This window comes from Schistocerca americana, chromosome 9 (assembly GCF_021461395.2).
Source record: "Schistocerca americana isolate TAMUIC-IGC-003095 chromosome 9, iqSchAmer2.1, whole genome shotgun sequence".
In the NCBI taxonomy this organism is placed as follows: domain Eukaryota; kingdom Metazoa; phylum Arthropoda; class Insecta; order Orthoptera; family Acrididae; genus Schistocerca; species Schistocerca americana.
This window is the reverse complement of record NC_060127.1, coordinates 5302748-5374836: the sequence shown is the minus strand read 5'-3', so window position 1 is coordinate 5374836 and position 72089 is coordinate 5302748. Positions and strand designations below refer to the sequence as shown.

Below are 72089 nucleotides of genomic sequence, written 5' to 3'. Positions count from 1 at the left end.
GGCTCGCCTGCCGGTGTGGCCGAGCGGTTCTAGGCGCTACAGTCTGGAACCGCGCGACCGCTACGGTAGCAGGTTCGATTGCTGCCTCGGTCATGGATGTGTGTGATGTCCTTAGGTTAGTGGACTGATCCCACCTCAGCAGTTAAGTCCCATAGTGCTCAGAGCCATTTGAACTGTTCATGATCGTGATTGGTGCAGCGCTATTACTTTTGTTGCCGGCCTTGCGGTTTTTGTGCTTTTTAAGTAGAAGCTAACTAAAATATGAAGTTCACAGTATTATCATTTGTCTCAAATAGTCTGAAGTGAATTATGCGCTGCAACCGCTGGGAATAAGCGATTCTCATTGTTGACTGCTATGTCTGTGCGTCTCATTGTAGGCTCTGACATTTGATGATATTACAACACAGGATGGAGCAAAATCAAAGAAAATCACTGAAACTGTTTTCCACTTCATAATCATGGATAATAAACCGTTATATTTACATTTACAAGTTACAACAGTAATGCTTTAGTTTGTACAGGGCAGCCGCACATCTGATATTCAGCGGTTGGTTTAAACTTCAGTTTAACCTATTTTCGGGTGAATAAGCCATATGTTTGTACCTCAACGTAAGTTAATTTCATCACTTGCTTAGGGATTACTGCCGGTACGACACGCACCAAAGGCGGTCTCGCAAGTTTTAACGTTTGCAGTTGGTGAGGATATTGCAGTTCTGTGTCGACCATTACAGCTTTTCAGCCGTAGACTACAATAGCTACAAGTAACAGAAACTTAAGTCCGCAAAACGCCAGCTAGTATTTGTTCAAAATAATTATACAACTCTAGCTCCTTATGAGAGGCTCATAATGCAACCATTTTACGTAATACCTACGAAGTGATGGACTGCCCGTGGGATCCCCAATATCAGGAACATTAGCAAACATTTTTATCAGTCGTCTGTAAAAACAGATATCTGAAAAGATAACCACTAATGAAAGATTTAGAATCATATATTGGTACAGAGATATGGAGGACATTATTTGTCTGGGAGATGAGCCAAATGAAAAAATAGATGAACTCCACTCGGAAATCAACAAAGCACAACAGAACAAAGTTCACACTTTAAGAATAAAAAGAAAATCAAATAAATTTTCTTTACATAACAATAATAAAAGAAGATGGCAAACACACATTTAACATCTTTAGAAAACCAACAGCCACAGACACAATAATACATTCCACATCTAATAATAACCACAACCAGAAGCTTGCAGCACTAAGCCGTATGTTATACAGGTTAAACATGATCCCACTCAACAAGAGAAACTATGAAAAAGAAATGAGTGCCATCATACAAATAGCTAGGATCAATGGTTATGACGCACATGTAGTACACAGACTCAATCAAAAAATAAGAACACAAATAGAAAACAAACAACACTTCCAAGATAACTCGCAATCTGCAAACGCACAAACACACTCAACGAACACACACAATGACAACATCACACAGACAAGAAACAGAAGGTACAAGATGAATTACATACATAAACTAACACACAGAGTGGTAAACGTACTAAACAGACAGGGCTTCCAAATAGCATATATGACTTTGCAAACCTTCCAATTACACTTAAGTCAAAAAGCTACGAAGAGGTATAACTTCCAGGAATCAGGAATATATAAACTTGAATGTCAAATTTGTGATGCAGTATACATTCACGAATTTTAGAACGTGGTACAAAGGACACATCAGGTGTTGGAAGTACGGAACAAATCCACATTTTCATACCATTTAAAAGACCATAACCACCATCCTACAAATATGGAACAAGAAATTAAATTAGCGAGAATAAACAGCCATGACAAATACCTTAAACAAACGCAAGAAAACTTCCACATCCAGAAAGACACCGCTGAAAAAAACCATGTGATAAATGAGCAAACACGCATCAGTACGCTTAATACAGTAAATAATTAAATAAAAATCATCGCTCTGGCAAATGCAGCCACACAAAAACACACACAAACCATCCCCCCCCCCCAACACACACACACACACACACACCACAGATATCTCAAAAATTACACTCGAATAACATCCGACTGTCAGCAACACAAATCAAAAACTTGCATTAAAACAAGCATTCAGTTCTAAGTGCTGTGAAAATTGGGAAACAAAAACCCCAAGTGGCTATTATAAGAAGAGGAACAGCGCCGAAAGTGGAACAGAAACATAACATGTAGAAAATCGTCCACACAACCTGTAAGTAGAATATAAGATATTACTACATCATAGAAAAAACCAACCACCAGAACTGTATACAAGCGAAAGGTACATTGCCCGAAATTGTAAACTAACTAGTAGAAATATGTACATATTCCAGGTCACTGAAGATGCCTTGCAAAGAATAAAGGCGAAACGCGTATGGCACGAAAATTGTGATTAATTCAGTTGTAGTTAGACGGTCCAAAGCAAAAATTATCGATACACCGTAAAAATACAAATATCCAGTAGACCTGTTTTTGAGATTAAGAACCGATGCTTTTGGTTCTACATTTCATTTACGATGTAAATGTAAGCGTCAGTTTTCTAACGGTTCATATTTATGTTCAAACGTTACTTGCGTGTGATTGTACAGTACAAAATACGGCTAGATATTGACAATTCTAGCAAATAAGCTAGTTGTATGGTAACGTACACTATGTGATCAAAAGTATCCGAACACCCCCAAAAACGTTAGTTTTTCATGTTACGTGCATTGTGCTGTCACCTACTGCCAGGTACTCCATATCAGCGACCTCAGTAGTCATTACTCATCGTGAGAGAGCAGAATGGGGCGCTCCGCGTAACTCACGGACCGAACGTGGTCAGGTGATTAGATGTCACTTGTCATATGTCTGTGGGCGAGATTGCCACACTCCTAAACATTCATAGGTGCACTGTTTCCGATGTGATAGTGAAGTGGAAACGTGGAGGGACACAACACAAAACGTACAGACCGACCTCGTCTGTTGACTGACAGAGACCGCCGACATTTGAAGAGGGCCTGCAATGTGTAATAGGCAGACATCAATCCAGACCATCACACAGGAATTCCAGACCGTATCAGGATGCACTGCAAGTACTATGACAGTTACGCGAGAGGAGAGAAAACTTGAGTTTCATGGTCGAGCGGCTACTCATAAGCCACACATCACACCGGTAAATGCCAAACGACACCTCGCTTGGTGTAAGGAGCGTAAACATTGGACGATCGAACAGTGGAGAAACGTTGTGTGGAGTGACGACTCGCGGTACACAATGTGGCGATCCGATGGCACGGTGTGGGTATGGCTAATACCCGGTGAACGTCATCTGCCAGCGCGTATAGTGCCAACAGTAAAATCCCGTGGCGGTGGTGTTATGATGTGGTCATGTTTTTCATGGAGTGGACTGGCACCCCTTGTTGTTTTGATGGCACTATCACACCACAGGCCTACATTGATGATTTAGGCACCTTCTTACTTCTCACTGTTTAAGAGCAATTCGGGGATGGCGACTGCATCTTTCAATACGATCGAGTACTTGTTCCTACTGCACGGTCTGTGGTGGAGTAGTTACACGGCAATAACATCCCTGTAATGGACTGACCTGCACAGAGTTCTGACATGAATCCTACATAACACCTTTGGGATGTTTTGGAACGCCGACTTCGTGCCAGGCCTCACGGCCGATATCGATACCCCTCCTCAGTGCAGCACGCCGTGAAGAATGGGCTGCCATTGACGAAGAAACCTTCCAGCACCTAACTGAACGTATGCCTGCGAGAATGGAAGCTGTCATCAAGGCTCAAATGGCTCTCAGCACTATGGGACTTAACATCTGAGGTCATCAGTCCCCTAGAACGTAGGACTACTTAAACCTAACTAATCTAAGTACATCACACACATCCATGCCCGAGGCAGGATTCGAACCTGCGACCGTAGCGGTCGCACGGTTCCAGGCTGAAGCGCCTAGAACCGCTCGGCCACAACGGCTGGCTTGTCATCAAGGCTAAGGAGGTTGGGGGGGGGGGGGGGGGGGGACACCACACTGAATTCCAGCATTACCGATGGAGGGCGCCACGAACTTTTAAGTCAGGTGTCCGGATACTTATGACCACATGGTGTGAAACCTTACCGTCTACTCTATATCGCGTTTGTTACACATCCTTCCCTTCTACAATAACCTGTGAAACCTTCCCTTAGGATATCTACCTCTTGTAATAATAACAAATGAAATCTTCCCCTTGAAATTTATTCTCTTTCTCACTCCTCGCATACAAATTTAATTGCTGCTTATTAAAAGTGATTTCCTGATTATTTCGACGAAACATAGAATGTGCCGTCGTCGTGGCCCTCAGTCGTTGCCTGCGATAACCCAAAACTGTTCCTTACCTTTTTTACTGTTACTGGATCGCCATCTGACTGCTACATCGAACTGCGACATGAATATACTTACTCTGTTTTTACTATACTCTATTAGCTGCTGGTGGGCTGTCATAATAAGTGGCTGTATTTATTACTAAAGCTGACGTTATTCCTCATTAGCAAAGCTGACGTTATTCTTTAATTAATTTGACTGACGTTACGTAATTCATAGTTAAACTTTTTCTTGACGACTATAAAATTTTTGCAAAGTTTTACGTTGATGGTTTTTGGGATAGATTATAATGAGTAATGCAATACTGCTGGCAAAAATTAATTATATTCTGAATGGAATGATTTTACAAACGTTCAAATGGGATTTACTTTTTACAATAATCTTACAACTAGCTTTGCGAAAACATACCTTTAGTAGTCTTGAGTTTCTCAAAAAATTAATTCAATAATATTAGTTCCTCTTATTATAATAGTTAGCTGATGTCTCTGTACATCCGTTTATAATCTCTTGTAAATCATAGCTGGTGGCTGGCAGGCACACCGCTCCTCTCAACCTCTCGCTTCAGACCTGCTACCGACTCGCTTCAGATCTCGCTTGCTACTGACTTCCTACGAACGCTGAAGTGCGGTCTCTCCCGTCAGCAATGCTTTCTGGTGTAGACAATCCCTGCTACCAGTACAAAATGTATCAATGCGCGGTCTTTCCCGCTCTTTTCTTAAAATGTATCCATACTCGGTCTCTCCCGCCCTTTTAAAAATTATGTCAATGTACGGTCTCTCCTGCCAACAGTACTTTGGTGCAGACATTCTCTGCTACCACAATTATGTACAAGATGACAAATATTAAGCATTCCTACTTAATACTATTAATAAATTATTAACATCTTTCTAAAATTGTGGTTTGACAATAGACGATAGAAATATACACGTCTTACAAGTGCAGTTCCCTCTTCTCTACGGAGTTGGTCGTGATGAGCCAGCGAACCTTCCCAATGCTTCATGTCGGTGGCCGCTAGTGAACCCCGTCATCATGCTGACCGATTTATGCGTGTGTTTCCACCCGACCGTCTTAACTCGCGCTCTGGCCGCTACACGCCTACCGGCGCCATACAGACCGCAACCACTGTAACAAGGCAGAATGTCCACGAAGTGACGGTGACCGGCTCTCCTGCCATGGATACTCACCGGAACCAAGCACCCCAATGGTGAGAGGCAAGGGGGCTCACCGAAATCAAGCGCCCGTATGGCAACAGGAGACTGTTACACCCACGTCGCCGGTCCTGGATCACGCTATACGTAGTTTCTAACCGCCCTGTACCGTGCAATCAAATCTGCAAGACTAAAATAAATTCCGGTCGTAGAGATCAAGCGTTAGAACATATAGATTTACATCGTCAAATAATTTTAGAACCAAATGCGTCGATTATTAATTGCAAAAACAAGCACAATTAATATTTTTCAACTATAGCGCCAGATGGCACGAATGGGAAAAAATGGTTTGCGTAAACTGTACGTATTTTTTGCAGAGAAACCGAATATGCAATAAAAATGGAGCGTTTCCGTTTTAAAATATAAGGTTGACTCTGCCCACGCAGGAGGGGTGGTTAGGAGGCTGGCAGTCACAGCACAGACAGATGTCTCCTCTGCTAATGTTAACTTTACACCTACAACATTTATTTGGTACGATTAACTATCTTCGAGTTATTTAGTTGCCTCCAGTTAAAACGAACATCCTGTAGTTCAGGAACAGCAGAGGGCACACATCGCTTCCTTGAGGAATGCCAAATATTGCTTCTGTTTAACTCCAGGATTTGCTAACAACTCCTGTACCAGTGACAAAGCAGTTTCGATTATACGTGGCCAGAAGGTTAAGTACAGTCAGCACGTGACAGTTTGGACACGTTCTGCAAATGGCAACGTATGGATATAAGTGATATAATACACATTCTGAGGATAGACGCCATGACGCGTGCAGTGTCGCAGTGTGTTTTCAAATACCTACATGAAAAGAACGGCCCTAACACGGAGCCGCGGGGGACGCAGTCAGTGGGAGCCAGTGTGCGCCGCTGCTGCCCTGCCCTGGCCTTGTCCGCTGTCCTGGGCGCGTCAATGGCGGCCTTGTTACGACGTGGGGTGCCGCTGCTCGCTGCTCGCTGCTCGCCTTTTATGTTTCTCTCATATTTTTTCCCCTCCTGAGTCTAGACGGTGGCGTGGGATACGGCCTGAGGGGATGTGAGCCGACCCACTGTAGGCAGACGTCCCAGCGGCGAGAGACACAAGACAGACGTCTCAAGAGCAGCACCACGCGTGGTCTGTGTCTGTGTGTGTGTGTGTGTGTGTGTGTGTGTCGGGGGTAGCGACTCTGGCGAGGCGGCCACCGATTCTACAGGCCATACTACGACACTGAGACTCTGGATGAAATAGTGACGGTCACAACTAAAAATGCAAATAAAACCCGTGCTGTGCGTCTTCGTGTTTTTGTAGTACAACGACTGCTCCATTAAGTTTCGAGAACAACCGCACAAATTTCATCTGTTTTACGAGGACATTCAATTAGTAACGCATTGTACGAGTGTTTTTTTTTTTTTCTGGAAGGAGGGTGGATGCATGTATCGTCGCTAACGGAGGACATTTTGAACATTTCCTGTAACAAAGTGTTTGAAGTCACGCTGGTACGTTCTGTTGCTGGGTGTTTCCATTCCATGATTAATGCGATTTGAAGAGAAGTAATAAAATGAGCTCTAACATGGAAATTAAGCGTTTTCGGACACATGTCCGCATAACATCTTTTCTTTTATTTTTGTGTGAGGAATGTTTCCTGAAAGTTTGGCCGTACCTTTTTGTAACACCCTGTACAATCTATCTGAAACCTGTCAGTATCTCCAGGCTTTTTTCATGTATAAAACCTTCTTTTATGATTCTTGAACCAAGTGTTAGCTATGATTAATGTAAGGAAAAAAGTGTTTCCGCCCGGGATCGAACCGGGGACCTTGCGCGTGTGAAGCGCACGTGATAACCACTACACTACGGAAACTACTTGGAGAATGCTTGTTCTATAAGCGGAATCAATTGGTCAGACTCAGCACTTTCTCCCGGCCACCCGAGCGAGTGTAATTGAGTAAGATTGTGCGGAAAGGGTAGAGATGGAGGAAGGGAAGGAGGGTAGAGGGGGGAGGGGAAGGGTGGAGGGTGGAGGGTGGAGGGGGAGGAGGAGGGGGGAGGGAGGGAGGAAGGGAGAGAGCATGTGTCAGTTGCGGCGCTTCGCGATAGATACAACGCTTGGAATGGCTTCAGAGGAACAATGGATATTCAGTGAATGATAGGCAGAGTGAAGTATAGCTCGACAGCCCGTGAAATGACAATTCTGAAGGAGAAATTACGGGTCCTGCCTTTCTGTCATAGAGTAAAGGGCAGCGGATAATTCCGCGTTCGTGGCTATGACAGTATCTCGCACTCTTGTTTACAGGAAACACGGCACACAACGAATTACAGGCCACTCTCGCTGACGTCCGTCTGGTGCAGGATCCTGGACCATGTTCTGAGCTTAAATGTTATGACGTTCCTGACACGTATTCAGAAAAAAAACACTCTTGTGCATGGGAATCAGAATTAGAACGTCTTTCTGCATTCTGAACGTTTCACTTAGAGGGTATTCTTATAGAACGAGACAGGATTAGAATTCCATTGACATGCAGTCAGAACAGTTCAATCGATGTCTTCGAAACATTACGCAATAGAGAGAGATTCATACTGAAACATTGCACTAAGAAAAGTAGAAAATTAAAGATACCACATGTGCTGTAAGATACAGCAGCTATCACTAGAAGAACAACGAAGAAGGAAGTTTACAGAATTCACACTGTCACCCTTGAAACAAAGAGTTATCTCAGAAGATGTTTCCATAAGTGGATGTCATATTATTCAGTGATCCACGATTTCAGTGGCCAACTACAGGTAGACGAAATAAACGTCTAACAGTTTTAACAAGATAGCGCTACTGCGTACACAGCTAACACTACTATGCATTTTGTGAAAGAGTTTTCCGAAAGACGCGTCGTTCCAAAAAGCCTATAGTTCACTCGCTCTCCAAAAATGACTCTACGTGACTTTTTTTTCGGGGAGCAGCAAAATCTGTAGTGTATCACTATCACCAGCGCACATTTTTTGCCTTAAGAACTAAAGTGACTGCTTACCTGAGAAGAATATCACACTCAAATCCGCAAAAAGTGTTTCGAACAAAATTAAAGCGGGTTTAGACCGTGGACGTATTTCCAGCGTGCGTTGTAACAGCAAGGCGACTTTCCCAACACCCTGTGTGAGCCGACCTGAAGTATGAGGGTGGAGGCTGTTTTGGACGCAAAAGCCAACCCTACATCCCGGCGGGTAGGTTTCCGCGTTATTCTCTCCAGCCTGCAGAGCGGCATGTCCGTGACTCGGGGAGAGGGAGGGCAGGTGTACGCGGCTGGAATGGCAGGTGTAGCCGGTGCTCCCCTGTCCCTAGGGCGGCGTCACGTCGCCCTCTTCGCACAAATAGAATGAGGGGGGTCGGCGTGTCGTAGCAGCGCGGCAGGGGGGGAGATAGCTCAGGCTGCATGCCGATGCCGTGGGCCGTGGGCCGCGAGCAGCACCTCGTAACAGGAGGCAGGGGTGCAGATGGGGATGCTGCTTGCACGAAAGATACTGAGCGAATACGAGACTCTCATGTTGCGGGTTGCATACTTCACAGATCAAGGCGCCGCTGTTACGTCAGAGCTGACGGGCTTCCTTCGTACTCGCTGTAGTTCCTGACTATGACGAGCCTGCGGACTGTGGCGCTGCGGTCGCTTCATCATCTCGACTCCTCCTCTGTTACTGCAGGGTGCAGCTGAGTGTAAGGATAGTCGTGACTCACACCGAGGTGACAGAAGTCATGCCAGTCTGATATCCACATACACAGGTGGTGGTAGTATCTCATGAACAACATATATTCGCACGAAGTAATGGCCGCTATCGACAGGGGATCTCAAGTTGATTCCGTATTTCTAGATTTCCGGAAAGCTTTTGACACCGTTCCTCACAAGCGACTTCTAATCAAGCTGCGGGCCTATGGTGGTGGTGGTCGGTGGGATGTTTAAGGGGGACTAAACAGCGAAGGTCATCAGTCCCCCACGGGCCTATGGGGTATCGTCTCAGTTGTGCGACTGGATTCGTGATTTCCTGTCAGGAAGGTCGCAGTTCGTAGTAATAGACGGCAAATCATCGACTAAAGCTGAAGTGATATCAGGTGTTCCCCAGGGAAGCGTCCTGGGACCTCTGCTGTTCCTGATCTATATAAATGACCTGGGTGACAATCTGAGCAGTTCTCTTAGGTTGTTCGCAGATGATGCTGTAATTTACCCTCTAGTAAGGTCATCCGAAGACCAGTATCAGTTGCAAAGCGATTTAGAAAAGATTGCTGTATGGTGTGGCAGGTGGCAGTTGACCCTAAATAACGAAAAGTGTGAGGTGATCCACATGAGTTCCAAAAGAAATCCGTTGGAATTCGATTACTCGATAAATAGTACAATTCTCAAGGCTGTCAATTCAACTATATACCTGGGTGTTAAAATTACGAACAACTTCAGTTGGAAAGACCACATAGATAATATCGTGGGGAAGGCGAGCCAAAGGTTGCGTTTCATTGGCAGGACACTTAGAAGATGCAACAAGTGCACTAAAGAGACAGCTTACACTACACTCGTTCGTCCTCTCTTAGAATATTGCTGCGCGGTGTGGGATCCTTACCAGGTGGGATTGACGGAGAACATCGAAAGGGTCCAAAAAAGGGCAGCTCGTTTTGTATTATCACGTAATAGGGGAGAGAGTGTGGCACATACGATACGCGAATTGGGATGGAAGTCATTAAAGCAAAGACTTTTTCGTCGCGGCGAGATCTATTTACGAAATTTCAGTCACCAACTTTCTCTTCCGAATGCGAAAATATTTTGTTGAGCCCAACCTACATAGGTAGGAACGATCATCAAAATAAAATAAGAGAAATCAGAGCTCGAACTGAAAGGTTTAGGTGTTCGTTTTTCCCGCGCGCTGTTCGGGAGTGGAATGGTAGAGAGATAGTATGATTGTGGTTCGATGAACCCTCTGCCAAGCACTTAAATGTGAATTGCAGAGTAGTCATGTAGATGTAGATGTAAAAGACTAGTACATTGGCACAACTGTCATTTGTACCCACGACATTCACGTGAAAAGATTGCAGGTAGATGCCGTGTTTCTTGACACAGAAAGAAAGACCACTTATCATTTAGCTACAATATAGCAGGTCAGCAACTGGATGCAGTTAATTCCATAAATTATCTGGGAGTACGCATTAGGAGTGGTTTAAAATGGAATGATCATATAATCGTCGGTAAAGCAGATGCTAGAGATTCATTGGAAGAATCCTAAGGTAATGCAATCCGAAAACAAAGGAAGTAGGTTACAGTACGCTTGTTCGCCCACTGCTTGAATACTGCTCAGCAGTGTGGGATCCGTACCAGATAGGGTTGATACAAGAGATAGAGAAGATCAAACGGAGAGCGGCGCGCTTCGTTACAGGATCATTTAGTAATCGCGAAAGCGTTACGGAAATGATAGATCAACTCCAGTGGAAGACTCTGCAGGAGAGACGCTCAGTAGCTCGGTACGGGCTTTTGTTGAAGTTTCGAGAACATACCTTCACCGAGGAGTCAAGCAGTATATTGCTCCCTCCTACGTATCTCTCGCGAAGAGACAAGGGGGATAAAATCAGAGAGATTAGAGCCCACACAGAGGCATACCGCCAATTCTTCTCTACACATTCAATACGAGACTGGAATAGAAGGGAGAACCGATAGAGGTACTTAAGGTACCCTCCGCCACACACCGTCAGGTGGCTTGTGGAGTATGGATGTAGATGTAGATGATTATGGGTCGACAAAAAGTAACAGACCGGAGATAAGCTCATGGGACATTCCATTTCGGAAATCGTTATGGAATTCAATATTCCCGATCCACAGTGTGAAGATTGTCTCGAGGATATCACATTTCAGGCATTACCTCTCCCCAAGAACAATGCAGTGGCTGACGGCTTTCACTCAACGACCGAGAGTTGCGCAGAGTTGTCAGTGCTAGTAGACAAGCAACACTGCGTGGCAAAACTGCAGAAATCAACGTGGAACGTAAAACGAACGTATGCGTTAGAACAGTGCCGCGAAATTTGGCATTAATGGGCTGTGGCAGCAGATGATGGACGCGAGTGGCTGTGCTAACAGCTTGACATAGCCTGCGGCGCATCTCCTTGGCACGCGACCGCATCGCTGTGGTCCTAAACGACTGGGAAACCGTGACCTGGTCAGACGAGTCGTGATTTCAGTTGGTGAGAGCTGGTGGTAGGGTTCTGTCGTGTTGGCAGGAGAGCCAACACCGTGTTACGAGGGAAGGCCGAAGTGCACGCGTTTTAGCTCACGCAGGCTGGCGTAAGGAGGCAAGAACTATACTGACGTGAGGTCTGGAACATGACAAGGAATGAGAATTCAGAAAGAGGACGTAATTAGTTTGATACTTAACTTTAATCCATTAATGATGAACGTCGCTCTTGACGCTACATGATTCACAATATTATCTGTTCAGAATACATTATTGAAGAATATGGCGCCTTATTTTTTTTTTTTTTTTGTGGTTTTAGGGCGCACAACTTCAACGGTCATTACCACCCAGACTACATTAGGAATGCACCGCGAGGCACAAGTTTAAAACAGCAACTAAAAGGCAAAACACGATAAAAGATCGACAGGCAAAGGATTAAAAAGAACAGCATAATTAAATGTCCTTAGACAGGTTGGTCAATTTGATAAAATGAAGAACGCGAGCAGCTGCTCCTGGGTCATCCGCTAAAATGGCATCGAGAGTACATGGCAGGCCAAGATCAAGACGCAGTGGAGTAAAATCCGGACAGGACGTTAAATGTGGCGTACCGTCAGCAATTGCCCACATAGGCAGAACGGCGCCGGCGCAGCCGTCAGCAGATGGCGATGGCTGAACCGGCAGTGTCCAATTCGTAACCGGGCCAAAACGACCTCCTCCCGCTGAGAGGGGCGTGAGGAGGACGTCCAAGCCGCGGGAAGAGGTTTCAAGTGCCGAAGCTTGTTGTCCGTAAGTGCAGCCCAATCGGCATGCCACAGCGACAAAATGCGCCGACAAATGACCCTGCTACAATCTGATGAAGGGACACAACAAGAAGCTGTCCGAGGCTGGAGGAACGCAGCCTTGGCCGCGGCATCTGCAGCTTCGTTCCCAGGGATACCGACATGGCCAGGAACCCACATAAAGCTAACCGGGAACCGTCGTCCACCAGCTGCTGAAGAGAGCGTTGGATCCGGTGCACGAAAGGGTGAACCGGATACGGATCACTGAGGCTCTGGATGGCGCTCAGGGAATCAGAGCAGATGACATAAGCAGAATGTCGGTGGCGGCAGATGTAAAGAACAGCCTGGTAGAGGGCAAAGAGCTGAGCTGTGAAGACCGAACAATGGCCATGGAGCCGGTATTTGAAACTTTGTGCCCCGACAATAAAAGAACAACCGACCCCGTCATTGGTCTTAGAGCCATCTGTATAAATTAAGGTCATATTAATGAACTTCGAACGAAGTTCGACAAAACGGGAGCGGTATACCGAACCGGGGGTAACCTCCTTTGGGAGCGAGCTGAGGTCAAGATGAACGCGAACCTGAGCCTGGAGCCAAGGTGGTGTGTGGCTCTCGCCAACTCTAAAGGTTGCAGGGAGTGAAAAATCAAGGTGTTGAAGGAGGCGACGAAAGCGAACTCCAGGGGGAAGCAGGGCAGAGACATACATCCCGTATTGACGATCGAGAGAGTAGTCAAAAAAGGAACGGTAAGACGGGTGGTCGGTCATTGACAGTAGCCGACAGGCATACCGACAAAGCAGTATATCGCGCCGGTAGGGCAGTGGCAATTCACCGGCTTCAGCATGAAGACTCTCGACGGGACTAGTATAAAATGCTCCGATCGCAAGACGTAAACCCCGATGTTGTATGGAGTTGAGGCGGCGTAAGATGGACGGCCGTGCAGAGGAGTATACGAAGCTCCCATAATCCAGCTTGGAGCGGACGATCGACCGATATAGGCGAAGTAGGACGGTTCGATCCGCTCCCCACGATATACCACTGAGAACACGGAGGACATTTAAAGAACGGGTACAACGGGCGGCCAAATATGACACATGTGGAGACCAGCTAAGTTTCCTGTCAAATGTAAGACCTAAAAGTTTGGTTGTCTCCACGATTGGGAGAGCAACGGGACCGAGTCGTAAGGACGGTGGGAGAAACTCTTTGTAGCGCCAGAAGTTAATACAGACCGTCTTCTCGGCAGAAAAACGGAAGCCACTGGCGACACTCCAGGAGTAAAGACGGTCAAGAGAACGCTGAAGACAGCGCTCCAGGAAACATGTACGCTGCGCGCTGCAATAGATGGTAAAATCGTCCACGAAAAGGGAGCCTCATACATCAGCTGGGAGGCAATCCATTATTGGATTGATCGCTATGGCGAAGAGAGCGACGCTCAAAACTGAGCCCTGTGGCACCCCATTCTCCTGGCGAAAGGTGTCCGACAGGACAGAATCCACACGTACCCTGAACTGTCGATCCATTAAAAAGGAACGAATAAAAAGAGGGAGGCGACCGCGAGGACCCCATGTATGCATGGTGCAGAGAATGCCCGCCCTCCAACAGGTGTCGTAAGCCTTCTCCAAATCAAAGAACACAGCCGCGGTTGGGCGCTTCCGCAAGAAGTTATTCATAATGAAGGTTGATAAGGTAACCAGATGGTCAACAGCAGAGCGGCGCCTACGAAATCCACATTGTACATTGGTAAGTAGGCGCCGAGATTCGAGCAGCCAAACCAAACGAGATTGAACCATGCGCTCCATCACCTTACAGACACAGCTGGTAAGCGAGATGGGTCGATAACTGGAAGGCAAGTGCTTGTCCTTCCCCGGCTTAGGGATCGGGACAACAATAGACTCGCGCCAGCATGCGGGAACATGTCCCTCAATCCAGATGCGATTATAAGTACGAAGAAGGAAACCTTTACCCGCAGGAGAAAGGTTCTTCAGCATCTGAATATGAATAGAATCAGGCCCTGGAGCGGAGGACCGTGACCGGGCAAGTGCATTTTCGAGTTCCCGCATGGTGAAAGGGGCATTATAACTTTCACCATTCGAGGAGCGGAAGTTAGGTGGCCTAGCCTCCTCTGCCTGTTTGCGGGGGAGGAAGGCAGGGTGGTAATGAGCGGAGCTCGAAACCTCTGCGAAAAAACGGCCGAAGGCATTGGAGATATCCTCAGGGGCCACAAGGACGTCATTCGCGACCGTCAAGCCAGAAACTGGTGAGTGGACCTTAGTGCCAGATAGACGGCGCAGGCTACCCCAGACAACAGAAGAAGGACTAAAACTGTTGAAGGTGCTTGTGAAAGCAGCCCAGCTGGCTTTCTTGCTTTCTTTAATAATACGACGACACTGTGCACGTAATCGTTTATAATTGATACAATTCGCCACTGTAGGGTGGCGTTTAAAGGTGCGTAAAGCACGTCGACGAGCACGTAAAGCGTCTCTACATGCTGCAGTCCACCAGGGGACCGGTACGCGACGTGGAGAAGAAGTAGAGTGAGGGATGGAATATTCATCAGCAGCGAGAATGACTTCCGTGAGGTGTGCGACCTGACTATCGCCTTGTGAAGGTTTGATCCTGAAAGGTCGCCCTGGAAGAGAAGAGCCCCCAGTTGGCTTTGGAGATGTTCCAACTAGTTGAGCACGGGGAGGGGGTATGCTACAGGAGATGGATAACACACGGGAAGTGGTCGCTCGAATATGTATCAGAAAGTGCATACCACTCAAACCGGCGTGCAAGTTGGGTAGTACATATAGAGAGGTCTAAATGGGAATAGGTGTGAGATGTGTCCGAAAGAAAAGTAGGGGCGCCAGTATTGAGGCAGACAAGATTGAGCTGGTTGAAAAGGTCTGCTAACAGGGAGCCCCTCGGGCAGGATGCTGGAGAGCCCCAAAGGGGATGATGGGCATTGAAGTCTCCAGTTAACAAAAATGGTGCAGGTAGCTGAGCAATAAGTTGAATCATGTCTGCCCTGGTAACGGCAGACGACGATGGAGTGTAAACGGTACAAATAGAAAATGTAAAAGTGGGGAGAGTAACTCTGACGGCAACTGCCTGCAGGCCAGTGTGCAATGTGATGGGATCGTAGTAAATATCATCCCGGACCAGCAACATAACCCCTCCATGAGCCGGAATACCTACCACAGGGGGTAGGCAAAACGCACAGAGGTGTAGTGTGCCAAGGCAATGTGATCGCATGGGCGGAGCTTCGTTTCCTGGAGGGCTACGACGAGCGGACGGTGCAAGCGGAGCAGCAACCAAGTCCTCTCGCTTGGAGCGAATGCTGCGAATATTCCAGTGAATAAGTGCCATCGTGAGAAGAAAAGGAAGATGAATGAAGGGGGTCACCTCGAAGGCCGCTGAGGGCCTGGCTTCGAGCGAGTACTGCCGCCGCTATCAGTAGGCGGACAGACATCCTCCATCGGTTCTATAGGTTCATCGGCCATCTCGTTAAGATGGCCGGGAGGAGGAGTTTCCTCCGCCGGTGAACGGCCAGATGTTCGGCTACCAGCGGTGCGGCCAGGCGAAACGGATGACGGCCTGGGGCGGCAAGCGCTGGGTGGCGCAGGAGAAGAAATGCGCCGTGGAGGAGAAGGAGAACTGTGCTTCCTATTAGCCTTCTTGGAAGGTCTTTTAGTGGAAGTACTGGTCGACGGCTGGGAGTGCGAGATACGTAAGAAGTCTGCACGGGACGGTTCCTTCTTGAAGGCCCGTGCATCTGATTTCTGGGTCTTCGTCTTGGCAGAAGCTGATGAAGGTGCTTGTGTTGGAGGGGTGACGGGAGGAAGAGGAGACGTCGACCGCGCGTCGCCACCTCCCTGGTAGTCCGAGGAGAGGTGAGGACAGTACTGTACTTACCCGCTGGGAGCAGCGCGGGCTTCCTACTAGCAAATAGCTTGTTGCAGCCGAGGTGGACACTTTCTCTTTGACCCGAATTTCTTGGATACAGCGTTCTTCCTTGTAGATGGGACAGTCGCGGGAGGACGCTGCATAGTCACCCCGACAGTTCACACAACGAGGAGACGGAGGTGGACAGTCACCCTCATGGGCATCCCTGCCACAAGTGACACATTTAGCTGCATTGGAATAAGACTGGCGAGTGTGATTAAAACGCTGACACTGGTAGCAGCGCGTAGGTGTCGGGACGTAGGGGCGAACGGAAATAACCTCGTAGCCCGCTTTGATATGCGACGGCAGCTGAACACTCAAAGGTCAAGAAAAGTGTCCGGGTCGGTACAAGGTCATTGTTGACCTTTTTCATGACCCTATGGACAGCCGCCACGCCCTGCTCAGCGAGGAAAGACTAAATCTCCTCGTCAGTCAATCCGTCAAGTGATCGAGTATAGACCACACCACGAGACGAATTCAAAGTGCGGTGAGCCTCCACCCGGACAGAGAACGTGTACAGGAGTGTGGCCCGAAGCAGTTTTTGTGCCTGAAAGGCGCTCTCAGTTTCTAGTAATAAGGTACCGTTACGCAACGTGGTACAAGATTTGACAGATCCGGCTATGGCATCTACGCCCTTCTGGATAACGAAAGGGTTGACAGAGGAAAAATCCTTTCCGTCCTCAGATCGAGAAACGACGAGGAACTGTGGGGCAGGCGGTAGTACTTTTGTCACTGGTGGCTGGTCATGTTTCCGTTTGTGGGCAGAAGTCGAGAGAGAAGAAGAGAAATCCATTGCGGAGGAATCCCCCATGATTGCCAGCGTCTCCGATGGCGCGCTCCTTCCTTGTGGGGACCCTCTCAGAGGGCACTCCCGCCTTAGGTGAATGTTTACACCTCAGGTCACACCTCCTGACATACAGACGGAGGGACCAATCGGCATGGTCAGAAGGTATCAGTTCAGGCAATCACCCCTCCCCGGGCCTGGCCTTTACCAGGGGGTACGTGCGTGCCTTACATGTCTACCCAGGGCGGGGAATTACGCGTTACCCCGTCACCGGCTACGCGTGGGAACGCGTGGGTCGGCCTTCAGGCGCGCACAGGGAGGAAGGAAGAAGAGGAAAAAGAAGAGACAGAGGGAGAGAGAGGACAGACTGTCCAAACGCCGAGGCGGAGACCAGAGAAGGCAAGGAGAAGAAGGCAATGAGAAGGCAAGGAGAAGAAGACAAGGGAAAGAGTAAGGAAGACAGTGAGATGGAGAAGGGCAAAGAAAGGAACCTACCAAAGGAAGGAAGAAACGAGAAGTGAAAAAGCAAGATGACCGCAAATAGAGGTCGTGGGACCGTCCGTCTCCGGACGCAGGCGCTAGCTACCCCCTTGAGGGGGAGTGACTCCTTTTAGTCGCCTCTTACGACAGGCAGGAATACCTCGGGCCTATTCTAATCCCCGGACCCGCAGGGGGGATACGGCGCCTTGCTAGGTCGTAGCAAGCTGAAGGCTATGCTAAACAGTCGTCTCGGCAAATGAGAACGTAAGTAGGCAGTGAACCATCGCTAGCAAAGTCGGCTGTACAACTGGGGCGAGTGCTAGGGAGTCTCTCTAGGCCTGCCGTGTGGCGGCGCTCGGTCTGCAATCACTGATAGTGGCGAGATGCGGGCCTGACGTATACTAACGGACCGCGGCCGATTTAAAGGCTACCACCTACCAAGTGTGGTGTCTGGCGGTGACGCCACAGGTTCGAGTGTGGCGCAGACCACAAGTTGTCAACAAAACACTCTGCTATCTGGTAGTGACTACATATTGCGGTAGGCTGTGTTTATGCGGAATGGACTGGGTCCTGAACCGATCATTGACTTGAAATAGTTACGTTCGGCTTCTTGGAGACCATTTGCAGCCGTTCATGAACTTCAGGTTCCCAACCAATGGGGAAATTTTTATAGACGACATTGCGCCATGTCGCTGGGCGACAACTGTTTTCGACTGGTTTGGAGAACATTCTCGACAATTCGACCGAACGATTTGCCCATCCAGACCGCCCGATGTGCATCGCTTCGAACATAACCAGATGTCAGTTTGTGCACAAACTCCTGCACCGGCAACACTCTCGCAGTTATGAACAATCAGAGAGGCTGTATGGCTCTATATTTCTGCAGGGGACTTCCAGCGACTTGCCGAGTCCACGCCACGTCGACTTGCTGCCCCACATAGGGGAGAAGGAGGTGCGACACGATGTTGGGAGTGAACCCCGTCTGTACTTTCGATACGGAGGACGAGCAGACGATCATATTGCTGCTGTGACGTAGCACTGACTGGCTGAAATGTCCGATTGTCTGGCCCAGATGGCCTCTCACGAAGCTGTGCTTGGCAAACTGAGGAGGGGATAAGACGAAAATTAACTGATGAAGACTATGTGTTGCATTACAGGAGGAGTGATGTCTCAAGTAAGCTTCACACTACAGGCACCGCTTCTATCGAAAAACATACCAATTTCGTCGAGTGCAAATAAAATAGTTGTATTCTTGCATATTCCACCTCTACCAAGGGAAAATACACTACTGGCCATTAAAATTGCTGCACCAAGAAGAAATGCAGACGATAAACGAGTATGCATTGGACAAGTATACTAGAGCTGACGTGTGATTACATTTTCACGCAATTTGGGTGCATAGATCCCGAGAAATCAGTACCCAGAACAACCACCACTGGCCGTAGTAACGGAACTGATACGCTTGGGCATTGAGTCAAACAGAGCTTGGATGGCATGTACAGGTACAGCTCCCCATGCAGCTTCAACACGATACCACAGTTCATCAAGAGCAGTGACTGGCGGATTGTGACGAGCCAGTTGCTCGGCCACCATTGACCAGACGTTTTCAATTGGTGAGAGAACTGGAGAATGTGTTGGCCAGCGCAGCAGTCGAACATTTTCTGTATCCAGAAATGCCCGTACAGGACCTGTAACATGCGGTCGTGCGTTATCCTGTTGTAATGTAGGGTTTCGCAGGGATCTAATTAACGTTAGAGCAACGGGTCTTAACACATCTGAAATGTAACGTCCACTGTCCATAGTGCCGTCAATGCGAACAAGAGGCGACCGAGACGAGTAACCAATGGCACCCCATACTATCACGCCGGGTGATACGCCAGTATGGCGATGACAACTATACGCGTCCAATGAGCGTTCACCGCGATGTCGCCAAACACGGATGTAAACAGAACCTGGATTCATCCGAAAAAATGACGTTTTGCCATTCGTGCACCCAGGTTCGTCGTCGAGTATACCATCGCAGGCGCCCCTGTCTGTGATGCAGCGTCAAGGGTAACCGCAGCCGTGGTCTCCGAGCTGCTGCAAACGACGTCTAGCTGTTCGTGCACATGGTTGTTGTCTTGCAAACGTCCCCATCTGTTGACTCAGGGATCGAGATGTGGCTGCACTATCCGTTACAGTTCTGCGGATAAGATGCCTGTCATCTCGACTGCTAGTGATACGAGGCCGTTGGGACCCAGCACGGCGTTCCGTATTACCCTCCTGAACCCACCGATTGCATATTCTGCTAACAGTCATTGGATCTCGACCCAAGCGAGCAGCAATGTCGCGATACGATAAACCATAATCGTGATAGGCTACAAGTCGGAAACGTGATGGTACGCATTTCTCCTCCTTCACGAGGCATCACAACAACGTTTCACCAGGCAACGCCGGTCAACTGCTGTTTGTGTATGAGAAATCGGTTGGAAACTTTCCTCATGTCAGCACGTTGTAGGTGTCGCCACCTGCACCAACCTTGTGTGAATGTTCTGAAAAGCTAATCATTTGCATATCACAGCATCGTCTTCCTGTCGGCTAAATTTCGCGTCTGTAGCACGTCATCTTCGTGGAGTAGCAATTTTAATGGCCAGTAGCGTAGATGTGCTGCAGCGAACGAGTATTGGGTAAAATGCAATTTCAGTGTCGCTGCTACGAAGCAAGCTATTTCTGTGTTCTTTTGGTCATGGCAACTAGCGTTAACGGGCTAACAACGAGTTGTGTAGCGTGTCATTCGTTTCTGTAATTAATGTTAATAATTAATCGCCAACTTGAGAATGCACTTCGTGCTCATATCATGTTTTCTGGTACTGTTATCACAGACTCGGTAACGTCTCGAAAGTGTGTACGTCTGAGCGTAACTGTAGAGGAGTGGGCTGCAGCGAGGCGAATCTCCGAGTATCCGCATACTGCGAGTTCCGAGATTGCGTCACAGGAATCATTGGCGAGTTTAAAGCGAGTGTACGTAGCTCACTTCTGATCTCTGCTGCTCCTACACTGCAATAACGAGGCCACTTTCCAAGCCTTCACGAAGTTCCAAGATATGCGGGTATAGGAATGTGCTATCACTATTCACACTACAAGCTTTCGTATAATATGAAAGATGGCTGCCTTGGTGGTAAAATTTGCTACAGAGTGCGTTTGTTATCGTTAAAACGTATAAATATAATCAACATAGCATCGTCACATACATCTAAAATAAAGTGTAGAATAGGCCACAAAGTCCACACAGTCATTACTGCAACTATTTATTGTTATTAATTCGCATCTTGCGTAACTTTATTTTGTAAATTTGGAAATAATTTTGTGTTAAAGTATTCGACCATCGAGGTTAGCCTCTCTCTAAACCAGTTGAGATCTTGTTTCCATTATGGAATTATTGAACCAGTCCTTTCTCTGTAATAAATGGTTAGTCTGAATGTTTGCATGTGTAATCCGTGTTTCTCGCGGCATTCCCGATTACGAATGATCGAGTTATACACGCATGCATTTCAGTCCGTTTACCCAGCAATATGCAGTACCAACACTCCAGGGTAGGTTAAGGTTTTTCTGCTAAATATACGTATGTTCCTGTGCTCCGTCTTAAACATTTAATCCTGAAGTAAATGTACAGTAAAAGGCATTCCTGACGTTCGATAACTCACCCGCTATTCCTATCCAGTTCCCTGTTGAGGCTCTTCCAGGCCAACTTAGCTCACATGTCTATGATTGCTTGCATACTTAGGAGCATTTCCCAAGCTGGTTCTATTACAGATTTAATCAAGAACTGTCAACGTATATCAAGATTTCATTTTTCCTGTATTGAGGTCTATTCACTAATTTTTTAAGAAAATTTTCTGGATAATTAAGTGGTAGAAATTCCCTGTTTAAATTCAGATAATTATATACCAGGGTACATAGAAGTTTAATTTTCCATCAGCCAACGTAAAAGTATAACAAAAAATTTACTTTACAGACTGTCACCTCATATTTATATTGCTGGAGAGATGATTAAAATTCCTTATATGTAAGTGGGTAATTAAATTCACCTCTGAACTCAATGGCCCTTTGACGTAGCTGTTTGGTTGTAAAACGTACCATACCATCCTGGAGAGAACTGCGCTTCTATGACGGTCACGTGGAAGGCGCGCGTTTTGTGAGGTTCAAGTGATCTCAATGACCGACGCAAGTAGACGCACCTGGCGAAAGGGGCGCCACGTCATTCTTTATCTGATGCGTAGTACTGCAACGATGTAACAGGCTGTCAAAAAGAAGGAAAAGAAATACTTGTACAACACATGCTGCGAAGAAATTGTCTGCAACAAAGAATCACGGAAGGAAAGGTTGTAGAGAAGAGGGGGAGGGGAAGAGTAAGACTCTGAAGACAAGATAACAATTAAAGTGGCCAAAATCAGAAGCAGGTTCGTGAAAGCTGCAGGAGATATTGAAAAGCTATTTTTCTAACGTCGTGAAGAACAAATACTGATATTTTTGTAGATAGGCAGCTATGCACCTCAGGAGATGAAGGTGATGTTCCAAAACTGAGTTTACACTCTGCAGTGGAGTTCATAATTCAGGAAACAGCTCCATCAATAGATCACTTGACAGGAAAGTCGAAGGAGTACCTGTCCAGCACACAGTTTTAATCTGCCAGAACGTTTCAAAAATGATGTGTCACTTAATGACCAGAACAGCGTATATGACGATATTTTAACGGTAACTGGCAGAAGGCCAACGCTTAGTGCAGGGCGTGTGAATTGACTCTGAACGTAAACAAAGGTAAGAGACTGCGTATACATAGCCAGAAAGACGCATTCATCCACGATTGCCAAACCGTCACTGGGAGCAGTCACATCCATTAAGTACCAGTAAGAGTGCGTCTTACACAGAGGTGTTAAACTGTCTTAGGCTACAGCAGATTGTCGTAAGTCTATGTAAGCTACGGTGGTTCACCTACCAGGCTTGGTTATTTAAGATCGTAACTGCATTACCTGCGTTAGGCGTGTTGCATACGTGTCAGGCATTACCTCATTTCGATCCCTTTGTTTGCATATACCGCTAGTATGTTACTTGATTCCCCTGGAAGTGAAAGCTGTGAATCTTCCAGAAACTGAGTGACGGCATACAAAGGACAACATAAGCTACGGATCATTTTTGTTCTACTTCGTTATCCTTTTTTCTGTTACTTAAAAATAAACATCATTATAGCAAAAGTGAAATTTGCCCATGTTTAACTCTGGTTTTTTCGAAAATTATTGATTTGAAATGTGAAACATAGGGATGTTGTTGAAAATAAGAAAACGACATAGATTTATCAAATAGCGAAACAATATGCAATTTCCTCAAAAAATAAAAAATTGAAAAAGAATAAAAATTTTAAAAAATGAAACGTTTGAGTGCAAAATTACAGTAGTCATCATGCAGGTTTTTTTCATGTTCGTGCATGCAAACTGTACTTGCATCGAAAATAATTACTTTGGTTGTATAAAAGTGTGGAAGGTACATACTCAACTAATTTCTGTTACTATAAAATGTAACTTACTTCTTATTGGAACGTAAATAAGCAACAGATAACACTGAACGATGTTGAGTTATAATTATGTGCAAAACAAACAAAAAACCAAGAGAATTCTTTGGCTCCAAGTTTCTCTCTCGCATTTTCATTTATGTTTCTTTCCCTAACTATTCTACCATTACTGTTAGTAATGTTACCACTTACTACGTCATTTATGTACTGTATCAAAACTAAATACCGAATTGTATTTCTGGCAGAGCGCAACTGCAGTGGTACAACATAATAATCGCGGGTAAGGCAGATGCCAGACAGATTCATTGGGAGGATCGTCAGGAAGTGTAGTCCACCCACGAAGGATCTACAGCTACATCTAAATCTACATCCACACTCCGCAAGCCACCCGACAGTGTGTGGCGGAGGGTACTTTGAGTACCTCTATCGGTTCTCCCTTCTATTCCAGTCTCGTATTGTTCGTGGAAAGAAAGATGCCTCTTTGTGGGCTCTAATCTCTGATTTTATCCTCATAGTCTCTTCGCGAGATATATTTGGGAGGGAGCAATATACTGCTTGACTCCTCGGTGAAGGTATGTTCTCGAAACTTCAACAAAAGCCCGTACCGAGCTACTGAGCGTCTCTCCTGCAGAGTCTTCCACTGAAGTTTATCTATCATCTCCGTAACGCTTTCACGATTACTAAATGATCCTCTAACGAAGCGCGCTGCTCTCCGTTCGATCTTCTCTATCTCTTGTATCAACCCTATCTGGTACGGATCCCACACTGCTGAGCAGTATTCAAGCAGCGGGCGAACAAGCGTACTGTAACCTACTTCCTTTGTTTTCGGACTGCATTTACTTAGGATTCTTGCAATGAATCTCAGTCTGGCATCTGCTTTACCGACGATTAATTTTATATGGTCATTGCATTTTAAATCACTCATAATGCCTACTCCCAGATAATTTATGGAATTAACTGCTTCCAGTTGCTGACCTGCTATATTGTAGCTAAATGATAAGAGATCTTTCTTACTATCTATTCGCAGCACATTACACTTGTCTACATTGAGATTCAATTGCCATTCCCTGCACCATGCATCAATTCGTCGCAGATCCTCCTGCATTTCAGTATAATTTTCCATTGTTACAACCTCTCGATAGACTACAGCATCATCCACAAGGTCATTTATGTATACTGTGAGTAGCAGCGGTCCTACGACACTCCCCTGCGGCACACCTGAAATCACTCTTACTTCGGAAGACTTCTCTCCATTTAGAATGACATGCAGCTTACAAAACCCTTGTTAGACCAATGCTTGAATATCGCTCGTCAGTCTGGGATCGGTACCAGGCAGGACTGAAATGGAAAAGACCCTAAGAAGCGCACCGTGTTTCGTAACAGGTTCATACAGCTATCGCTAAAGCTTCGCGTATAAGCTCAGTTTCCTCTAGTGGTTTATGCTACAAGAGAGGAGACGGCCATCACTGTGCGTTTTACCGTAGAAATTCAGAGAACGTATGTTCCTAGAAGAGGAAACCAATACATTGTTTCCCTCAAAGGATATCTCGCGGAAAGACCGTGAATGTAAAATTAGATATATTTGAGCTCACAGGCAAACTTATCAACAACCGTTCTTCCTGAGAATCATTCGCGACTGGAGCAGGAGAAGACACACGTGACATTGGTACACTAAGCGCCCTCCTCCACACATTATAAGGTGGCTTATGAAGTGTAGATGTTACGTAGACAATTATCGGTTCCGGCCGAATGAGACCATCCTCGTACGTAGAACACTGCCGTAAAATTTGCTGTGCTGTCTTCTTGTATCCAATGCGGGGGTGCTTAATATTCCGGTGCTGGGAACTTTTTATGGTGAACGCTCGCGTCTTCCGCCGCAGACTTCTCTAATTAACCCAGCGGACTGCTACTTAACAGTTACTTCCCGTCTGCGATGCGCCAAGTTTTTGTCGAGTGGGACGTGAGCGAAATGTTGCGAGCGAACGCACACACACACACCCCCCCTCTGCCGCCTTTTTTAGGGTGTCCGCACGACGCCGCCCCCCATGACTCCTGGAGCAGCGCTCCCCCTTTCCTGCCGCCTCTTTCCTACAACCACCCCCCAGAGTTACGATCCCGAGGCCACTACCGCTTCACGACTTCTTCCCTCCGTTCTCCTGAGACACAACATTTCACTCGGGGCGCCTCCCCCTCTTCTTCACCGGCCTCTCTCTACGCCAGTACTCTAAAATGTTAGCGGAACATCTTCCACTAGGCACGAACGGGTACCCGAGAACCCAATCCCAATCTTCGTCTCCATTTTCCCACAAGGAAACATGTATAAACATACTTTATTATTACGAGGGGCGTTCAGTAAGTAATGTAGCAGTTCTTTTTTTCTGAAAGCAGTTTGGTTTTATTCAGAATTCCAATACGCCACACTTTGGGCTACAAAACCCTATTTTTCAACATCGTCTCCGTTCAATGAGACGGCCTTACGCCATCTCACTCGGAGTACCTGTGCGTCCGCGTGGCAACGCTCTCCTGGTCGACATCGCAGCCACGTCTTGCTCCAACAGTAACCTGCTCATCTCCCACGTACTGCTGTCCACGGAGAGCATCCGTCACTGGGCCAAACAGATGGACGTCGGAAGGTGCGAGATCCAGGCTAGAGGAAGAACAGTCAATTGAAGTTTTGTGAGCTCCTCTCAGGTGCACAGACGTCTGTGAGGCCTCGCGTCGACGTAGGGAAACCCGTTTGAATTTTTATGGCGACTAACACGCTGAAGTCGTTTCTACACAGCTGTCACCTTGGAGATCGAACAGGTTTGTGCGATTTTCTTGCGATAACAGACGGCACGCCCATCGACTCAGCCTGCTTTTGTTCACTGCCAGGTCTCCGAAGATATTCTGCAAGCGCCTGTGAATATCTGCGACGCTCTCGTTCTCCGCCAAAAGAAACTCAGTGACAGCCCTCTGCTTGGAAGGCACCTCTGTTTACAGGCGCCATTTTGGAGGCTGCTAACTCCGCCATCTATAGTAACTTCATTAAACTATAGGAGCAGAAGCGGGAATATCCCAAGACATCCCACAAAAAATTTCACTCATTTTTTCAAACTAAATTGGGCAAGAAAAAAAAATTGTTGCATTATTTGTTGAACGCGCCTCGTATTAACAGCACGCACAGCTGATGAGTTCACTGTGCTGGATTCGTATTTCATAACTAGCCGACCACCTGCCAAGTGCCTAGAAATGAGTCGTATAACGGCAGATGCTTCATACACATTCCGGTTAAGTGGCTCTGTACAGTTGTCAGATCGGTATTTTATCTATGCTAATCGTTTTTAAGTGTCCACTATCTTCTGGCGGCCGAAGACTTCCGGCATAAGAAGTCACCCCTCATACTGCCAACGGCCTTGTCAAAGAGGGCGGAGGTGCGGAGAGAAATTCAGGGCACTCTCTTGTCCTGGTCGTGGGAAACTGCACCTAAAGGCGGAAGAACCAACAATGACCAACGGCATGAGGATGCAGAAGGCAATGGAAACCATTGCATTAAAGACGCGTAACGTGTATCCACAGGACATGTGGCCTGTAATTGGAGAAGTGTCGTGATGATCTCTCCATTCGCAAAAGATTCCAGAATAATCCCTCATTCGGATCTCCAGGAGCGGACTGCCAAGAGGGAGCTTACTATGAGACAAAGATTCAATAATGAATGGAAGGATAACGTTCTACGAGCCGGGGAGTTGAATGTCAGAAGTTCGAATTTGGTAGGGAAACTAGAAAATCTGTAAAGGGAAATGCAAAGGCTCAATCTAGATATAGTAGGCGTCAGTGAATTAAAGTGGAGAGAAGGTAAGAATTTCTGGTCAGATGAGCATTGGGTAGTATCAACAGCAGCAGAAAACGGTATAAAGGGAGTAGGATTCGTTTTGAATAGGAAGGTATGGCAAAGAGTGTGTTACTGTGAACAGTTCGAAAAAATGGCTCTGAGCACTATGGGACGTAACATCTGAGGTCATCAGTCCCCTAGAACTTAGAACTACTTAAACCTAACTAACCTAAGGACATCACACACATCCATGCCCGAGGCAGGATTCGAACCTGCGACCGTAGCGGTCGCGCGGTTCCAGACTGAAGCGCCTTTAACCGCGTGGCCACACTGGCCGGCGTGAACAGTTCAGTGACAGGGTTGTTATTATCAGAATCGACAGCAAACCAACACCGTACAGGTATATATGCCGAGATCGCAAGCTGAAGATGAAGGGAGAGAGAAAATGTATGAGGATATTGAAAGGGTAATGCAGTATGTAAAGGGATAAGAAAATCTAATAGTCATGGGAGTCTGGAATACAGTTGTAGGGCAAGGAGTAGAAGAAAAGGTCACATGAGAATATGCGCTCGGGACAAGCAATGAGAGAGGAGAAACACTAATTTAGTTCTGTAATAAATTTTAGCTAGTAACAGCGAGTACTCTGTTCAAGAATCACTTGAGGAGGTGGTACACTTGGATAATGGCGGGGGTGATACAGAAAGATTTCAGTTAGATTACACAATGGCCATACAAAGATTCCGAAATCAGACACTGGATGGTAAGGCGTACCCAGTAGCAGATATAGACTCAGATCAAAATGTAGTAGTGATGAGGAGTAGGCTGAAGTTCAAGGCATTAGTCAGGAAGAATCGATACGGAAAGAAGGGGAAATGGAAGTACGAACGAATGACGAGATTCGCCTGAAGATCTCTAAGGTTGAAAATACTGAAATAAGGAATAGCTCAGTAGGCAGTCCAGTTGAACAGGAATGGACATCTCTAAACACTGCAATCACAGAAGCTGGAAAGAGAAACACGGGTGCAAAGAAGGTAACTGCGAGCAAACCATGGGTAACAGAAGAAATACTTCAGATATTCGGGGAAAGAAGGGAGTACAAAAGAATCTTCAATGCAGATGGAGGAGATTCCGTTAAAGTGACTTAACAGTTGTCAGATGGGCATTTTACCTATGCCAATAGTTTTTAAGCTCCGCGTAAATCTACTGACACTGCTCCCAGTGTGCTGAGAAACACTAGGGTCATTTTCATCGTTTTTATGCCAGAGGCGCTGTAGATCAAGTTTCATGTCCTCGACTTGGACAAGGTTGTTATACTGTTCCTGCTCGATTCTGCTGTCATCTGGGATGGCAGTGTCAATGATCCACTCTTTCTTTCTTCGCAATTATGACGGCCAGTGTATTGAGTTCCAGTATTTGATCTTTCTGAACTCTCAAGTCCCACAGTAACTTCATATGTTGGTTCTCGACGACTTTTTATTTTTCTGGTTTGTGGTCCCACAGTTTCTTTGCCAGCGACAGATGGTAATACTATTTTAATTTATTAGCTTTCAGGGCATGCCCATGCTGCCTTCTCGTCGCGCGGGGTTAACCGAGAGGTCTCAGGCGCTGCAGCCATGGGCTGTGCGGCTGATCCCGGCGGACGTTCGAGTCCTCCCTCGGGCATGTGTGTGTGTGTGTGTGTGTGTGTGTGTGTGTGTGTGTGTGTGTGTTTATCCTTAGGATAATTTAGGTTAAGTAGTGTGTAAGCTTAGGGACTGATGACCTTAGCAGTTAAGTCCCATAAGATTTCACACACATTTGACCATTTTTTAGCCGGCCAGAGTGGCGCTACAGTATGGAACCGAGCGACCGCTACGGTCGCAGGTTCGAATCTTCCCTCGGGCATGGGTGTGTGTGATGTCCTTAGGTTAGTTAGGTTTAAGTAGTTCTAAGTTCTAGGCGACTGATGACCTCAGAAGTTAAGTCCCATAGTGCTCAGAGACTTTAAGCCATTTTTTGCTGCCATTTCAATACTGGAATGTCAGTTACGATGACACGAAAATGAGGACAACACGTCACCCAGTCAACGAGTGAAGAAAATCTCCGATATGCCCAGGAATCGAACCGAGGGCCATTTGGCTACCGATCTTCAGCACTGACCGTGCAGCTACCAAGGTGGACAAGACGGTAATTTTGCCGTCAGTTCCAGTGGATCATTCATGGGACGTCATTGTGCTTCTTGTTACATTACACATATGTAATCGAGTTATTTTGCCGCCTACAATTAGTAGGACGTAGGGACTTTTTTTTCGTGCAGTTGAACACTTGCCGAGGTGGCACAGTGACCGGTCAAGCCAAGTGAACGGTATAGCCCTGGCTAGGTACGAAGGTGTGCAGTGCTTAGCCGCGAATGGGTAAAGCTCAGGGCAGGGAGAATTTAGATGGCAGGGCACGCTTAGTAGGAGGGCAGTAAAAGCCACACTTTAAAGACAGTCTGTAATGTAGAAATTTTGCAGTAAATCACAGTTACATAATGGAGGAAATATGAATACATGGTTCAAATGCCTCTGAGCACTGTGGGACTTAACATCTATGGTCATCAGTCCCCTAGAACTTAGAACTACTTAAACCTAACTAACCTAAGGACATCACACAACACCCAGTCATCACGAGGCAGAGAAAATCCCTGACCCCGCCGGGATTCGAATCCGGGAACCCGGGCGTGGGAAGCGAGAACGCTACTGCACGACCACGAGCTGCGGACTATGAATACATCTACAATATCAGACAACTGAGGCACATTCAATGAAGTAATGATCATTACACTGTAACTATCATCCCTGAAAGCTACATATCAGTAACTTGTTTAGTTATTGATCTATTATGTCTTTAAATGTTTTTCATTATGGAAATTTGTTAAAAAATTGCATCCTCCATAGCAACACAGCAACTGAATGCAGCATGAATACCTCAGATATCATATCTGTGTAGTTTTTTAAAGAATATTTCATTTAAATATAATTGCAGTTATTATTACAAACCATGGTAATTTAAGAAGTGATCAATCGCATAGCTGACATCACTATTGAAGTTTATCAACCACGCAGAAATAATTGTTTAAACAATATTTGACGACATTTTGTTATAATCTAACGTGAGCAAACTTGTGAAAGATTGCTAGCTTATTTACTTGTGAGCAAGCCTTTATTTTTATTTATTCTGAATGGCCAGAGTGTTACTGAATGTTTTTAGCTTTACTTTATTTAAATACTGTTGTAACAGTTTAGTGAGGAAAGTGGTCGAGTCAACAGGCAGTGGCGGAACACTACTGGAGTCAAGTGGAGGCAAACACTTTTTAGTGGTGCACAGAAGGGAGCAACTCCGACCCTAATGTTGAGATCTGGTGGAAGCTGACCTGCGTGCGGTAACGTGTAAAGTGAACAGCCACTAGTATGCTTCAACTTTTCAAGAGGTTTTAACTTTCTCGAATTCTGGAAGTTCTCCAGTGCATAAATTTAGCTTTTCCGCCTGCGTTACGGAATTTAGAACAGTCACGGTTAGCTCCCGTGTGTTATTGTGTAAACTGTCATACTGAACCGAATTATCGTGGCCTGGTGAATATTTCGTGTATTGTGGCCACAAAATAGACTTCGTTTATCGCCCATCTTTGATAACTATTTAGTTTGGCGATTTTCTGCGCCTCTTTGATGACTAGTTAGCTTGGGGATTCCAGCTACAATTGTCGAAACACTTTCATCGCATTTTTACTGCAGAGAATGAACTAAGCCTGGAAGAGGAAAAGGCGCCAGGAATAGAGACATACCTGCACAGATCCTGAACGAGGAAAGAGAGATCCTACAATAGAGAGTGTACCGCCTAATCTCTTAATTTGGGGGAGAGATGTGATACCGATAGAACGGAAACAGTGTGTTATCTTTCAACGTAGGAAATACGTCCAACAAGATCGGTCGTATTTTACGGAAATACGACGTGAAATGTGTTTTCCGACCATCTAAAATTAGAGCACTTTTGAGTTCCGTTAAGGATGATCTTGGACTGCGTAAGGCGGGTGTATATCGCATTCCTTGTAGCTGCGACATGGCATATATTGGTCAAACTATCAGCACCGATGCAGGACCGATGTACTGAGCTTAAACGGCACACACGATTACAGCAGCCAAATAGATCTGCTATTGCCGAACATTGCTTGGATACTGGTCATTCCGTGTTATATAATAAAACCGATATATTGGCGTGCACGTCCAGCTATTGGAACAGTGTTATTAGGGAGGCAGTTGAGATTAAATTAGCGAGCAACCTCGTTAACAGGGATGGAGGTTTCTGTTTAAACTCTGTTTGGAATCCGGCTCTCTCCCTTGTCAAAAAACAGAGGGACAGAGTCAATGCTACCTCACCTGCGAATTCATAGTCTCACTATCGATAGCTCTGACTTTGGTGGCACTAGTGTTCAGTGTGTGTGTGTGTGTGTGTGTGTGTGTGTGTGTGTGTGTGTGTGTGTGTGTGTGTGTTATCTTTCCTGCTTCAGTTCGAGAACCGAGGTTTTAAATTTGCATGTACGCCGCCTGTCTGTTGCAGTTTGCCTTGAAAAAGGCGGGGTGTTCTCCCGCCGAAATATCGGCGGTCGCTGAAAGTGTTACCTGGCTGAATTCCCGGAAGTTATTTGAAAGTTGTATAGGCCAGGAGAAACTCAGGTCTCACAGTGTGTCATCTGACTAATACTTAAGAATGGGGACTGATTGAGATGCAGTAGGTATTGAGGAATTACCATACCGCTTATAAGATCCGGAGCATGTTGTTGTTGAAGCAGCTAACACGATGTGTCGAGGAGGTACTTGGATTCGAACAAGCAGGGTTTTGAGATGGAAAATCAACAGTAGACGAACTACATATTGCATAGTACTACATAATATGTAGTTGGTCTACTGTTGATTTTCCTTCTCTAAACCCTGCTTGAAAGTGCTATCAAAGAGCTGGGAATTTTGCAGAGATATTCGTTTTGTGGAGTTCCAAGAAGTGATTGATACTGTGAGTAGGCGGACAAGGGGGGGTGTCAAGATGCGCTGCATTGTTGCCAAATTTATTCAAGATGGCGGTGATGACGTCATCCAAGATGGCGGCATGTAGCCTTGGCAACTGTGCATGACGTCATCGAAGATGGCGGATTTTGGCGGGAAAATAGGCCAATTGTGCTATGTCCACTAAACTAACCTCAAGAAAAATGGCGGTAAGTTTGAATTTTGGCGGGAAAATAGACCAATTGTGCTATGTCCACTAACCTAAGCCTCCAGAAGAAAAATGGCGGGAAGTTTGAATTCCAACACGATAATGCATGCAAAAACTGTACTTATCTTTATTACTATTTATCATCATTTATTAAAATTCATCATCATTTATTATTATCATCATTTATTATTATTATTTATTATTATAGGCTTACCTCCACTAGAAAATTGCGCCAAATTCAAATTCCAACATGATAATGTCTCGAAAACTGTACTTCTATTTATTATTATCATTTATTATTTATTCAAGATGTCCGATTTTCTCGGCGAGTAAGCCATTTTGCTTACATCCATAACAAAAATCTATCACAAGTTCAAATCCCAACACCATAATTCATCACATGTACGAACTTTCTCCGACAAATAATAAACTGTACTTATAGTAACGTAAGTCACATTCTTTGATTTTGCAGGGGGGAAGGGACTGAAGACTTTATTTCAAGCAGTACGGTCATCACTTGTTCTCCAACACAGTCAGCACACACATCTTTGATATTGCAGTGCAGTCGCCACTTCGTCCGCGTTCCAACTGAATTAGTTCAAATCGTCGCCACCCCCTGGCCAACGCGTGGAGACACTGCCGACGCCTGTCACCTGAGGCGGCCGGCCACTCGCGCTGGAGAGGCGGTACGCTGGGGGCGAGCCCAGCGATCGCTCCCACGTCGGAAACATGTTTTCGCTGGACACGCTGGAACTTGCCGACTTTGACGTTACAGCGGTCCCTTGTCCGCTCACCACGTGTATTCGTCGCCTCCTCACATTTCCCGCCAAAATTGTTTGCCTCAGAGCTGAATCACACAACGGTCGGCTGTTCCCTGCCACACTTTTGGCGCCAAAGTTGTTTTCCTGGGCACGGTCAAACCTGTCGATGCCGACCGCTCACCGTCCACCACATGTCCTTGTGCAAGGGAGAACAAGTTTGCTCGACAGTGGAATCCGCCATGACTATATAACAGCATGTTTGGTCCGCACTAGAAAGCTCGCTAATTGACTCTCTCTCGCATGCGCATAATAACCGTACAATTGCTGTGCCACCGCCCCACTTACGTCACACACACTACATACACGCGACGGACAGTCTTCTGTAAATAGCTAAGTACTTATTTCCATTTCGTTTTTAATCATATTAAATAATTCAATTTACAATTTCATATATGTACGCAAAGGTGTTCAACTACCTAATTTCACCTACTTTTCGAGGACCAGACAGCCACCTCTCCCTAGGAACCAGCGCCGAGTTTGAATTCTGGCAGTAAAGAAAGGTCACTTCCGCTTTCTCTGCCAACCAAACAAAATTGTTGGAAAGAAAGGGCACTTGCACTAACCTCAGCCACCCGACCGCCACTTCCTCCTAAGAACCAGTGCCAAGTTTGAAATCTGCGAATAAACAAAACGCACTTGCACTTCCCCCACCAACCTAAGAAAATTGTTTCAAACTAAGCCACCAGGACTCAACCTCTTCCTACACATTTCGGGTGAAAGGACTCACCCTGCACTATATCCATGGATGGAGGAACCATTTTACTTTATTTAGGAATGGAGTATATGTATCACACCGACACGTCCTACGTCATACAGACCTGCAAAACACTCCTACATAACTCATTTATAATGTTCTAGACACACGCTTGCTAATTGTAAACAGTTAAAAATAACGCTTAGCACAGCCTACAGACATTAAAAACGCTCTTAAATAATGCAAAACATTTATGGCCAAATAGCCAAGCAAATCCTAATTTTCTGTCCATAGGCTGATGGGAGGTGCAAAGAGTGTACTCCACGCCCGGGTTCCCGGGTTCGATTCCCGGCGGGGTCAGGGATTTTCTCTGCCTCGTGATGGCTGGGTGTTGTGTGCTGTCCTTAGGTTAGTTAGGTTTAAGTCGTTCTAAGTTCTAGGGGACTTATGACCACAGTAGTTGAGTCCCATAGTGCTCAGAGCCATTTGAACCATTTTTTTGAAAGAGTGTACTTTATTTATTTGGGACATATATTCTTGAAACTTCTGCATCTCATTGATTTCGATATGTAAGGCTAACATAAGGCAGGTTCTGAACTCCAGTAGTGCACTACACGTGGCAACACAACCACACCCATCAAGATATTCATTCCAATCCAGGCCTATAACTCCTCTACAGATAAATTTGTCCAGTTATTTGTTGACTCACTCACAGTCTGACCAGATTGCAGTTTTTGCGTAAAAACCGCTCAGACTGCGCTGTGCTGTTCGGGGAAGTAATGAAGGACTGCACTCTATTTATTTGGAGCCCCTTTTATTTAGTCGTGGAGTATATTTGTCACAAAAAACCCGCACTGATCCGACTGTGGTCATCTGACACAGGCCACAAAGACGTAAACAACTCCTAATTTCACCACACAATAGCAAACTGCTCGTAAATAATGCAGTACACAATATCGGCAGACGAGCTATCTACTCTTAAACTCTCCAAATAACGCACAGCACAGTGCACAGACATGCTCGCAAAAAAATAGTCCAACAGACGCGCCCAAACACCCCCAGCTGCTAAACCTACCAAAAAGTCTCTGTTCGGCCTTCCTCAAACATGACATCAACACAGTCGCATTCGCGCCTAACACCGGACAAATTGATATCGCCTATGCGCCTTAGCTTACGGTCCCAGGCAGACCCAGGCAGCGCGCGCGTGCGGTCAGCGGAGGAGGGCGCTCCAGAGCCTTCACTCAAATTCAGCTTCCCAGCGCTCGCTCGTGACAGCCGACCAGAAAGGGCACTCTCATCTGACACACGCGAAAGCTGCTTTGTTCTTCTCATGTTTACCGCAGGCGTCTCAGGTCTGGACCTGCCCTCACGTCTATTGTCAGAATAGTGCACAGCTCGTCGACACACACGAATAACGCCGCTGCAGTGTAATGATTGACAACACTCTATTTATTTTTTCAAACAACTTATTTAACCATACAGTGTATCTATCACACAATCACCCTAGACCATGTCGCACAGCCCACGGACACGCACTCAATCATAATTCCAGTACACACTATAGCAAACTGCTACTAAATAATTCTTCACACTGATGTGTAGATACGCTCAGTACTCGTAAACTATCCAAATAACGCATAGCAGAGCCTGCAGATCCGCTCGCAAAATAACTCGGCAGACGTGCGCAGGTACCCCCCACTCCGCACCCTGCCCACAGGATCGTGAAGTCACCCATCCGTCTGGTTTCAGACATCGCACAGCCCCTGCTCGGCTTCCGCAAGCGTGAGTTTGCGTGGTCAACGCGCTCGTCAGCTGTCAAAGCGCACAGAGACGTCCGTCCAGGACCGCGATCCGTCACAATCCCGAGCCACGACCACCGAACGCGGGTGGAAGTCAACTTTGTATCAACGTAGCATAATTCCAAAGCGCAGCCTCCATACGCTAGACACATCATAGCAGCGCCTTTCTTTACCTCCTACGACACTGTAGCCCACTGCACATTGCTCCTCACACGAAATTACACGGCCCTTTAACTAAACATAATTGCACATCGCTGCTCTCGCCTCGTCTCGTGACCAGCCATCTAAAACCTTCTCAATATTATTCTTACTTTACAATTTAAAAAAAAAAAAAAAGAGATCTAATTTACACCTTCCACCGCACCTAACCTCACACCCGTCCCACCATCAACAAACACTAACGTCCTCAACCCTATCTTGACACTCATATATCACCCCACAAACCATGCCCACCAATCAATTTACCATTGTCATCCCCTCTTTTCGAATTACAAACGTAGCCTCTATCTAAACACCAATCAACTCATCTTTCTCGCACTTTCAACAGTAAAATTAATTTTACACACACCCAGAAATACCAAACGCAATTAAAGAGTCAAACTTTTATACAGAGCATCAAGCACATACGACACTCACACCAATATTCAAAGCCTGGTCCATATTTACCACCTCCACCTTCAATTAAATATTATTACCATTGCCGCTCGATTTGCACCTATTTTTCCACTCTTAACTGTTGTCACTAGCGGTCGAATATCACTATCTATAGATTGCATAAATTTCCACATAAAAAAAAATCTCGCCCCGCCGTTTAGAGACTCCTATATCCGAACACATAGCATCATTCAACTATCACTTGCTCTTATCTAATAACTCATCCATCAGGTCTGTGGGCAAGGTCGTCCCTTTCTTTCTTTCTTTCTTTCTTTCTTTCTTTTAGCAGCAGACAGCTATTTTTTTTACAGTGGTAGCTAAATTGCGCCATCAACTTAACATCACCATTCGCGAAACATATCTTCAAATACGTAAACACACTTACTCAATCACACAGCGGTCCTGTTGAGGACATGACCTTCATTATTACAGTTCTTAATCCAATAACCACCGAAACAAGTACTAAATGTTCAAACTAATCCCACAGCGCCTTACAAAGCGAGTGTCCGAGTCCGCGGGCGGCATGTCAAAGCCACATGGCTGTCCATCTAAACAGCCGTCCACTCAGCCCCCAGGACCAGAGTGCTGAAGTGGGCTCTCCCTATACCTGCTCTCTATTGTCTAACGACATACAGTGTGCAAATGGATTCCTGAATAGGACAGATCTCTATCTCCCCCTCCCCCCCGCCCCGACCCATTGCATCACCAACAGGATATGTAAGCCGGCCGAAGTGGCCGTGCGGTTAAAGGCGCTGCAGTCTGGAACCGCAAGACCGCTACGGTCGCAGGTTCGAATCCTGCCTCGGGCATGGATGTTTGTGATGTCCTTAGGTTAGTTAGGTTTAACTTGTTCTAAGTTCTAGGGGACTAATGACCTCAGCAGTTGAGTCCCATAGTGCTCAGAGCCATTTGAACCATTTGAACCAGGACATGTAAACAGTTTCTCCCCCAGCCAGCGAACCCGACGTCATTCACGCTTCGCTGACAATTTCCACTCACAAATCTTAAACATTCGCATATATAAAACCATATTCACTCGTGCCAAAACTCACTTAATAATAAAAAAGCATTCTCCCTTTCTCAGCATAGATGAGTATGCATTTATCTTCACCCATCTAAGCTCTGCAATTTAAGTCGGAGAAAGACGTATCTATTACCTTCTGCAACCTGTCTATAAACAGAATGATCTCAGTTACTACAACAGGACCTTGTTTTGACCATTCGCTGGAAATGCAGGCAATGTTATACGCCTCAAACTAAGTACAAGTACAACAGATCCTCAACACCCTATCATCTTTATCCTCTACCATCAAACAGTGAAAAAGTCACGAAGGCACCAATGCGATCCACCTCCAGTGCGGGCAAACGGAATTCACAATACTCCCCCACGAATAACTCAGAGTGCAACCATCCAAGAATTCCTAGCAGCTCGCCAAGTCCGACACCTCAAACTACAAATGCCTATATGAACAAGATCATATTAAATATACACACGCTGCAGAGAGCCCTTTAAAATTTGATGACCCATACTCTAAGCGAATGAGAAGCTGCCTCTGGCCCTTGTTCAAACAGTGTTTTCTAACACGCTTTTGCACACTGCCGAGCATTTCGTCTTTCTGCCGCGACTTCGAAGTCGGTGTCTGATTCTAAACAGACATTAACACGCACTGATGCACAGCCTCTCACAGGAAACTATACCATGCATCTTGTAAATCATATTCTCACAGTCGTTAGCATAACATTGAATGATTTTAAATAAAGGACAGCCACAAAACAAGGAAACTAGAAGAGCCTGCTGGAGCTGTAGCGACGTCCCTAGAAAGTGATCGACCACCTCTACATTTAAACTCATATGTCGCAGTGACCGAATAGTTTATAACTGTGCATTCCATTTCTAGTGATTGGTCATTTTTGCACACAAGTACAGGATCACCGTTTTCTGTGCTAGCAACCCCGGAAGTTGCGGTCCATCAACCAAAATTTGTTCCCCAACTCAAGCAAGCATTGTCAGTCAATCATTATATCGTACCCAATGCACAGATGCGATGGATAAGACACCACCGATCTACTGTAATACTATCCATCACAGCTGATATCGCGAAAAATTTCATAGTAAGTCCAACACTGGACAATCATGTGACAGCTTGTTTTCTTATTTTCAGAACCATACACCCTCTACTTTGCAAGTATCATTGCGACCATTCATAGATGACTTCTCAGCACGTCCATTCACACTTAATTCTCGAACACACAAAGACGATCAAATTATACCAGACAGCGCTACACATATTTCTAAGACCTCGCGCATAGTACTCGATCAATCTCTCTGCGTATGGCGGTCACAGAGCTATCTAGTCCTCTTACGTTAAAAGACCATCCTCACCTCCGCATTGACCTACCTACCCCGCAACGTCGCTACCCAATTAATCCTCAACCGAGCAGACGAATACAGCTACACTCCACCTCTCTTGACTGAATAGAGCTTTCCTAGTCCTAACCCCTCCAAGTGCACCACATTTCTCGGAACGTAACCAAGTCTTGGAGCTTAGCACGCCACATCGATCTATAGTGACAGATCTCAGCGTGCCTTAATTTAATAGCATACAGTTAAGTAGAACAAGAACGGAGCGATATTTATACGCAACGTAGTTCGACACATTTTTAAGTAAATCATCCAATCTATCATGTGTAAGGTATTTTTCCTGAGTCCATGATCGGTGCATCGAAGGCTCCGGTAGGAGAGAGAGAGAGAGAGAGAGAGAGAGAGAGAGAGAGAGAGAGAGAACATAAACACACACACACACACACACACACACACACACACACACACACACACACACACACACACACACACACTCCTAAGCCTAGAACGTTCAGCACTTAAAAACGTGCAATAACCTTAGATCGCTTACTTTTCCGTCCTGTCAGACATCCATCCTTCTCCCCGGTTCCCCTACGCTGAGCTATCTCTACCCCAATCGCAAAACTTTTCCTTTCTATGATACGAGCCCAATATAGCCCTGCGGACACGTCTAGTACCCAATGATCACACCAGATCACGAGTCAGAAATAATACTATTACTCCATCAGGTCTACATAAAAATGATAGTTATTAGCAGCCGGTACACCCTACAAGCAAGCGGATACGCATAACAGCAGCGTCCAACATGCGAAAATTAGAAGTCATCCCGCCACCAACTATGTAAACACCCATCTGTCGGGTAAGTTTGTACACAATGATTACAGCCCCTCCGTGCGGTAGCGTTCTCGCTTCCCACGCCCGGGTTCCCGGGTTCGATTCCCGGCGGGGTCAGGGATTTTCTCTCCCTCGTGATGGCTGGGTGTTGTGTGCTGTCCTTAGGTTAGTTAGGTTTAATTAGTTCTAAGTTCTAGGCGACTGATGGCCTCAGAAGTTGAGTCGCATAGTGCTCAGAGCCATTTGAGCCACAGCCCCTCACAAATACCCACAGCTAACTTAGTTATGACGCTGAAGTCTCGATTTTACACCAAGCATGCGACAGGGTGGGGATCGCGTAAATCAAAGTGCGTTTAGAGGAATGTGTCAACTTTCATCACACATGAGATGGGAGTCCTCTGATGACCGACGGGTTCACCGTTAACGATCGCAAGTAGACAGTGCTTTAAACCGCATACCGAACACGTAGCCACATACGGCTAGAACGCTGGCTATATCACGTGACTAAAGCATCCAAATAGAATACTGGAAAAAAAATCTACCTTCGGCAACTTCTGTAGAATAAATGAGTCAACGTTTGAATCGTACCTAGCTGCAGCTCTGTCTCAATCGATCATCCCGTACACCCTCATTTAACACAGAGGTGAGTAAGTTTAGACGTGAATGATTCTCTGTCCTCCTGAAACGCATCAAATACAGTATTGAACTCCCGTGTATCACTGCTACCTCAGTAGACATACACTATAATATGAACTCAACGAGAAAAAATTGACTGCCTTCCTTATTCCACTTGCTTCGATGTCATCGTGTACCTGCATTCCTCTTGTTGCCGCACACATGACTCCATGTACAAATTCCCCCCTGCGAACCAGAAGATAAGCAAGTACGTTCTCATTTTCACCGCATTTCGGTGTATATTAGGTTAGTTTATACCTATGCGCTAATCAGTTTCCGCATTTCTTTCGATTTTATGTCAGATCCATCCATGCGACCGCGACATAAGTTATCGTTCTCTGTTCTAAAATGGCCTCTAAATGTAACCAAGGCGTATCCAGTCACCTCCACATTCGGAGAGCTCTTGCTCTGTTTTCTGCATCTCTATGTACACGCACGCCGCGCGGACGCCTCCGAGGACCCGGTACCATCGGCAGGTGGACCAAACTTCGAGCATAGAATACTTGTCCGGACGTAACGCGTGCTTGGTCCACCCGCGAACCCTATCAGGGATGCTGCGTATGGTGGATCCGCCTCTCGGACACAGCTCCGGATATATAGTACGCAGCAGATCCACACTCTAACGCCAACTCGGGTATTGTATACTGTGGATCTGCATTCGAATACAGCTTCCTACCTGGCGCGAGACGGATCCACTACCCCGTGCGCGGCGTATTGTGGATCCGCATCTGAACACCGCTCTCCATATAACTCGCGGCGAATCCACATTCGAACGTTAACCCTACTCTACCGCCGATCCTGGGAGCCTTCCGCGAGGCGTGGATGTACATAGAGATACAGAAAACAGAGCAAGCAACAGAGCAAGGTGTCAGGAAGTCGTTTCTGAAAGTATTTGTATGGAGTGTAGCCATGTATGGAAGTGAAACGTGGACGACAAATAGTTTAGACAAGAAGAGAATAGAAGCTTTCGAAATGTGGTGCTACAGAAGAATGCTGAACATTAGATGGGTAGATCACATAACTAATGAGGAGGTACTGAATAGAATTGGGGAGAAGAGGAGTTTGTGGCACAACTTGACAAGAAGAAGGGACTGGTTGGTAGGACATGTTCTGAGGCATCAAGGGATCACCAATTTAGTACTGGAGGGCTGCATGGATGGTAAAAATCGTAGAGAGAGACCAAGAGATGAATACACTAAGCAGATTCAGAAGGATGTAGGCTGCAGTAGGTACTGGGAGATGAAGAAGCTCGCACTGGATAGAGTAGCATGGAGAGCTGCATCAAACCAGTCTCAGGACTGAAGACCAGAACAACAACAACACATACGAAATATGTAATACACGCGTAAAATGTTCAAACTCTATTGTCTCGAATACAACTGACAGTTGCGTCTTGCTGTTCACATACGTTGAAGTCCGAGTCGTGCGCTACACAGCCTGACAATATGAATCTAATCAGTCGGCACAGTGTTTAGCACAGTGGACATGCATTCGGGAGAACCGCGGTTCAAACCCGCATCCGGCCATGCTGATTTAGGTTTTGCGTGATTTCCCTAAATCGCTTCAGGCGAATGCCGGGATGGTTCCCTTGGAAGGGCACGAGCGACTTCCTTCCCCATCGTTGCCTAATCCGATGGGACCGGTGACCTCGCTGTTTGGTCCCCTGCCCCAAATCAACCAACCAAGTCAGTGAGGGGAAGGTTTTACGGGCCCCTTGTTAGTGGTATAGATTCTGTGGTAATTTCGTAAATGCTCTTCCGTAAGGTCAGAGACGCACTCTAGCCTTCTACTGGCAGGCGTTTGAGCTGCGCTGACATTGAAACGGTGGCCGACTGAAGCTCTGAAGACGTAGGTGGCCTTCGAAGAGACAAAAAAAGAGAGAACACCGCGATTACAACTAGCCAGCCGTATGGCGGGGTGGGGGCATGGAGTCAGCGGAGAACTTACAGACAGAAGAGGAGATGGACGTCATTGAGTTTATTCGTTTCACTTCAATGTTTCGCTTTCGCCAAGAAGAGCCATTACGATCACGGTTACCGTGCCTCGATTAGTACGTGCGTGAAGACTTTTAACATCACGTTCGTGCTACCTCTTGCCTAAGACACAAGTTCTCACTGGTACTTCGCGTTTCGGACAAGTGAGGCTGCCGGCTGTTAGCGAGTATCGGAAAGTTGCCTCCATTCGACAGCGAACCCCCCGAGCGCTGCGATCTTATCTGGAGCAGCACTTAGCAGGCAAGACGGCGTGCGCCAGCCCCCCACCACATACGCCACAAACCGGTTCACACCGACCGTGCTTGGCGGGTGGAAGGGTGGGGTGGGGGGAGGGGGGGGGGCATTGCTACTGTGCGTAGCACTCCTTAACTCCACAACCTACCGCTGTCAGTTTCCGTAGTGTAGTGGTTATCACGTGCGCCTCACACGCGCAAGGTCCCCGGTTCGATCCCGGGCGGAAACAAAATTTTTCATTTCGCTTTATATTGCGTTCATGCCTAACTTCACAGCATTTGAACTGTGATTTATTTTCAAAGAATATACTTGACAATTTATTTTATTTACTAGCGATTCATCAAGAACATTAACACATTTAATCACACTACGTAAGCGTGGAAGCAGTTGCCAGGGAGTAACTGATGAAATCACAACCAAATTACTTTTAACAAATGGGAAATTGTATTCACTTTATTAGTGCCTAAAGGCGTTTTTTAAAAGAAACATTTAAAATTATAATCAGAAAGCACCCTCTAAGTATCAAGTTACAATTTATTCAGAGGCAGAAAGAAACAAGTTCTGACTGTATTAACTTTCGGGCAGAGAACCTTGCCGCTTCCTTCTGACACGGCCGTATTTACGACCGCTAACAACAGCCTCTGAAACACTACACTGGTGCAAATCTGCAACACAAGATAAGCTTAAACTAAGAGTTTTGACAATTTACACAAGCACACAAAATATGCACCCCCCCCCTCCCCCCACCGTAGGAGGGATGGATATGGTACAAAACAATAAAAATTAAAATATTAACCTTGCCAGCGAAGGTGTAACTTGATTTTAACTTCTAAGTCTTACGGTGAAACGGTGGCAGCTTTATATACTAAAGTGATAATTTCAAATAAAAGCCCATGAAATGCAATCTTAGATAAAATCCTCAAGATTGGCCAAACAAGCTAAGATGCTCCACAGTACACAGATACCGCCTCTCAAGATCATAGGCAATAATGTCAAAGTTTCCAAAGATCAAAACATATTTCAGGTATTGGGCCGTTACACTCCAAGCAATAAATTCGTTAACACACCAAATCCGACGAACATGACAGAGGTAGCTCCGAACGACAGACAGACACTAACTGCCTAACAAATGCGGACGAGAGACAGACGAGCAAGCTGGGGACGAGAGAATGACCCAGACTGGCCGACTGCCGAGCTCACAGCGCCCCTTAAATGCACGTGAACAGCCAACCTTTCCCCTTTCCCACCAGAGAGAGACACCGAAGCTGCGATTGCCACAGCGGCGCCACCGCCACCAGAAACGGAGGGCGACTGCTTCACACTACGCGCTGCGGCGCGCTCTTCAAAACAGCAATTTTTACCACGGCTCAGCGTTTTTCTTTCGCATGCTAGTATTCCGGTTGCTATGAATTTATTTACCAATTGTCACTCTCATATTTACAGCTTACTATTAAAATTTGAGTTCACATATTGTTATTTTGTCATATGGAGGCAGTGAGTGGAGCTGTGAACGCCAGGGAATGGATTGTCAACTAGAGAAATCGACATATTATTGTGTTCGAGTTCAGTAGATGGGTGACAGCAGCGGGGCAGTCTGAAACATTTACGCCGGGTATGGGGATAAGGCCACTGCGCAGAGCACGCCAAGAAAATGGATTCCTCGTTTTAAGGAGGATCGTTTCGACATTGGTGATCCTCCACGTTCAGGAAGACCTTCTCGGTTTGATGAAGATCGTCTAAAAGCATTAATCCACAATGATCCACGCCAGTGTACTCTAGAACTGGCAAATGTGACGAACTTTGAACATTCCACATCGTGCGACATTTGCATGCAGTTAGGGACGTTCAAAATCAGGTGTAAGGGTACAGCATGCTCTGAGCCAAAATCACAAAAGTCGGCGCGTGGCCACACGTCCGTCTCTGCTTGCTCGTCATCACTTTGCTCGTGAACAACGCCGACCAGTCCTACCCCGTATCGTTACTGCTGACGAGAAACTGTTCCTATATGCTAACATGAGGAAAAGAAAGGAATGACTGAGCCCAGGGAAAGAAGCAACTGCGCGTACAAAGACCTGTGCGCATTCACAGAAGTTTATGTTATGCATCTGGTGCAACAGCGACGGTGTGGAGTGCTGCGAATTGCTTCCCCCAGGTGTAATCATCACAGCTGCCATTCACTGCCAACATCTGAGATGCCTTGCAAGCGCATTCCGAGAACAACCACAAGAAGACTGCGTGAAGTGATGCTGCTTCACGGCCAAACGCACCCTGCTAGACTAACAAGAAACACTGTACAGGAGTTGGGTTGGAAAGGCATTCCGCACCCAGCTTTTTCATCATATCTTGTGCCCTCAGATTTACACCTTTTCCGCTCTCTATCGAACAACCTTCAACGACCTTTCTTTCCGGATGAAAATGCGTTCCGAACATGTCTCGAAGAGTTCTTCGCTTCAAAAAACATGGTTCCTACAGCAGCGGAATCGTAAAGTTATCCTGGCGTTGGCAAACTGTTGTAAATAGTGAAGGAGAATGTATTGTTCATGACTGAAGTGTGTGTTATGCGAATCGGTTGTGCCGATAACCTTATGGAAAAACGCTACGAACTTATGCACCAATCCAATACTTTGGGAATGATAAATGGCGAACACATTCTAAATAATGTCTTTCGGAAAACCACACGTGAGCGACTAGAAAACCGTAATTTAAACTTGAAGTTTAATACATGTGTTATCAAGAGTAGCTTCGTCATTCCAGTAAGCTTTATCCGTATTACTAAGCGTCAGCCCCGGAACATGTAACATCAGTTTCCGTTATCCAACGGCTTCCAAGAGGGAACAAGAATTTGGTTTACAATATTTCGCGTGATCATTGACCGAATTTAAAAATTAAAACTCTGTCATAATCAACTCGTTAAGCTTATGTTTAAGGTTTAGCACAGTAAGAGAGGTTTTAATACAGTTACAAACTGTGTGTTTGTGTTGGCCCTGACAGCTCGCAAATATGCGGCCTTTTCTCATCCGGTATTTGAGGAGAGCGCTTAGAGACTTTACACATAATTTGAAACAATTACAACTTTTGTCGCTGACAACCCATCGTCCCCTCCCACAACACGATGAATGGGAAAAAAAATTATCGCTGCCTACATTTTCACTGTTCATACATTACAGCTTCAAACATCAGACATGACGTTTTAATTTCTCATTTGTTTACTGCCGATTCTGCTCGCAATGTAATTAACAAACAGTGTCAACATTACCACTCAGTACACCTGCAAAATTATATCATTGTATGACGACATTAATGTTGACATGCGCAAGAAAAAGAAAGGAAAAAAAAAGCTTGGTTTTGCTTCAAATGGAGCGTGAATTGCGCAGACCACATTCATCCAATGTTTCGTTATGAGAGCCCTTAAAGATTTCCAACAAACTTAGAACTTTTTCTCGGTTACATGCTAAACGTCAAACATTTCACACATTAACTCATTTATAAAGTAATTTGACGTCTTAAGTTACGTTATTTTATACATGGTAGCTCGATTCTGTAAAGAATCGGGTGTTCGCGTGTTTACTGCGGTACAATAACTGAACTCAAACTGAATAAAACCAGAAAAGAAAATTTCCGAGAAAGATTGTGAAAAAACAAGGGAAATATACAATGCACGAAAAATATATATACAGCTTCGTGTGACAGACTCCACTCTGTAAAAACTTTATGTTTGTTTTCTGCAGGAAAAAAAGAAGGTCCACAGACAATAGTTCATTTCCTTTCTTTCTTTCACACGGTGCTATTTAGTAAAAAGCTGCTGGCGTGTGGATATGAAGGTACGTTCGCTCAACCATTTTATCATTTCGCTGAAAACAGAAACAAACTGTGAACATTTCAGAACACACGCATTTGAACTTTTCCTCCATCTCTGTTGACAGTAAAAGCGACTGATTTTTTGTCAGTATTGTTCTTAGGTACTCGTGCTTTATGCTACGTACGGAAAAGTGATCTATTTTACTGCCAGTTGCTGAATATACTTATTTGGCTGTATCCAGTCTTTTCTACGCTTTTCGTAACATCACAACCCTGTGTGGCTCTTCACCACATTAGTAACTTTCCTCCCTTTCCACTGCAGTCCTTCTCCTTGGTTTAACTCTAAGGATGTCTTCCCTGAGGCCGCTGGCCTCAGCTGAAGTTTCTACCTTCACGTATTGCTCTGTAAGCTTCCACGTTGATCTTCACCCCACAGTGATGCCTTCTCGTCATGCTACGATGTGCTGCATCGCATTGTTCACAACTAAATATGAAATGAATTGTTACAATGACTAGGATTGTGAGTCAACTTCCTTTGGCATTTCGAGTGAATTTTGCAGTTGTTGTTCTGAGGCAAATTCTGTCCCATTTTGTTTGCTGAAAGTCCAACTATACCGTAAACATACACAGAGGTGAAAAATGCCATGGTAAATATGCTAAAATCGTGTTGGACATCCTTTCGCCAGGGGTAGCGCAGCATGGAGTCAACAGGTCGCTGGGAGCCTCCTGCAAGTATACTGAGCTACGCTGACTCAGTAGCCGTCCATGACTGCTGAAGTGTTGCCGGTGCAGGATTTTGTGCACGAACTGACCTCTCGACTACGTCCCATAAATGTTCGATGAGATTCATGTCGGGCGCTCTGGACGGCCAAATCGTTCGCTCGAATTGTGCAGAATGTTCTTCAAACCAGTCGCGAACAATTGTGGCCCGGTGACATGGCGAGCTGTCATCCATAAAAAATCCATCGTTGTTTGGGAAAGTGAAATCCAATGGTCTCCAAGTAGCCGAACATAACCATTTGTCGTCTATGGTCGTTTCAGTTGGACCACAGGACCAGTCCATTCCATGTTTTAACAGCCCACGCCATTATGGTTTTTCAATCGTCTAACGTGCAACCGACAAGGTCACGAGTCCAGAAGAGATGCTGCATTCGATGTAGTGCTGTTAGTAAAGGCGCTCACGCGCTCTGCGGTTATTTCACGGAGTGCTGATTGTCTGTTAGCAGCGACAACTTTATGGAAACGTCACTGCTCTCGGCCGTTAGGAGGTCGTCGACCATTGGTTTGTTGTTGGTGAAACGTAATGCCGAAAATTTGTTATTATCGAGACACACTTGCACTGTGGATCACGGAATTTTGAATCCCCTGACGATTTCAGAACTGGACTATCTCATGCGTGTAGCTCCAACTGCCATTCCGCGTTCAATGTCTGTTAATTCTCGTCGTGCGGCATTGATCACGTCGGAAGTCTTTTCACGCGAATCATCTGAGTCCAAACGACAGCTCCGCCAACTCACTGCCCTTTTACACCTCGTGTTCGCAATACTATTGCCATCTGCATATGTGTACGAGGGTTCGAACTTAAATAGTGGCAACTATTTATTCACAACCGATACAAAAGAGTTGCATGTTTGCACCTGTTACTGTCCTTCAAAGTAGTCACCAGCGTTTTGTGCAACCCGTTGCCAGTGATGTGGATGGCGTAGTATACCGTTAGCAGAGCCTGTTCTGCTGATGATGCGAATGGAGCGGTATACTGCCTATCGAATCTCTGGAACAGATCTAAAGCGAATGCCACGAAGTGGTTCCTTCATATTCGGAATCAAATCAAAGTCACACGGACTTAAGTCCGGGGAGTATGGTGGATGGCACAGTACTTCCCAGTCCCATCGACCGAACAGAGCAGCTACAGCTTGCGTTGTATGCGCCCACGCATTGTCGTGCAAATTGATGGGTGGGTTGCGCAGGAAGAGTCGCCGCTTATTTCGCAAAGCTGGTCGCATGTGATGCTCCAAAAACGAACAGTAATACTGTGCACTGACGGTCTGCCGTGGAGGAACGTAATGCCTTAGTATAACCCCATCAGAGTCGTACAAGAGAATCACCGTAAACTTTATACCGTTCCATTCGCACCATCAACATAACAGGCTCTGCTAACGGTATACTACGCCTTCCACATCGCTGGCAACGGCTTCTACACAGCGCTGGTGACTACTGTGAAGGACAGTAACAGGAGCAAACATGTAAGTCTTTTGTATCGTTTGTGAATAAATAGTTGCCACTATTTAAGTTGCAGCCCTCGTATATCGGCATCCAATGACTTTTGTTATTTCCGTGTATATTCATTAAGTTTCGCAGAAGAACTGTGAACTTTGTAAGACAGATGAGGCCGGGTCGTGTGTCGTTCTTGGGTAGCTCAGTCTGTATTTAATCTCTTGGAAAGTTCCACTTTTAAAGTTTTCTTGAGTTTCCTAGGTGCTCTCATTGTGAAGCACTGAATGCGTTTAGCGTGGTCAATGTCCGCTCCGTTTTAAGGAGAGCTACTTTTTCACTTATGTCGTTGTTTGTGACGTCAAATGTGCTACACTGTATGACCGTCACGGTAGGTGAGTGGACAGCGCACCTGCTCGTCATGCTGGGGGGGGGGGGGGGGGGCAGTGTTCGATTTCCGGATGGGTTGTGGAGATTTTCTCCGCTCAGGGACTGGGTGTTCGTATCGTCTTCATCATCATCGTCTTCATCATCATCATCATCATCATCATCATCATCGTCTTCATCATCATCATCTCATCCTCATCGACGTGCAAGTCACCGTAGTGGAACCTGGCGATGAGGTCTACCCGCCGGGAGGCCCTCGCCACACGACATTTCATTTCATTTTCCTGAACTGTGAGTCGTACCATGATAGAATTTTGCAGTTAGATTGAGTGGTATAAGTGGATACTGTGGGAAAAATGCGTTGCAAATACAGTTAGTAGTATAGAAGTAATACATTAAAACATTGTGCTTCATACTTAAGTTCTACTACACGATCAATGAAGGTGTAATAAGTGATAAACTTTTATCCTTTCATTATTTTGTGCCGGGTGCCAGCAAGAAAAAGTTTCGTTAAGGTTTGAAATTACGCGTAAGATTAGTCGCAAATCGCTAAGCGCTTTCGTTGTGGAATGCTGGGTGAATATAATCTGGGTAGTCTGCGCTGCCTCGAGACATGTGCACCCATTCAAAGTTCAAAACTTGGCTTATAGCGTTAAACCTTTTTAACGTGGCATCATCCCTCTTAATGAGCTCATTATGACAGAAAGTATGGTCGACGTAGGTTTATTTCGAGAATTTTAGGAAAGAGTGGTTCATCTGTAAAGGAGACCGCATATGGGACGCTGGTGCGACCTATTCTTGAGTACTACTGGAGTGTTTGGGTCCGAACCAGGTCGGACTGAAGAAAATCGAAGCAATTCAGAGGCGGACTGCTAGATTTGTTAGTGGTAGGTTTGAACAACACGTAAGTATTACGGAGATGCGTCGGGAACTGAAATTGAAATCCCTGGAGGAAAGGCGACGTTCTTTTCGGGAAACAGTGTTGAGAAAATGTAGAGAACCGGCATTTGAAGCTCACTGCATAACGATTCTATTGTCTGCAACATACGTAGCACTTAAGGACAGAGAGAAGATACGAGAAATTAGGGCTCATACGGAGACGTACAGACATTCGTTTTTCCCGTTGCTCTGTTTGCGAGTGGAACAGTGGAGGGGAAATGACAAGTAGTGGTACACGGTACCCTCCGCCACGCACCGTACGGTGGCTTGCGGAGTATCTATGTAGATGTAGGTGTACCACTGAATTTTGGAATTCGGTTAATAATTATAAGGGGTATTGTATTGTAATGTATTGTATGCTAACTGGGGACCTGGAAACGACGGAGAGGCTCCGTCCCCGCCGCAGCCGCAGTGGTCCACAACCCCACGACGACTACCGGAGTCCACTTCATCCCTCCGCCGCCCCACACCGAACCCAGGATTATTGTGCGGTTCGGCCCAAGGTGGACCACCCAGGGAACGTCTCAAACCAGACGAGTGTAACCCCTATATTTGCGTGGTAGAGTAATGGTGGGGTAGGCGTACGTGGGAAACTTGTTTGTGCAGCAACCGCCGACATAGTGCAACTGAGGCGGAATAAGGGGAATCAGCCCGCATTCCCCGAGGCAGATGGAAAACCGCCTAAAAACCATCCACAGACTGGCCGGCTCACTGGACCTTGACACAAGTCCGCCGGGCGGATTCGTGCCGGGGACCAGGTGCTCCTTCCCGCTCCGGAAAGCCGTGCGTTAGACTGCACGGCCAACAGGGCAGGCTATTGTAAGGGGTAGTCAAATGAAAACAAGACGTGTGACAAAAAAGTGAGTTAATTTAATTTTTTCAAAAGCAATCGCCTTAAGTGTTAATAAATTTATTCCACCGTGAGACAAGATGGTGAATGATTTCAGGGAAAAAGGGCTTGCCAGCGAAACTTCTGCAGCGTACTACAAACAACCTTGGCAACACATGGGCAGGCCTTATCTTGCAATATAATAACGCATTTCGTCAAACACCCCCGATCGTTTCGACTTGCTGCCGCTCTTCAGTTTTTACAAGGTGCCCACTCACCGCTGAACATTCATTATGGCGCCGTGCTCTAGGAAGTCAGCGAGCAGCGGATGGACGATTTGCTTTGGGCGAAGAAGTGCACGCCTTCGTACAATCATGGTTCCGTAGGCAACCGCAGATATTTATTCCGCGAAAGCATTGACCGTTGAAACACGCACATATAATGAAAACTGTAAATTGTATTGTCCAAGAGCATTAGCGATATATCGATTACAAAGAGGTACGTGTGAAAGAACGCTGTGAGGCAGCTGTCACTGAGGTAGAGTATGTGTAGCAGAGAGCTATGTCAGGTGGCGCAGTAGCGGGCAGTGGCTTCTCAGGAGTAGCAGTGGGCAGTCGCTCAGTATTAAACACTCAGTGTAATAATTTCAATGTTCTGTAGTAATGATTTGCGAAAGAGATAAGATTTGAAGTAAAATCATTTAAGAAAATGCTACAAATATTGTTATGAAACTTTGATCAAGAATCTTTCTACATATTGTTTCATCGATCTACAATAAGGTAATCAGTATTCATGTATTTATGCGCTTTTGCTGTAGAACGAACGTGATTGAGACCAGCTTAGTATGTAATACCAAGTTTTTTTATTGTATTTTTATGCAAAGATCATTTGTTGTCGTGAATGTAACTTTTCTGATATGGCTTAGCGATTTCAAGTCAGTTTCACGATGTAATAAGATTTTCAGGTAAGATATTACGGTCTATCTCCTCAGTCATTTTCTGCCTCCCAATTCCGAGTCGCTTTTATTTGTTGACCACACTACACGTGCGCTTGGAATGATTACTACTTGTCGGCTTCTCGCTGATACGCTCTTAGCACCGGCATTAGCCGGCCAACCCTTTCCATTGGTTGTTTCCTTATAAAGCCCTGAAGTGTATTATTCATCTATTAGGGTGAAAGTCCTCGTAGTCGACACAGCAGAATCTCTCGCACGCGAGGAGACGCTGCCCAGAGGAGAAGGACGCAGCAAGAACGACGCACTGGAGTTGAGACCGCGATTAACATACGGCTCGGCCCACGGCAGCCGACCTGTCTTCAGGAGATGGATGGCCCGCGGACGGAAGAAGCGTACTGGACACAGGGGTAGCGAGTAGCGCGTAACGAGGGCGGGCGGCCTGGCAAAAAGTCCCAGCGCGCCACCGCTCGCTCTCTCCGTTTGAGCTCTCCAGATATCCTCGGCGGCGATTCTGGATGTAGCAAAAAAAAAAAAAATCCTTTCTCAAAATTTGTCTCCAGGAACTGAAACTTCGCGTACCATCCCTGCTCACAATGGAATTCACGGTGTTGCACCGTCACATCGAAAATTTCTATTAAAAGTGTGTCTCGTGAAACAAGTCGAAAAACAAAAGAGAAATAAAAACTGCGTATTAATCTAAAAACGCCGATTACCCATCGATCTACATAAATTTCATGTTAAGGGTGATTGGTTGGTTGTTTTTGGGGAAGGAGACCAGACAGCGAGGTCATCGGTCTCATCGGATTAGGGAAGGACGGGGAAGGAAGTCGGCCGTGCCCTTTCAAAGGAACCATCCCGGCATTTGCCTGGAGCGATTTAGGGAAATCACGGAAAACCTAAATCAGGATGGCCGGACGCGGGATTGAACCGTCGTCCTGCCGAATGCGAGTCCAGTGTCTAACCACTGCTCCACCTCGCTCGGTAAAGGGTGAAAGGTGACTGAACTTTGTTAATTTGTATGTTAAAAAAATATAAATGTAATAGCCGGCCGGAGTGGCCGAACGGTTCTAGGCGCTGCAGTCTGGAACCGCGCGACCACTACGGTCGCAGGTTCGAGTCCTGCCTCGGGCATGGGTGCGTGTGATGTCCTTAGGTTAGTTAGGTTTAAGTAATTCTAAGTTCTAGGGGACTGATGACCACAGCAATTAAGTCCCATCGTGCTCAGAGCCGTTCGAACCATTTAAATGTAATAATGTGTTATCTATGTATTGTGATAGTCCACAGAAGTCACAACCTAGAAGCTCACTGACAAAATTCAGTGTCTTGACGTAAAGAAGAATGTTTTACACTCTTCTTCTGGAAGCGAAAGGTTACGAACAATTTCTGTTCAGCTTATGTATGTAAGTGTTGCTCTATAAAATTAATAATATATATTAAAAGTAATCGTCTGTTCGCTTATTTTTTATCCCTTGCTTAGTTTTTATCCCTCCATCCCTAACAATATAACCCATTTGGTACAGAGTTTCTTTTGGCAATCTGCCTTTCGTTTGTTGTAATGGCGCTCAGGTAGGCATTACATAAATATTGAAAACATTTACGATTTGCGAACCTCGCCTTTCAACATAATTATAGTAACTAGTTTCAAACAGTTTTACCAAATAGTTAAAATTCACTGCAGTAAAGCAAGCTCAATTATAGTGTCCAATTTCAAAGCTGTAGCCTGCGTCAACACTGATATCTAGATGTGTGTTCCTTGAAAAAAAATGGAATTAATTTTTATCAAATACTTAAAAGCATTTCTGCATTGAGATGAGGTCAGAACAGAACATTTTTATTAGCACTGCAACAATACAGCTATGTAGGTGTGTATTTCGTCTCTTACCGCAGCACTGTTGAACACAGGGCAATCCTAATACGGTTGTGTAACAAGCTACCGTCTGACTCTCGGAAAAACATCATCCACGCAATTCCGAACACTGCAAGAGCTGACAAGTGCGACAATTATCGCACAATCAGCTTAACAGCTCATGCATCCAAGTTGCTGACAAGAATAACACACAAAAGAATGGAAATGAACATTTACGATGTGTTAGATGATGACTGGCTTTAGGAAAGGTAAAGGCACCAGAGAGGCAATTCTGACGTTGCAGTTGATAATGGAAGCGAGACTACAAAAAAATCGAGACACGTTAACAGGATTTGTCGATCTAGAAAACGAGTTCGACAATATAAAATGGTGTAAGGTGTCAGAAATTCTGAGAAAAACAGCAAATTAGTACTGGCAAAAAGGGCATTCCTGGCCAAGAGAAGTCTACTAGTATCAAACATAGGCATGAATATGAGGAACAAATTTCTAAGAATATACGTATTGAGCACAGCATTATATGGTAGTGCGACATGGACTGTGGGAAAACCGGAACAGAAGAGAATCGAAGCGTTTGAGGTGTGGTGCTACAGGAGAATGTTGAAAATTAGGTGGACTGATAAAGTAATCAATGGTGAGGTTCTGCGCAGAATCGAAGGAATATGTGGAAAACACTGACAAGAAGAAGGGCCATTGTGATAGGACATCTGTTAAGACATGAGGGAGTAACTTACATGGTACTAGAGAGAGCTGTTGACGGCAGAAACTGTAGATGAAGACAGAGATTGGAAGACATCCAGCAAATAATTGAGGACGTAGGTTGCAAGTGCTACTCTGAGATGAAGAGGTTGGCGAGACAGGGACGATATATTGTGGAGTGGAGTGTACTCCCTGACCCAGCTGCAACTTTATGTAATTAAATCAGTCTCAGTGGTAGGGAAATTAGATCAAGGAATGAGAGAGAAAAAGTAGTAGAGGTGTTTTGCTATTTGCGTAGATAAATAACTAATGACAACCGAAATAGAAGGGATAAAAACTGCCGATTGGCAATGGCAAGAGAAGCCTTTCTGAAGAATTTACACTAACGTGAATTTATCCGTTAAGGATTCCTTTTCTGAAGCTACATGTCAGAAGAGAAAGATAGACGATAGACATTTCAAACAAGAAGAGAATCGTAGCTTTTGAAATGGCGCACTACAGAGGAATGCTCAAGATTATGTGGTTAGATCGAGGAATTAGGTACTGAACCGAAACGGTGAAAAAGAAAATCTATGGCACAGTCTGACTCAGAAAAGGGACCTCATTTGTAGGACACATCGTGAGATGTCAAGGAATCGTCTATCTGGTAACGGAGGAAAAAGTGCGTGTGTGTGTGAGTGTGTGTGTGTGTGTGTGTGTGTGTGTGTGTGTGTGTGTGTGTGTGTGTGTGTGTGTGAAGGGGGGGATGGAAGGAGGGGAGGTGGGGAGGTGGGGAGAGGGGTAGAAATTAGATAGGCGGACCAAAGCTTGAACAGAGTAATCAGGATCAAAGAGTTGTAGGGTGCGACAAGAGATGAAGAGGCTTTCACAGTACAGATTCTGACTGAGGACGTCACCAACGACATCACTGTCCAGCTTCTGCAGATGAGACGAATCGTGCTGAGTGGGTGATGTGAAGCAAGATACCCTCCACTCAGGTCACAAGTCGGTGCCCTTACGCTTTTGGCAAAAGCTGAAATATTTCGCCTTATTACCTCACAACATTTCCATCAAAACAGAGTCCCGTAATATGCGTGGTAAACCAGAACTCCACCTGCTAACTTTCAAAGGTTGTAGTATGGACCAAGACAAGTAAACAAGTGCTCTAAAAGGCACACCTGGAGAGCCATGAGCAATGATTCATCTTCGTTACCGTGAAACATCTCTTCTACCGAAGAAGTGCTCATAGGTCTTACGGTTTGGGTTTTAGAGACCACGTTTAGCAGACACTGTTTCCGGTGTTTTGGTCAATAACATCAGCACTGTAGGTTTTTCCGTGGAGTTCTAGTTCACCCTGTGCCAACATAATACATGTTTCCGTCATCGCTCATACCCTAATGCCATTCCCATACCATGACGCACCACTACTATTTAAAACGCCAATTTTTGCACTTCTTCGGTGATGTATGAGCGGCTTTTGATTCACGTCTTGATTTCTTTATTTGGGTTCTTCTCTTGGTTCGAAACTCTACAACTACTTCTCAGAAAACCCATTTTGACCGATCCAAGTCGCCTCCTATCTTATTTTGTTCAAATGGTTCAAATGGCTCTGAGCACTATGGGACTCAACTGCTGAGGTCATTAGTCCCCTAGAACTTAGAACTAGTTAAACCTAACTAACCTAAGGACATCACAAACATCCATGCCCGAGGCAGGATTCGAACCTGCGACCGTAGCGGTCTTGCGGTTCCAGACTGCAGCGCCTTTAACCGCACGGCCACTTCGGCCGGCTCTTATTTTGTCATTTCCGATGATGCCGCTCCATAGAGACAAATGTTTTGCATCACTGATTCGGATCACCTTTTTCTTAGTTTTGTGTGACTAATGGATGGAATTCGGTTTATTAATTGCTTGTTTAACTTGTGTTGTTTTCTGTCTTATTCCTTGTTCACTACAACTCTGATCTGAAATTTTAAGTATCAGCTATTTATACCTTTGACACGTCTCAGTAGTATTCCCGTCTAGGATAATGTTATGTAGTTTAGTTCAGATAGGGAGATCTTTCTGTTTTAGAAAAATTACATGTTATGCCACGCTTATCGTATGTTCCTAAGATTGTTTTCATCATGTTCTCTGTATAATAGTCATCTGCATCCAAGATAATTATATCACTAGCGAATAGTAACGCCGATAGTTCTGTGTCTTGGGCCATACCTCCAGGCATTGCAATCCATTCTTCAACAACGTTATTTGGATAATACACTGAAGAGACAGAGAAACTGGGACACCTGCCTGATATCGTGTAGGGCCGCCTCGAGCAAGTAGAAGTGCCGCAGCACGACGTGGCATGAACTCGGCTAATGTCTGAAGTAGTGCTGGAAGGAATTGTCACCATGAATCCTGCACGGCTGTCCATAAATCCGTAACAGTACGAGGGCGTGGAGATCTTTTCTGAAAAGCACGTTGCAAAGACATCCCAGATATGCTCAATAACGTTCATGTCTGGAGAGTCTGGTGGCTACCGGAAGTGTTAGAACAGTGTTCCTCAAGCCACTCTGTAGCAATTGCGGACGTGTTGGGTGTCACGTTGTCCTGCTGGAATTTCCCAAGTCCGTCGGAATGCACAATAATGGATGCAGGTCATCAGAGACGATGCTTATGTACATGTCACCTGTCAGAGTCATACCTAGACGTATCAGGGGTCCCATATCACTCCAACTGCACACGCCTCACACCATAACAGAGCTTCCGCCAGCTTCAACAGTCCGCTGCTGACATGCAGGGTCTATGTATTCACGACGTTGTCTCCAAACCCGTACGCGTCCATCCTCTCGATACAATTTGAAACGAGACTCGTCCGACCAGGCAACATGTTTCCAGTCATCAAAACTCCAATATTGCTGTTGACGGGCCCAGACGAGGCGTAAAGCTTTGTGTAGTGCAGTCATGAAGGGTACACGAGTGGGCCTTCGACTCCGAAAGCCCATATCGATGATGTCTCGTTGAATAGTTCGCACGCCGACACTTGTTCATGGACCAGCACTGAAATTTGCAGCAATTTGCGGAAGGGTTGCACTTCTGTCACATTGAACTAGTGTCTTCGGTAGTCGTTGGTCCTGTTCTTGCAGGATCTTTTTCCGGCCGCAGCTATGTAGGAAATTTGATGTTTTACCGGATTCCTGATATTCACTCGTGAAATGGTCTTACGAGGAAATCCCCACTTCATCGCTACCTCGGAGATGCTGTGTCCCATCACTCGTGCGCCAACTATAACACCACGTTGAAACGCCCATAAATCTTGATAACCTGCCATTATAACAGCAGTAACCGACGTAACAACTGCGCCAGACACTTGTTGTGTTGTATAGGTGTTGCCGACCGTAGCGCCGTATTCTGCGTGTTTACATATCTCTGCATTTGGATAGGCATCCCTATACCAGTTTCTTTGACGCTTCACTATATTAAACAGGGTAGTCTGTACACAGTAGCCTTGTCTAAGGCCTTAGATTTGTCCTATTACTCGGCAAATTTCTTTACCTATTTTAATTATTGTGACTAATTTTTCATAAAATTATTTAATTGCAGCAACGTGATGAAATATCGCTCGCGTAATGTTGGTAACTGCTGTCTGTCAGTTTGAAAACCTAGAAAATCAACAGGACGACTGGTATAGAGCTCGTGTTGTCTACAAAAAAAAAAAATACATTAATGGATTGCCGGTTTTTGATTGCTTTGGTGACAGTACGACTAACGTAACATCCTTGTTGAGGAAATATTCAGCCATAGACAATACAGTATATGCTATGCAAATGTGCAACAATTCATTAAAGGTATTTCAAAGACGCTTCTATTTGTGTACAGGATGTACTGCAAAATCTTCTGGGAACGCTGCATCGTCCGAATTAAACTTTGCCGGTACGTCTTCGATGCGATTTCCTCCGTTTGTAGCTTACTGCGAGAGACAATGTAGATGCCACGACTATGTTTATTAACGCCATTGCTTGGGTTACGTGTTATCGGTTGATATAATTGACGGAAGGAATACCGTCTGGCTCACTGTTCCTTTTATTGCCTACTGTACAATTTTTCCCCAGTACGCTCTCTGAATTTTTACGTTAGCTTTATGCCACTCATAGCACTGTCGACAAATTGCAGCTTCCGGCACCAAGTATACGCAGGTTTTCAGGGCATTTTCATTTTATTTGTGACCTCTTTTTCCTACTGAAACTTAAAGTTGAATATCAACTTCAGGGACAGACTGAAGATGGTAGTCAGTAATAAAATAAATTGTGCTCCAGGTTGTTTTCTGTTTTTTCATTTATTATAACAGCTTAACTTACACGATGCGGAACGAACGCACCTCTGTTGGCTATCAATCCACCTACGCAGCAGTAGAAAAGAGACGTGGAAAAGGCATGTTACGGAGGTGAGAGGTGACAGTCACAGAGAGAGAGAGAGAGAGAGAGAGAGAGAGAGAGAGAGAGAGAGAGACCACAAACGGCGGAAACTGGTTCAAACCGCTGTGGAGCAGACAGACAGAAAGCGCTGGATGCACAAATGCATTACGTTGCCTCAACAAACGCTCAACGTGTGTTTCCGTAGTGTAGTGGTTATCACGTGCGCCTCACACGCGCAAGGTCCGCGGTTCGATCCCGGGCAGAAACATCATTTTAAATTCTAGCAACCAGTTTCGTGCTACTGCTAAAACGCACTCATACAAAAAACTAAGTTTTACTCTGAAGTCCGAGGCCTAAACATGAAGTGATTGTTTTAAACTACCCATCAAGGTGCATTTCCCTCGATTCCCTTTATTCAGGTCTCATTTTGTATGACAGTCTTCCAATCAAATTCTTAATGGTAAAATTGTAAGCCATATTATAACCATAATGTGTTTTTATCTGCGTTGCCTTATATTAAACGTCTGCGATTTCTTTTACACGTTAAATAAGGACCTCCAAACTATGAACGTAATGTTGGTAACTGCTGTCTGTCAGTTTGAAAACCTAGAATATCAACAGGACGACTGGTATAGAGCTCGTGCTGTCTACAAAAAAAATACATTAATGGATTGCCGGTTTTTGATTGCTTTGGTGACAGTACGACTAACGTAACATCCTTGTTGGGGAAATATTCAGCCATAGACAATACAGTATATGCTATGTATACGTGCAACAATTCATTAAGGGTTCCATGCGGCTTTTCGCGGATGATGCTGTAGTATACATAGAAGTTGCACTATTAGAAAATTGTAGCGAAATGCAGGAATATCTGCAGCGGATAGGCACTTGGTGCAGGGAGTGGCAACTGTCCCTTAACATAGACAAATGTAATGTACTGCGAATACATAGAAAGAAGGATCCTTTATTGTATGATTATATGGTAGCGGAACAAACACTGGTAGCAGTTACTTCTGTAAAATATCTGGGAGTATGCGTGCGGAACGATTTGAAGTGGAATGATCATATAAAATTAATTGTTGGTAAGAGATTCATTGGGAGAGTGCTTAGAAAATGTAGTCCATCAACAAAGGAAGTGGCTTACAAAACACTCGTTCGACCTATACTTGAGTATTGCTCATCAGTGTGGGATCCGTACCAGATCGGTTTGACGGAGGAGATAGAGAAGATCCAAAGAAGAGCGGCGCGTTTCGTCACAGGGTTATTTGGTAACCGTGATAGCGTTACGGAGATGTTTAATAAACTCAAGTGGCAGACTCTGCAAGAGAGGCGCTCTGCATCGCGGTGTAGATTGCTCGCCAGGTTTCGAGAGGGTGCGTTTCTGGATGAGGTATCGAATATATTGCTTCCCCCTACTTATACCTCCCGAGGAGATCACGAATGTAAAATTAGAGAGATTAGAGCGCGCACGGAGGCTTTCAGACAGTCGTTCTTCCCGCGAACCATACGCGACTGGAACAGGAAAGGGAGGTAATGACAGTGGCACGTAAAGTGCCCTCCGCCACACACCGTTGGGTGGCTTGCGGAGTATAAATGTAGATGTAGATGTAGAAGTGAAAAATCGTCCTAGAAAAATCAAACTACACATCACCTCGGTTCTGAGAGTTCCGGAACCCGTACCGAAAATTGGAATAGAGACAACGTAAACATCATTTCCATCCTTTGCATTGCTCACGGAAACCAAACATTGCATTTTGTACCACCATACAGCGAGACCTTCAGGGGTGTTGATCGAGACTTCTGTACACACTGGCACCACGTAATACCCAGTACCACGTCCGCTTGCATTGATGCAAGCCTGTATTCATCGTGGCATACTATCCCCAAGTGCGTAAAGGCACTGTTGGTGCAGATTCTCCTACTCCTAAACGGCGATTTGGCGTAGATCCCTCAGAGTGATTGGTGGGTAACGTCTTCCATAAACAGCCCTTTTCTATCTATCCCAGGCATGTTCGATAGCGTTCATGTCTGGAGAACATACTGGCCACTCTAGTCGAGCGATGTCGTTGTCCTGAAGGAAGTCATTCACAAGAAGTGCACGATGGGGATGCGAATTGTCGTCCATGAAGACGAATGCCCCGCCAGTATGCTGCCGATATGGTTGCGCTATCGGTCGGGGGATGGCATTCACTTATCGTACAGCCGTTACGGCGCCTTCCATGACCACCAGCGGCGTACGTCGGCCCCACATGATGCCACCCCAAAACAGCAGGGAACATCCACCTTGCTGCACTCTCTGGACAGTGTGTCTAAGGCGTTCAGCCTAACCAGGTTGCCTCCAAACACGTCTCCGACGATTGCCTGGTTGAAGGCATATGCGGCACTCATCGGTGAAGAGAACGTAATGCCAATCCTGAGCGGTCCATTCGGCATGTTGTTGGGCCCATCTGTACCGCGCTGCATGATGTCGTGGTTGCAAAGATGGTCATCGCCATGGACGTTGGGAGTGAAGTTGTGCATCATGCAGGCTATTGCGCATAGTTTGAGCCGTAACACGACTTCCTGTGGCTGCACTGAAAGCATTATTCAACATGGTGGCGTTGCTGTCAGGGTTCCTCCGAGCCATAATCCACAGGTAGTGGTCATCCAATGCAGTAGTAGCCCTTGGGCGGCCTGAGCGAGGCATGTCATCGACTGTTCCTGTCTCTCTGTTTCTCCTCCATGACCGAATAACATCGCTTTGGCTCACTACAAGACGGCTGGGCACCTCCGTTGTTGAGAACCCCTCGTGGCACAAAGTAACAATGCGGAAGCGATGGAACCGCGGTATTGGCTGTCTAGGCATGGTTCAACTACAGACAACACGAGCCGTGTACCTCCTTCCTGGTGGAATGTCTGCAACTGATCGGCTGTCGGGCCCCCTCCGTCTAATAGGCGCTGCTCATGCACGGTTGTTTACATCTTTGGGCGGGTTTAGTGACATCTCTGAACAGTTAAATGGACTGTGTCTGTGATACAGTATGCACAGTCAACGTCAATCTTCAGGAGTTCTGGGAACCAGAGTGATGCAAAACTTTTTTCATGTGTGTATAGTAAAGATTCCACTGCAGAATTTGAATAGTTCAGGTTGTCAACCTTCTCTCATAATTCGTATACTATAAAAATTTGTATGCTAGTAACGCAAAATGATTTATTTGTTGACGTTAATTGTCAAACAGAAATCATACACAATGAGGAAAGAAATCAACAAACCCAGACATCACAAGAAGACTGAAAGCCTTCTAAAAACAAACGCAAGGAAAAATATCACAAAACCAAAAACAGTACTAACTCTATACACAGAAAAGTTATTCAATGGAAATGTAATAAAAGAGGAAGTTTTAGAAGCAAAACGTGAAACAAAAAATAATGTAACGCTACCTAATAACTTTTGCTATTTGTATGCATACAGTAAATTGAGTAAATTTCATGATTGTTTAAGAAATCGAGGGAGAGGGGGGAGGGGACTTTGATCTCATAGTCTGGTCGTACTGCATTACGAGGGAGGTGGCGCAGTGGTTAGCACACTGGACTCGCATTCGGGAGGACGACTGTTCAATCCTGCGTCCGACCACCCTGATTTAGGTTTTCCGTGATTTCCCTAAATAGCTTAGGGCAAGTGCCGGGATAGTTCCTTTCAAAGGGCACAGCCGACTTCCTTGCCCATCCGTCCCTAACCCGATGGACCGATTACCTCGCTGTTTGGTCTCCTTCCCTAAATCAACCAGTCAAGCAACGAACATTGATACACCTTGCCGGAATTATGGCACTTCGTACTTTTATTTAGTGTATGAACATCACACCTTAGTGGAAATGGGGGTGACATATGCGGTAATATTTAAGAGAAACCGTGGTTTTTCTATCTTTTTTCGGCGAGTGTCAACTTTAAGGACACATAAAAATGAGACCGTATTTAGGAAAATAATTTCCTTTTCGCTCTTTATAGGTATAACCTTGCTCTATTTACAGAAGGATTTTCGCTATTTTCTGATTTCTAATTTCATCGCTATAGTGTCAAACGCAGTACTCTGCAATTGAGCTTACCGTCGTAGCTGTTGCGATGGAGAAGGCACTTGTGTTACGCTCAAACTTTTGTTGGTTACATCATGTACCTTTACTAAGGAATACTCCTCGTGTGTGTTTGATAAGAGTCTGTAAAGTAGTTGCGTCAGTAGCTGCAATATATGCGTGGCTGCGGTAGAGCGTAGTTGTCTGTCACTCCAGCGCTACGCTACCCGCCATAAGCGGCTGTCCACCAGCGAACAACGGCAACTTCTGTAGTTGCATTCCTGTGCAGCATGCCGCGTTCAGGTTTTGTTGCTAGTAGAAGGAAATAATACAGGAAATTGAAAATAAATGCTCGATAGGCAAGCAGCTCACAAGAAATGAACAGTTGCATAGCACATTTCAACAGTAAATAGAGAAGTCGCTTCGCTCGAATAAATTTTGCAGTAAAGAATAATGACTGAAATAAAACCCTCCTAAATCCCTTTCGATACTGGCCGAGGTCTCGCTGCTGCTATTGCAGTCGTCTACTTGGACCAGCAGCGGTTCTGGTGCTGTGTCAAGACAGGGGGCTCTTTGTGCCTAACTGTTTTCAAATCTGTGCACATGACTCATTGAATTCCTCCACACACTTTGGAGATCACTTTCCAGAACAGATGGACTCAACTGTAAATGATCATTTACTTTAAAATTTCTTTTGTCCTTTGCTGCCAGATAAGTTCAATGGTGTTCAATTCACAGTGCGCTATAGCCAACTACGGAAGTTTAATTTCCTTGTCCACTGATAGCAAGCAATATACTTTCCAAAAGATGTTCCTGCGCCCTGAAGGGCCAGCTTTAATAAATTCCTCATATGACTTGGCATTACATGGAAGCTGTACATTACTGTTTTCCATCCAATCGATAATAGAAAGCTTTCTTCATTTCGTAGATGGATTTCGTGATACTGGATTTATCATCGTGCGATATGGAGTCTGATATCAAACAATCGCAGCACTGTTTGGCATTTTTCGAGAACTCTCCTAAACCAGTCTTCGTTATGTCTGTTTCCTTTTCGGAACGATAATATGCAGCTTCTTTTTCCCCAATAAAACATAAGCCAACATTTTACACGAACCCATTGTCGTTCCCGATGTAGCATATTATAATCCTTTTCCCACAACCATACGGTGTTTGAATGCCTCCTTTCCAGCCATTCCGCTCTTGAACACTTCCTCTGTGATAATCGTATACATTTTCTGATACGTAAGGCTTTTTTGTACCTGCCAAACAAACTTTCTGGTATGGATCTGTAATCAGTGTAATTAACAGTTCATCCAATGTTCCTGAAGTGTCTTATTTCAAGCAAGAACTCGACTCTTTTTCCTGCTACTTGATTATTTTCCATCGGCAATTTTTTTTTTTTTTTTTACATTCTGTAGCTGAAGCCCAAATTTTTAATAGCACGCCAAAGGGTTGTTTCACTCAAATCAGAAAAATCTTCCACTTCAGTCTTTAACTTTTCCAACATGGCTGCCACTGTGGGATACTGCTTTTCCACATAGAAGTCGTGAATTTTTCTCCTTATGACTCCCTGAGTAGACTCGTCCGATAGAAACTTCTGGCACCTGCCTGAACTCTTTTTTGGCAATACAAGACATGAAGTTTCTCCATATTCTCTCCGAATTCGCTTCAGTGTACTTCCGCTAATACCGAGACATTCAGAAGTTCTCTTTACTGGCTGCGATACGGAAATGCTCGCTCCCCGTCCTTTGTCTGCCTCAAAGTAAGCAAGCGCACTGACCATCACAGACTTTTTCACAACCCCGTAAATGATGCACGATTTCACACAAGTACAAGGCAAGTAACTGTGTGAGGAGCACCGTCTCACACGAATACACAACAGTAAATGGGAGCACGATTGTTTCCTAAATGACGGGAAGCCGCGACGTAAACACTGGAACAATAAAGTGGAAATACTGTTCAGAGGTCCAGCAACAGGGCACACGCGACCACGCGGCGCTTAGTAACGCAAAACCGATGTCGTATTAGCACTTTATGTAGATTTAAGTGCATAAAAACATAACAGCTGTGAAAGGCAACAACAGAGCTTTCATTTGCGCTTTTCGTCTTCTTAATAAATACCACCATTAGGCGAACTGTATAAACCTACGCTCACCATTAGTAGGACAAGGCGACTAATTTGAAAGCAACGGAATTTCGGCTGGAACTTTAGTATGGTTGTATCTTTTAACTCTGCAAAGGAAATTTTTCTCCGAATTGAGGTCTGACTACTAGGAATCCTCAAGTTTGTCACTCGCCAAACAAATAGTCCAAAAAGCACGTTTTCTCTTAAATATTGCCATATATGCCGTCCCCTTTTCAACTAAAATGTAATATTCATACACTAAATAGAAGTAGACACTTCCACTACTACGGCGAGATATAACACGTCGATGCTAGTCATGCCATGTGGCCAGAATATGAGCTCAAAATCGCTGATCAATCATTATGAAATGGATAATAGGTCAGTGGTCGTCAAACCGGTTTCGTCGAAAGCCAATACTGATATCGTGTACCCGCACCTTGGGCTGCGTCTTTACTGATCTTTTCATTAACTGGAAATTGAGGTAAATTAGTATGTTTCGAGGCCCCAAGAGACTAGCTACAGTTAGCGCGTGTAAGTGATTGTTGGTTGGTTTAAAAGGGGGAGAAAGGGACTAAACTACAAGGTCATCGGTCCCTTGTTCCCAGTAGAACAATTACCCAAGGGAAAGAAGAAAACAGAGAAGACGTACCGCACAATAACAGGAGAAAGGAAGTACCAGAACAACGACAGAACACTACAGTGGACAAAACAGGACAATAAAACCACAGAGAGACGCAAGAAACAGGGAGAAGAGATCAAAAACAAGAAAGCAAATTACCATGACTGGTAAAAATAGGAGAAACTAGCCACTCTGCAGCACATTAAAAACTCCACCCTAAAACTCATAGGGTAGAGGACACAGAAAGACAAAGAACATGTACTAAAACTGAGATCAAATGATAAAACCCACCCTCAAGAATAAAACGTAAAACTAAAGCTGCTGTTGAGGCACTGTCGCCCAACACCGAAGGTAGGTTGCTGGGAAACTTAAAGGTCCGCCGCAGAGCGGCTAAAAGTGGGCAGTCCAGCAAGAGGTGGACGACCGTCATTTGGGAGCCACAGCGATAACAAGGAGGGTCCTCGCGACGGAGAAGGTGACCATGTGTGAGCCACGTATGGTCAGTGCGGAGTCGACAAAGGACAACTAATTCCCTCCGAAAAGCCCACAGGGAAGACTTCCACACATTCGCAGTCTCCTTAAAGACAGTTTGTTGTGCATACTTTAGGCCACTCCATGTCGCAAAGCCGAAAAACCTTGCGGAGTAAAACAAAACGCAGGTCACTTTCAGAGATGCCTATCACCAGAAGCAGTTTCCGCATAGCCTGTTTGGCCAGCCTGTCACCAAGTTCCTTGCCTGGGATTCCAACATGTCCTGGGGTCCACAAAAAGGCTCTGGACCGTTCCAGGACCGAGATGGACTCCTGGCTTCCGCTACCAAAGGATGGCGAGGATAGTTACTGGTCTGTAGGTTGTAGGCTGCTCAGGGAGCCATAACAGAGAAGAAACGACTCACCAGAACAGGAACGGATGTTCTGAAGAGCGCGAGATATGGCCACAAGCCCTGCAGGGAACACACTGCAGCCAGCGGGCGAGGAATTATGTTCAAGATGCGCTCTGTGGACATAGGCTGATGGCCATCAGACATCGAGCCGTCGGCGTAAACAACTTCAGAGCCCCGGAACACGTCAAGAATCGAGATGAAGTGACAGCGGAGAGCGGCGGGGTTAACGGAGTCCTTAGGACCATGCAGAAGGTAAAGACGAAGCTTCGGCCGAGGTGTACACCACAGATTTACGTCAATGGACCTCAGGCAGAGGTGTTAAACGGAAGGACTCCAGAGAGAAGGGATCGCACGCGAACCTCGTTAGGCCTGACCTGGGCCGCCGATGCGGGAGATGAACTGCCACGGGTGGAAAAAGGAGACGGTAATTAGGATGCTCAGGAGAACTACGAATGTGTGCAACGTAACTGGCGTGCAGTTGTGCACGTCGGATCCGCAATGGAGGGATTCCGGTCTCCACCAGGACACTGGACACCGGACTCGTTCTAAAAACTCCCGTCGCTAGGCGAACGCCACAGTGGTGCACCGGGTCGAGGAAACGCAACGCTGAGAGTGCTCCGAAACCATAAACCAGACTCCCATAGTCAAGGCGGGATTGAAAAAGGGCTCTGTAGAGCTGCAGCAGCGTAGAGCGATCTGCACCCCAGTTGGTGTTGCTCAGGCAGCAGAGGGCACTGAAGTACTACCAGCACTTCCACTTGAGCTGACAAAGGTGAGGTAGCCAAGTCAATCGGTGGTCGAAAACCAGTCCTAAGAATCGATATGTCTCCACTACTGTGAGTGGATCGTCGTGAAGGTTAAGTTCTGGATGAACGGTGCGACGCCGACAGAAGTGCATGACACATGATTTCGCGACTAGAAACTAGAGCCCATGACTGCGCCTTGTGGATGACTCCCTGGGGGCGCCGCTCAGCAACACCAGTATTCGAGGAAAAAGGTACGAAATGCAGAAGTCATCCACATACAGAGGTCAGACCGACGGCCCTACAGCTGCTGCTAGACCCCTTAATAGCTACTAAAAATAGAGAGACAATACAGAGCCCTGTAGAACGCCATTCTCCCGAATACGGGGGGAGCTATGGGAGGCACCAACTTGGACACGGAAAGCACGGAGCGACAGGAAGTTTTGGATAAAAATCGGGAGCAGGCACCGGAGACCCCACTCACGCAATGTGATAAGCGTATGTGGCCAGGTCGTGGAGTATGCTTTACGTAAGTCAAAAAAGATGGCAACCAGATGTTGGCATCTGCCAAAAGCTGTTCAGATAGCAGACTCTAGTGACACAAGATTATCAGTGGTAAAGCGACGCTGGTGGAAGCCACCCTGACATGGAGCCAGTAGGCCACGTGACTCCACGACCCGACCCAACCGCCGACACACCCTACGTTCCAGCGACTTATAAGGAAAGTTGGTGAGGCTGATGGGCCGGTAGCTATCCACATCAAGTGGGTTTTGAATGGATTTGAGCACCGGAATGATGGTGCTCTCCCGCCATTGCGATGGAAAGACGCCACCACACCAGATACGGTTGAAGATGATGAGGAGATGTCGCTTGTAGTCAGACAAGAGAGATGTTTAATCATCTGACGGTGGATTCGATCCGGGCCAGGAGCTATGTCCGGGCAATGTGCAAGGGCGCTGAGGAGCACCCACTCTGTAAATGGAGCGTTATGGGGTTCACTGTGGCGTGTGGTGAACGAGAGGACTTCCCTTCCAGCCGCCGTTTGAGAGTGCGAAAGGCTGGAGGTTATTTCTCCGACGCAGAGGCTCGAGCATAGTGGTCAGCAAAGGGCTTGGCAATCGCTTTTGCTTCGGTAGATAACACGGCATTTATATTAACGCCAGGTACACCTGTTAAGCTCTGGCGCCCAAAAAGACGTCTGATCTTCATCCAAACTTGACGTATGGCACCCAACGGTCGACACGTAAGTAGGCGAACGCAGGCACAGAGCTGCTTAAAGGCTATCGGGTGCTCTAGGGAAGGGTGCCGCTTATGTCAGTGTAGAGTTCGCCGACGCTCTTTTAATTGCCTCAGCGACTTCCTGCGACCACCAAGGGACTGTCTTTCGCTGGGGTCACCCTACAGAACAAGGGATCGTGTTTTCCGCTTCAGAAGCGATCGTTGCAGTGACCTGCTCAATCACAACATAGATGGCACCTTGTAGGGGAGATTCAACGGTGACAGCAGAGGTGAAGGCTACCCAGTCTGCCTTGTTTAAAGCCCATCTGAGTAGGCGTCCATGGGCATGACGCCGGGGGAGTGACAGGGAAGAGGTCGCTACCACATAGGTCGTCATGTGCTCTCCAGTGCATAGATGGGAGAAGTCCTGGGCTGCAGATTGATAAATCAATGGCCGAGTAACTACTATGAGCCACACTGAAATGTGTGGCATCCCCAGTATTTAAGAGGCAGAGGTCGAGTTGGGACAGTAAATTTCCGACACCTCTGCCACGGACAGTAAGCATGGTGCTACCCCACAAGGGGTATGGGCGTTAAAATTTCCCAAAAGTAAGAAAGGTTTAGGGAGTTGATCAATCAATGCAGACAATACTTTCACATGTACCGCCCCATCTGCAGGGAGATATACTTTGCAGACAGTTATTTCCTGCGTCGTCCATATTCTGACAGCAACTGCATCAAGAGAAGTTTGAAGGGTCACAGGTTCACTGCATGTCGAGTACAGGACATAAACGCAAACTCCACCTGACACTCTATTATATTCGCTACAGCTCTTGTAATATGCCCTGTAGCCGCAAAGGGCAGGGGTCCGCTGTAGCTCAGCCAGGTGGTGGAAAAAACCGCCGCAATTCCACTGGAGGATGACGTGATCGTGAGATTGGGAAGACATGAAACACTCAATGAGGCCTCAGGGTCACCTGCTGCCGACTATTTGCCTGAGCAGTCTATATTAATTGTGTCTGAGGGTCTACGTCCTCAGTGGAGACAAGAATCTTCACCTCATCCTCAGATGCAGAGCTTGTAGGTAGTGGTGGTGTGGATGCCACAGCTATTCCCTTGGTTTTTGGGGTCTTCTTTCTGGATTTCTCTTGCTGATCCTTGGGTTTCTCTGGCTGGGAGGGCGTCACTAATTCTGTCTCTGGGATGGAGGATGATTGTGAAGCCCTACGACCAGCTCCTTTTGGGCACTTCAGCCACACTTCTCCAGCTGAGAAGTGGGGACTGGTGTCCCCGAAGGTTGGGGAGACAGTGTTCCTGAGATAGGTGGTGCAGGAGCAACAGAGAGAGGAGTGCCCCCTACCATCAAGGGGGCTGGCGTAGTCTTCTGGCTCTGAGAACCGACTGGAACTCATGGAACTGATGGGGCTACAACTGTTCTCGTAGCGGCGGCATAAGAGGTCACAGCCACAGTATGTAGGCGCTCAAATTTCCTTTTAGCCTCAGTGCAGGTCAGTCGGTCCAGAGTCTTGTACTCCATGATTTTCCTTTCAAGCTGTAAAATCCTGCAGTCTGGTGAGCAACGGGAATAATGCTCCCCACAGATGACACAGATTGGAGGTGGGGCACATGGAGTATTGGGATGTGGTCCACAATCTCGACAAGTGATACTGGAAGTACAGCAGGAAGACATATGCCCGAACTTCCAGCACTCAGGGGAGGGATATATGGCTTGATGCACAGCGATAGACCATCACCTTGAACTTTTTGGGTAATATTTCACCGTCGAAAGCCAAGGTAAAGGCACTGGTGGCAACGTAATTATCCCTCAGACCCCAATGGAAGCGCCAGATGAAGTGAATTCGTCGCTATAAATTGGCGCGCATCTCGTCGTCGGACTGCAAAAGAAGATCCCTGGGGAATATAGTACCCTGGACGAAATTTAAGCTCTAATGAGGCATAATGGTAACGGAAACATCCCCCAGCTTTTCACAGCCGCGTTATGCCTGTAACTGGACTTTAGTCAAGACTGACCCTGACCGCATTTTGGACAAGCCCTCCACCTCCCCATACTCGTCCCCTAAATGCTCTACAAAAAACTGAGGCTTCATCGAGACAAAGGAGTCCCCATCAGCTCTCGTACATAAGAGGTACCAGGGTGAATAAGGTTCGCTGCCATCCTGAGCCTGGCGTTTCTCCCATGGTGTGGCCAGGGAGGGGAATGATTTAGGAATGTATGATCCTAAATCTACTGTACATACATCTTCTACTGAGACCTGGTACGCTTATAGACTGCTGGCGTTTGCCACCCACTCCGACCAGGAGCCCTCCCCACAGGCGCCACCCAGCCGTAGGAAAGGCCACCTGTCGGGATGGCCATTTCCAGATGTCTCGATGCCCCAGGGTGACGGGCATCTACTGCTTGGCATACGTGGGGAGTTTAATGGGGCAGGCATCAGCAGAGCGATCCCTGTGTGGTCAGGGGGCTACAACCAACAGGGTACATGGCGGCCCCACCCAAATGGACTGGCTACTGTGCTGGACATCAGGTGCAAAGAATTCCATATTCATTGTAGGCACATAAAGCAACATTGCTTAATGCACCGTGGAAAACTCACCCAGGAAGGTGGCCTCACCCAAGAGATGGAGAATGAGCGGGACTGCAATACCTCGACGAGAAAGTGGGATAAAGATCTAAATGCATGATGGACACGATGCATCATGTAAGGCGCTCGCTCTTCAGGAAAATTTTGGAAAATGGTCGTACCCTACAGGGGAGCATTACATAAGGACCGAAAGGTGTGAGACTCCTTCTAGTCGCCTCTTACGACAGGCAGGAATACCTCAGCCGTATTCTAATCCCCGGACCCGCAGGGGGGGGGGGGGGGGGGGAGGGGGGCGTACAAGTGAGACGTCGGCCCCCAAGTGCTCATCGTTAAGAGGCGCCACCGTTCGGAATAACTCGAGTCGACTGTTGTCTGCTGCAGATTGTTGCCGTCATCTGCCGTCCCGAAGTAATGCCTGACGAAGTGTTGCTGTCTTGTCTGCGAGAGTGGATGATTAACGGATTAATTCGACTGACTGTACTTCTGCTGCCGCTCTTCTATCAGTAGTGTGTTGTAGGTATCGGCAGGAGTGAAGTGTTCATAATGACTGGACGAGAGCGCAGGTGATTTCCGTTTTCAAGAAGGCTCGTAGAACAGACGCACAGAACTACAGGTCTGTATCTCTGACGTCGGTCCATTGTAGAATGTATGTTTTATGTTTGTGTATTACAATTCCGTAAACCGAAAATCTGCTCTGCTGCAATGAACATGGGTTCCGAAAAGAACGTCTGTGCAAAATCCATCTCGCTCACTTCCTGCGCGAGACCCAGAAAGCAGTAGATAAAGGCATACATAATAACGCAGTGTCTCATCCTGAAGGCTATCGATATATATTAGTTCTGCCGCCTAATGAACGAACTAAGAGCGTACGGGGATATCAGGCGAAGAGTGCGACTGGGCTGAAGAGTTTCTGGCAAACACAGCACAACATGTCATCCTTAACGGAGAGTCTTCAGAGGAAAAACTAACTTCGGGCGTGCCACTAGGGTGTGCTACAGACTCATTACTTTTCCTAACATTTATAAATGTTCTAGTAGTTCTAAGCAAAGAGGGGAAAGCAGAAAGGTGGAAGGAGTATATAGAGGGTCTATACATGGGCGATGTACTTGAGGACAACATTATCGAAATGGAAGAGGATGTAGATGGATATGAAATGGGAGATGTGATACTGCGTGATGAGAGTGACAGAGCACTGAAAGACCTGAGTCGAAACAAGGCCCCCGGAGTAGACAACATTCCATTGGAACTACTGACGGCCTTGGGAGAGCCAGTCCTGACAAAACTCTACCATCTGGTGAGCAAGATGTATGAAACAGGCGAAATACCCTCAGACTTCAAGAAGAATATAATAATTCCAATCCCAAAGAAAGCAGGTGTTGACAGATGTGAAAATTACCGAACTATCAGTTTAATAAGTCACAGCTGCAAAATACT

General features: G+C 45.9%; 3 non-coding genes across 3 annotated transcripts; 2 read left to right on the top strand and 1 right to left on the bottom strand.

The window, feature by feature from the left end:
• Window positions 1–7345: 7345 nt before the first annotated feature.
• Window positions 7346–7418, bottom strand: Trnav-cac. Its single transcript has one exon. It is a non-coding gene; the product is annotated as a tRNA-Val (tRNA).
• A 35097-nt stretch (window positions 7419–42515) lies between these two features.
• Trnav-cac lies at window positions 42516–42588 on the top strand. The gene has a single exon. It is a non-coding gene; the product is annotated as a tRNA-Val (tRNA).
• Window positions 42589–58612: 16024 nt separating this feature from the next.
• On the top strand, window positions 58613–58685 carry Trnav-cac. The gene has a single exon. It is a non-coding gene; the product is annotated as a tRNA-Val (tRNA).
• The last annotated feature ends 13404 nt before the right edge of the window (window positions 58686–72089 follow it).